Here is a 71,350-nt window from a genome sequence, read left to right as displayed (position 1 = left end):
AAAAAAACGTTATAGTTTAGTAAAGCATAAAGAGTTACAAAATAGTCATAGTATAGCAAGGCACACAATGTCAGAAAAATGTCATGGTAAAGTAAGTCATGAGGACTCAGTCATTAAGGCAACATAGTACAGTGAGGCACAACAGCATAGTATAGAAAGGCATCAAAACCTCATAGTATAATAAGTTCACATGTCATAAAATCGTCATAGTGAAGTAAGGCATAAAGAGTTACAAAATACTTATAGTATAGCAAGGCACACAATGTCAGAAAAATGTCATGGTAAAGTAAGTCATGAGGACTCATAAAAAGTCATAGTACAATAAGGTATAAAAAAAAAAAAAGTAAGGCATGAAAAGGCACAAAAACGTCATAGTATAATAAAGACAACATTGTATAGGAAGGCATAAAAATGTCATAGTATAGTAAGGTGGAAAAACGTCATAGTATAGTAAGTTGGAAAAACGTCATAGTATAGTAAGGCATAAAAAGGCATAACAACGTCATAGTATAGTAAGGCATAAAAAGGCATAACAACGTCATAGTATAGTAAGGCATAAAAAGGCATAACAACGTCATAGTATAGTAAGGCATAAAAAGGCATAACAACGTCATAGTATAGTAAGGCATAAAAAGGCATAACAACGTCATAGTATAGTAAGGCATAAAAAGGCATAACAACGTCATAGTATAGTAAGGCATAAAAAGGCATAACAACGTCATAGTATAGTAAGGCATAAAAAGGCATAACAACGTCATAGTATAGTAAGGCATAAAAAGGCATAACAACGTCATAGTATAGTAAGGCATAAAAAGGCATAACAACGTCATAGTATAGTAAGGCATAAAAAGGCATAACAACGTCATAGTATAGTAAGGCATAAAAAGGCATAACAACGTCATAGTATAGTAAGGCATAAAAAGGCATAACAACGTCATAGTATAGTAAGGCATAAAAAGGCATAACAACGTCATAGTATAGTAAGGCATAAAAAGGCATAACAACGTCATAGTATAGTAAGGCATAAAAAGGCATAACAACGTCATAGTATAGTAAGGCATAAAAAGGCATAACAACGTCATAGTATAGTAAGGCATAAAAAGGCATAACAACGTCATAGTATAGTAAGGCATAAAAAGGCATAACAACGTCATAGTATAGTAAGGCATAAAAAGGCATAACAACGTCATAGTATAGTAAGGCATAAAAAGGCATAACAACGTCATAGTATAGTAAGGCATAAAAAGGCATAACAACGTCATAGTATAGTAAGGCATAAAAAGGCATAACAACGTCATAGTATAGTAAGGCATAAAAAGGCATAACAACGTCATAGTATAGTAAGGCATAAAAAGGCATAACAACGTCATAGTATAGTAAGGCATAAAAAGGCATAACAACGTCATAGTATAGTAAGGCATAAAAAGGCATAACAACGTCATAGTATAGTAAGGCATAAAAAGGCATAACAACGTCATAGTATAGTAAGGCATAAAAAGGCATAACAACGTCATAGTATAGTAAGGCATAAAAAGGCATAACAACGTCATAGTATAGTAAGGCATAAAAAGGCATAACAACGTCATAGTATAGTAAGGCATAAAAAGGCATAACAACGTCATAGTATAGTAAGGCATAAAAAGGCATAACAACGTCATAGTATAGTAAGGCATAAAAAGGCATAACAACGTCATAGTATAGTAAGGCATAAAAAGGCATAACAACGTCATAGTATAGTAAGGCATAAAAAGGCATAACAACGTCATAGTATAGTAAGGCATAAAAAGGCATAACAACGTCATAGTATAGTAAGGCATAAAAAGGCATAACAACGTCATAGTATAGTAAGGCATAAAAAGGCATAACAACGTCATAGTATAGTAAGGCATAAAAAGGCATAACAACGTCATAGTATAGTAAGGCATAAAAAGTCATGAAGACGACATTGTACAGAAAGGCATAAAAATTCATAAGAACGTCATAGTATGATAAGGCATAAAAACATCATAGTATAGTAAGGGGTAAAAAGACATAAAAATCATAGTATAGTAAGGCACACAATGTCAGAAAAATGTCATGGTAAAGTAAGTCATAAAGAGTCATAAAATGTCATAGTACATTAAGGTATAAAAAAATCATGAAAACGTCATAGTGCAGTAAGGCAGAAAAAGTCACAAAAACTTCATAGTATAATAAGGCATAAAAAGGCATAACAACGTCATAGTATAGTAAGGCATAACAAGTCAGAAAAATATCATAGTATAGTAAGGCATAAAAACAGCATAGTATAGTAAGGCATAAAAATAAAATGTGATAGTACACTAAGGTATAAAAAATCATGAAAACGTCATAGTACAGTAAGGCATAAAAAGTCACTAAAACGTCATAATATAGTAAGGCATAAAAAGATATCACAAGGTCATAGCATAGTGAGGCATAAAAAGTCATAAAAACGTCATAGTATAGTAAGGCATAACAAGTCAGAAAAATATCATAGTATAGTAAGTTGGAAAAACATCATAGTATAGAGTAAGGCATAAAAAGGCATAACAACGTTATAGTATAGTAAGGCATAACAAGTCAGAAAAATATCATAGTATAGTAAGTTGGAAAAACATCATAGTATAGAGTAAGGCATAAAAAGGCATAACAACGTTATAGTATAGTAAGGCATAACAAGTCAGAAAAATATCATAGTATAGTAAGTTGGAAAAACATCATAGTATAGAGTAAGGCATAAAAAGGCATAACAACGTTATAGTATAGTAAGGCATAACAAGTCAGAAAAATATCATAGTATAGTAAGTTGGAAAAACATCATAGTATAGAGTAAGGCATAAAAAGGCATAACAACGTTATAGTATAGTAAGGCATAACAAGTCAGAAAAATATCATAGTATAGTAAGTTGGAAAAACATCATAGTATAGAGTAAGGCATAAAAAGGCATAACAACGTTATAGTATAGTAAGGCATAACAAGTCAGAAAAATATCATAGTATAGTAAGTTGGAAAAACATCATAGTATAGAGTAAGGCATAAAAAGGCATAACAACGTTATAGTATAGTAAGGCATAACAAGTCAGAAAAATATCATAGTATAGTAAGTTGGAAAAACATCATAGTACAGTAAGGCATAAAAAGTCACAAAAACTTAATAGTATAGTAAGGCATAAAAAGGCATAACAACGTTATAGTATAGTAAGGCATAACAAGTCAGAAAAATATCATAGTATAGTAAGGCATAAAAACAGCATAGTATAGTAAGGCATAAAATAAAATGCCATAGTACACTAAGGTATAAAAAATCATGAAAACGTCATAGTACAGTAAGGCATAAAAAGTCCCAAAAACGTCATAATATAGTAAGGCATGAAAAGATATCACAAGGTCATAGCATAGTGAGGCATAAAAAGTCATAAAAATGTCATAGTATAGTAAGTCACAAAAAGTCATCAAAAGGTCATTGTATAGTAAGGCAAAAAAGTCATAGTATAATAAGGCATAAAAAGGCATAAAAACGTCATAGTATAGTAAGGCATAAAAAGTCATGAAGACGACATTGTACAGACAGGCATAAAGATTCATAAGAACGTCATAGTATAGTAAGGTATAAAAACATCATAGTACAGTAAGGGGTAAAAAGACATAAAAATCATAGTATAGTAAGGCACACAATGTCAGAAAAATGTCATGGTAAAGTAAGTCATAAAGAGTCATAAAATGTCATAGTACATTAAGGTATAAAAAAATCATGAAAACATCATAGTACAGTAAGACATAAAAAGTCACAAAAACTTCATAGTATAGTAAGTCATATAAAGTAATCAAAAGGTCATAGTATAGTAAGGCATAAAAACGTCATAACATAGTAATGCATAATATGGTCATAATACAGAGAGGCATAAACATTCATAAAAACACCATAGTTTAGTAAGGCACAAAAATGTCATAGCCTTTGTGTTGTCTTCGGGTAAAAAATGACCCGCCACCGTGTTTAACAGCAGAGAAAACTCCCTAAATGATCTTTTTTCACCTTGAAATTTGAATACTTTTCCTAGAGTGAGCCCAACATTAGAAAAAGTGAAATATTGCCTTTATTCCTATTTCCATTTGAGCTGTACACCACGAGGGTACAAAGATTGTCTTCAGGTCATTTTTGACCCAGCAGTTAAAATCACAGTCACAGAGTCAATTACAGACTTGAAAAACCACACACACACACACACGCGCACACACGCACACACACACGCGCACACACACGCGCACACACACGCGCACTCACACACACATAGCTGTGTGCTGTTCAGTTGGCTGGATCTTTTCCTGATCCACCTGAGGATCCAGCTGCCCCAGCCGCTGCCCCAGCTGGGGCAAGTAAGAGATGTCAGTTCTGCCCACCAATGAAGGACTGTAAAACACATACTGTGTGCTGCACATGTGAGAAATATATCTGCAAAGTCCATGCACACACAGTTGCGTACTGCCCTACATTTGCTAATTAGTTGATTATGTTGTTCACATTTTTGTTTTGTATATTTTATTATCTATTGTTTGTTGTGTTTACACACTTTGTGGGTGGTAGCAATGGTTAAAAAATGGGGACATATATTTTGTTGTTTACATCTTAATTGTACAGAAAAGAATATATAACTGTTCACTGGCAAAAAAATACCTGATATTTATTTGGAACACCATCAATAAAATGCATTCAAAACTACTTTCTGCACATTTCTGCTACTTTCTTAGGATATACAGGTACTATCTCTTGATAAGAAATATTGTTTACCACTTATGCATTACCTTAAGAAATGATGATATTAAAATAAATCTCTACTTGTGTGTGTTGTAATAAAAATGAGTGGTGTCCACTGAATGAATGCAGTCTTTCTGCACTGTGAAGAGAGAAAACTCAGATATTTATACAGTTTGTGATGGATGGCAGGTGGTTTCTTCATGCGAAGTAGATTTGGTGTGAAAAATTCAATTAAGCATCTTTAATTTAGAGGTTTAGGGAAAGCGGGTCATTTTTGACCAGATACACAAGGTGAGTATACAGAATGTTAAGGCTACATAAGGGATAGTATAGTAAGGCATAAAAACTCATGAAAATGTCATAGTATATTTAGGCATAAAAACGTCATAGTATAGTAAGACATAAAAAGTCATAAAAACGATATTATATAGTAAGGCATAAAACGTTATAGTATAGTAAGGGGTAAATAGTCATAAAAATCATAGTAAAGCAAACCACACAATGTCAGAAAAAGGTCATGGTAAAGTAAGTCATAAGGAGTCATAAAATGTCATAGTCGGTAAGGTATAAAAAATCATGAAAACGTCATAGTACAGTAAGGCATGAAAAGTGACAAAAACGTCATAATATAGTAAGGCATGAAAAGATATCACAAGGTCATAGCATAGTGAGGAATAAAAAGTCATAAAAATGACATAGTATAGTAAGTCACAAAAAGTCATCAAAAGGTCATTGTATAGTAAGGCAAAAACGTCATAGTATAGTAAGGCATAAAAAGTCAGAGAAAAGTCATAGTATAGTAAGGCATAAAAACGCCATAGTATAGTAAGGCATAAAAATAAAACGTCATAGTACACTAAGGTATAAAAAATCATGAAAATGTCATAGTACAGTAAGGCATAAAAAGTAACAAAAACGTCATAATATAGTAAGGCATGAAAAGTGTTAAAAATGTCATAGTATAGTAAGGCATAAAAACGTCATAGTACACTAAGGTCTAAAAAATCATGAAAACGTCATAGTACACTAAGGTCTAAAAAATCATGAAAACGTCATAGTACACTAAGGTCTAAAAAATCATGAAAACGTCATAGTACACTAAGGTCTAAAAAATCATGAAAACGTCATAGTACACTAAGGTCTAAAAAATCATGAAAACGTCATAGTACACTAAGGTCTAAAAAATCATGAAAACGTCATAGTACACTAAGGTCTAAAAAATCATGAAAACGTCATAGTACACTAAGGTCTAAAAAATCATGAAAACGTCATAGTACACTAAGGTCTAAAAAATCATGAAAACGTCATAGTACACTAAGGTCTAAAAAATCATGAAAACGTCATAGTACACTAAGGTCTAAAAAATCATGAAAACGTCATAGTACACTAAGGTCTAAAAAATCATGAAAACGTCATAGTACACTAAGGTCTAAAAAATCATGAAAACGTCATAGTACACTAAGGTCTAAAAAATCATGAAAACGTCATAGTACACTAAGGTCTAAAAAATCATGAAAACGTCATAGTACACTAAGGTCTAAAAAATCATGAAAACGTCATAGTACACTAAGGTCTAAAAAATCATGAAAACGTCATAGTACACTAAGGTCTAAAAAATCATGAAAACGTCATAGTACACTAAGGTCTAAAAAATCATGAAAACGTCATAGTACACTAAGGTCTAAAAAATCATGAAAACGTCATAGTACACTAAGGTATAAAAAATCATGAAAACGTCATAGTACAGTAAGGCAGAAAAAGTCACAAAAATGTCATAATATAGTAAGGCAGAAAAAGAGCATAGTATAGTAAGGCATAAAAACGGCATAGAATAGTAAGGCATAAAAAATCATCAAAAGATCATAGTATAGTAAGGCATAAAAACATTATAACATAGTAATTCATAATATAGTCATAGTATAGTGAGGCATAAAAATTCATAAAGAATACAAAAGGGCATGAAAACATCATAGTATAGTAAGGCATTAAAATTCAGAAAAACGTCATAGTATAGTAAGGCAGAAAAAGTCAGAAAAACATCATAGTATAGTAAGGCAGAAAAAGTCAGAAAAAAGTCATAGTATAGAAAGGCATAAAAACACCATAGTATAGTAAGGGGTAAAAAGTCAGAAAAAAGTCATAGTATAGGAAGACATAAAAAGTCAGAAAAATATTATAGTATAGTATGTCATAAAAACAGCATAGTATAGTAAGGCATAAAAATAAAATGTCATAGTATACTAAGGTATAAAAAATCATGAAAACATCATAGTACAGTAAGGCATAAAAAGGCACAAAAACGTCATAATATAGTAAGGCATGAAAAGATATCACAAGGTCATAGCATAGTGAGGAATAAAAAGTCATAAAAATGTCATAGTATAGTAAGTCACAAAAAGTCATCAAAAGGTCATAGTATAGTAAGGCATAAAAACAGCATAGCATAGTAAGGCATTAAAAGTCATAAAAACGTCATTATAGTAAGTCACAAAAAGTCATCAAAAGGTCATAGTATATTAAGGCATAAAAACGTTATAACATAGTAATGCATAATATAGTCATAGTATAGTGAGACATAAAAATTCATAAAGAATACAAAAGGGCATGAAAACATCATAGTATAGTAAGGCATAAAAAGTCACAAAAACATCATAGTATAGTAAGGTATAAAAAGTCAGAAAAAAGTCATAGTATAGTAAGGCATAAAAACACCATTGTATAGTAAGGAAGAAAAAGTCAGAAAACGTCATAGTATAGTAATGCATAAAAAGTCAGAAAAAAGTCATAGTATAGTAAGGCATAAAAACATTATAACATAGTAATGCATAGTATAGTCATAGTATAGTGAGGCATAAAAATTCCTAAAGAATACAAAAGGGCATGAAAACATCATAGTATAGTAAGGCATTAAAATTCAGAAAAACGTCATAGTATAGTAAGGCAGAAAAAGTCAGAAAAAAGTCATAGTATAGAAAGGCATAAAAACACCATAGTATAGTAAGGGGTAAAAAGTCAGAAAAAAGTCATAGTATAGGAAGACATAAAAAGTCAGAAAAATATTATAGTATAGTATGTCATAAAAACAGCATAGTATAGTAAGGCAGAAAAAGTCAGAAAAAAGTCATAGTATAGGAAGACATAAAAAGTCAGAAAAATATTATAGTATAGTATGTCATAAAAACAGCATAGTATAGTAAGGCAGAAAAAGTCAGAAAAAAGTCATAGTATAGGAAGACATAAAAAGTCAGAAAAATATTATAGTATAGTATGTCATAAAAACAGCATAGTATAGTAAGGCAGAAAAAGTCAGAAAAAAGTCATAGTATAGGAAGACATAAAAAGTCAGAAAAATATTATAGTATAGTATGTCATAAAAACAGCATAGTATAGTAAGGCAGAAAAAGTCAGAAAAAAGTCATAGTATAGGAAGACATAAAAAGTCAGAAAAATATTATAGTATAGTATGTCATAAAAACAGCATAGTATAGTAAGGCAGAAAAAGTCAGAAAAAAGTCATAGTATAGGAAGACATAAAAAGTCAGAAAAATATTATAGTATAGTATGTCATAAAAACAGCATAGTATAGTAAGGCATAAAAATAAAATGTCATAGTATACTAAGGTATAAAAAATCATGAAAACATCATAGTACAGTAAGGCATAAAAAGTCACAAAAACGTCATAATATAGTAAGGCATGAAAAGATATCACAAGGTCATAGCATAGTGAGGAATAAAAAGTCATAAAAATGACATAGTATAGTAAGTCACAAAAAGTCATCAAAAGGTCATAGTATAGTAAGGCAAAAACGTCATAGTATAGTAAGGAAGAAAAAGTCATAAAAACATCATCGTATAGTAAGGCATAAAAAGTCAGAAAAATATCATAGTATAGTAAGGCATCAAAAGTCATAAAAACGTCATAGTATAGTAAGGCATAAAAAGTCTGAAAAATATCATAGTACAGTAAGGCATAAAAAGTCACAAAAACGTCATAATATAGTAAGGCATGAAAACAGCATAGCATAGTAAGGCATGAAAAGTCATAAAAACGTCATTATAGTATGTCACAAAAAGTCATCAAAAGGTCATACTATATTAAGGCATAAAAACGTTATAACATAGTAATGCATAATATAGTCATAGTATAGTGAGGCATAAAAATCCATAAAGAATACAAAAAGGCATGAAGACATCATAGTATAGTAAGGCATAAAAAGTCAGAAAAACGTTATAGTATAGTGAGGCATAAAAAGTCAGAAAAAAGTCATAGCATAGTAAGGCATAAAAACAGCATAGTTTAGAAAGGCATAAAAAATCATCAAAAGATCATAGTATAGTAAGGCATAAAAACATTATAACATAGTAATGCATAATATAGTCATAGTATAGTGAGGCATTAAAATTCATAAAAATTACAGAAGGGCATGAAAACATCATAGTATAGTAAGGCATGAAAAGTCAGAAAAACGTCATAGTATAGTAAGGCATAAAAACAGCATAGTATAGTAAGGCATAAAAAATCATCAAAAGATCATAGTATAGTGAGGCATAAAAACATTATAACTTAGTAATGCATAATATAGTCATAGTATAGTGAGACATAAAAATTCATAAAGAATACAAAAGGGCATGAAAAAATCATAGTATAGTAAGGCATAAAAAGTCACAAAAACATCATAGTATAGTAAGGTATAAAAAGTCAGAAAAAAGTCATAGTATAGTAAGGCATAAAAACACCATTGTATAGTAAGGAAGAAAAAGTCAGAAAACGTCATAGTATAGTAATGCATAAAAAGTCAGAAAAAAGTCATAGTATAGTAAGGCATAAAAACATTATAACATAGTAATGCATAGTATAGTCATAGTATAGTGAGGCATAAAAATTCCTAAAGAATACAAAAGGGCATGAAAACATCATAGTATAGTAAGGCATTAAAAGTCAGCAAAACATCATAGTATAATAAGGCATAAAAAGTCAGAAAAAAGTCAAAGTATAGTAAGGCATAAAAACGCCATAGTATAGTAAGGCAGAAAAAGTCAGAAAAAAGTCATAGTATAGGAAGACATAAAAAGTCAGAAAAATATTATAGTATAGTATGGCATAAAAACAGCATAGTATAGTAAGGCATCAAAATAAAATGCTATAGTATATTAAGGTATAAAAAATCATGAAAACATCATAGTACAGTAAGGCATAAAAAGTCACAAAAACGTCATAATATAGTAAGGCATGAAAAGATATCACAAGGTCATAGCATAGTGAGGAATAAAAAGTCATAAAAATGTCATAGTATAGTAAGTCACAAAAAGTCATCAAAAGGTCATTGTATATAGTAAGGCAAAAACGTCATAGTATAGTAAGGAAGAAAAAGTCATAAAAACATCATCGTATAGTAAGGCATAAAAAGTCAGAAAAATATCATAGTATAGTAAGGCATCAAAAGTCATAAAAACGTCATAGTATAGTAAGGCATAAAAAGTCTGAAAAATATCATAGTACAGTAAGGCATAAAAAGTCACAAAAATGTCATAATATAGTAAGGCATGAAAACAGCATAGCATAGTAAGGCATGAAAAGTCATAAAAACGTCATTATAGTATGTCACAAAAAATCATCAAAAGGTCATACTATATTAAGGCATAAAAACGTTATAACATAGTAATGCATAATATAGTCATAGTATAGTGAGGCATAAAAATCCATAAAGAATACAAAAAGGCATGAAGACATCATAGTATAGTAAGGCATAAAAAGTCAGAAAAACGTTATAGTATAGTGAGGCATAAAAAGTCAGAAAAAAGTCATAGCATAGTAAGGCATAAAAACAGCATAGTTTAGAAAGGCATAAAAAATCATCAAAAGATCATAGTATAGTGAGGCATAAAAACATTATAACTTAGTAATGCATAATATAGTCATAGTATAGTGAGGCATTAAAATTCATAAAAATTACAGAAGGGCATGAAAACATCATAGTATAGTAAGGCATGAAAAGTCAGAAAAACGTCATAGTATAGTAAGGCATAAAAACAGCATAGTATAGTAAGGCATAAAAAATCATCAAAAGATCATAGTATAGTGAGGCATAAAAACATTATAACTTAGTAATGCATAATATAGTCATAGTATAGTGAGGCATAAAAATTCATAAAGAATACAAAAGGGCATGAAAACATCATAGTATAGTAAGGCATAAAAAGTCAGAAAAAAGTCATAGTATAGTAAGGCATAAAAACGCCATAGTATAGTAAGGCAGAAAAAGTCAGAAAAATATCATAGTATAGTATGGCATAAAAACAGCATAGTATAGTAAGGCACAAAAATAAAACGTCATAGTATAGTAAGGCATAAAAAATCATGAAAACATCGTAGTACAGTAAGGCATAAAAAGTCACAAAAACGTCATAATATAGTAAGGCATGAAAAGATATCACAAGGTCATAGCATAGTGAGGCATAAAAAGTCATAAAAACGCCATAGTATAGTAAGGCATAAAAATAAAATGTCATAGTACACTAAGGTATAAAAAATCATGAAAACGTCATAGTACAGTAAGGCATAAAAAGTCACAAAAACGTCATAATATAGTAAGGCATGAAAAGATATCACAAGGTCATAGCATAGTGAGGAATAAAAAGTCATAAAAATGTCATAGTATAGTAAGTCACAAAAACTCATCAAAAGGTCATTGTATATAGTAAGGCAAAAACGTCATAGTATAGTAAGGCAGAAAAAGTCATAAAAACATAATCGTATAGTAAGGCATAAAAAGTCAGAAAAATATCATTGTATGGTAAGGCATAAAAAGTCATAAAAACGTCATAGTATAGTAAGGCATAAAAAGTCATGAAGACGACATTGTACAGAAAGGCATGAAAACTCATAAGAACGTCATAGTATAGTAAGGCATAAAAACATCATAGTACAGTAGTATGGTAAGGCATAAAAAGTCATAAAAACGTCATAGTATAGTAAGGCATAAAAAGTCATGAAGACGACATTGTACAGAAAGGCATGAAAACTCATAAGAACGTCATAGTATAGTAAGGCATAAAAACATCATAGTACAGTAAGGGGTAAAAAGACATAAAAATCATAGTATAGTAAGGCATAAAAACAGCATAGAATAGTAAGGCATAAAAAATCATCAAAAGGTCATAGTATAGTAAGGCATAAAAACGTCATAACATAGTAAGGCATGAAAAGTCATAAAAACGTCATAATATAGTAAGTCACAAAAAGTCATCAAAAGGTCATAGTATATTAAGGCATAAAAACGTTATAACATAGTAATGCATAATATAGTCATAGTATAGTGAGGCATAAAAGTTCATAAAGAATCCAAAGGTCATGAAAACATAGTATAGTAAGGCATAAAAAGTCAGAAAAAAGTCATAGTATAGTAAGGCATGAAAAGTCTGAAAAACGTCATAGTACAGTAAGGCATAAAAACAGCATAGTATAGAAAGGCATAAAAAAATCATCAAAAGGTCATAGCATAGTAAGGCATAAAAACGTCATAGCATAGTAAGGCATGAAAAGTCATAAAAACGTCATTATAATAAGTCACAAAAAGTCATCAAAAGGTCATTGTATATTAAGGCATAAAAACGTTATAACATAGTAATGCATAATATAGTCATAGTATAGTGAGGCATAAAAAGTCATAAAAACGATATAGTATAGTAAGGCATGAAAAGTCATAAAAACGATATAGTATAGTAAGGCATGAAAAGTCATAAAAACGATATAGTATAGTAAGGCATGAAAAGTCATAAAAACGATATAGTATAGTAAGGCATGAAAAGTCATAAAAACGATATAGTATAGTAAGGCATGAAAAGTCATAAAAACGATATAGTATAGTAAGGCATGAAAAGTCATAAAAACGATATAGTATAGTAAGGCATGAAAAGTCATAAAAACGATATAGTATAGTAAGGCATGAAAAGTCATAAAAACGATATAGTATAGTAAGGCATGAAAAGTCATAAAAACGATATAGTATAGTAAGGCATGAAAAGTCATAAAAACGATATAGTATAGTAAGGCATGAAAAGTCATAAAAACGATATAGTATAGTAAGGCATGAAAAGTCATAAAAACGATATAGTATAGTAAGGCATGAAAAGTCATAAAAACGATATAGTATAGTAAGGCATGAAAAGTCATAAAAACGATATAGTATAGTAAGGCATGAAAAGTCATAAAAACGATATAGTATAGTAAGGCTTAAAAATTCAGAAAAAGTCATAGTATAGTAAGGCATAAAAACGCCATAGTACAGTAAGGCAGAAAAAGTCACAAAAACAGCATAGTATAGTAAGGCATAAAAAATCATCAAAAGATCATAGTATAGTAAGGCATAAAAACATTATAACATAGTAATGCATAATATAGTCATAGTATAGTGAGGCATAAAAATTCATAAAGAATACAGAAGGGCATAAAAACATTATAACATAGTAATTCATAATATAGTCATAGTATAGTGAGGCATAAAAAGTCTGAAAAACGTCATAGTATAGTAAGGCATAAAAAGTCCGAAAAACATCATATTATAGTAAAGCATAAAAAGTCATCCAAAGGTCATAGCATTGTAAGTCATATAAAGTCATCAAAAGGTCATAGTATAGTAAGGCATAAAAATGTCATAAAATAGTAATGCATTTAAAAGTCATAGTATATTAAGGTATAAAAAGTCGTAAAGATAACATAGTATAGAATGGCATTAAAACTTTATATTATAGTAAGGCATAAAAACGTCATAGTATAGTAACGCATAAAAAGTCATCAAAAGATCATCAAAAGTTCTAGTATTGTGAGGCATTAGAGTTTCCTTTTATTCTGCTGTGCCTGTCATGAAATGTCATAAAAACATCATTGTATATTTAGTCATAAAAACATCATATTTTAGTAAGGCATAAGAATTTTATAGTATAGTATGGCATAAATAAAGGCATAGTATTAATGTTGACATTTTCATATTCATTTTCTATTTTAGACACATTAAATTCATAATTTGATCTCCTCCATTTTAGTTTTTACTCCTGCTAGCAACCTGACTGTAGCCTTCAGAAGACAGAAGCCAGGGTTATCTTGCTAGCTAACACTATTTAACATGGCTAAATAACATCAGGTGACATTTTTCTGATGACGTCAGGTACTATTGTGATATTTTCACATGACGTGAACCTTCAGATAGCCCCTGTCCTTGTCAATCAAATGTTAGCATGCCTAAATCGGTTGTCTTGGAGACGTAGCCTCTTGGAGGGCACATTGATCTAATATGACTTCACTCCAAACGTAGTGTGAATGAATTAACTCAAATATTGCAATACCTATGCACCTTATCAGAGTTCTGAATCAGCAGGTTCTGCACTGGTTTCATACCTTGCCCAAGTACAGCATTTAAAATCCATATGTGATATATTTGATATCATTATTTAATCAAAACAATGTCAACGGATTGCTAGTACAGCCAGTCTCTCTGAGAGTCAACAATCAACTCAGCAACTCTATGCAGCTTTTAGCATCTTTTAGTTCATTATTTTGTTTTTTTGGAAACAAAGTTGGAACAAGTAGTTGATGATGCTATACAGACCTAAAAATCAAAGATGTTTTCAGGAGTTTGGCCCAAACCACGACTAATTCCCGCATGGTACGTATACAGATTGCAATGATAGAGGTGGCAATTGTACCACTCAAAATAATAATTTTTGAAACAATGATTCTTTGAGAACTGTTGCAGATTTCATCAGCTGTAGCCAGCTAGCTAATACATTCGTAATAAATAAGTCATAAGCTAGCAAGACACCACCCTTGAAACTCTTGCTGTTCAGGGAAATTGTTCAGCAAACTGTTGCTTGCTAATGCAGTTACAAAGAATTCCCAACTGTTCACATAAAACATGCATCAGAAATTTCTTTAGTCTGTGTGATTGTTGTCTTCGGTTTAGATTGTGGCAACAGGGGTGTGCCACACGGATCTTTACCACCTCTTTGAGGGCATGCACAAAGATGGCTTCCCAGCAGTCCTTGGCCATGAAGGAGCTGGTATTGTGGAGAGCGTCGGGCCTGGAGTCACTGAATTTCAGCCTGGTCAGTTAAAACTTAAAACCCCAGTTTTCATTTGTCTAATTACTTGTATTTCTTTGCCGGTAAGACTTAGTGACAATGGCTAGATCAAAACCATTCAGTCCACCTTTTCACATTTGGTTTATTAGTTTGTAAATTGGCCTAAAAATAATGAAAGTAATGTTGTGTAATAAGTAATGTCTACATTGTTCTTGAATTTCAGGAGACAAGGTGATTCCTCTGTTCGTTTCCCAGTGTAGAGAATGTCGCTTTTGTAAGAATCCTAAGACCAACCAGTGTGAAAAAGGATGGTGAGCTCGTCTTTTTCATCTCATCTCTTAGTATCCAGGATGTGTGCATCATGTTACAGACCTATTTGATAGTGCATTAACATTGTGTGCATTACAGTATGTGCTTACATATGTCATAGTGCTCTCTATTATAAACGATGTGGGTATGTGATAAGGAATAAATCGGTCCGACAAATTCTGGATTTTTCTCTTAACTTTAAAGAACACAGATCTATCAAACCATTACACTTCTATTTGAGCCCCACTAATTCTGCTCACTCTCTCTTTCAACTCAATCCCATGGGCCTAAGCAATGACCACCAGCTATAGGAGCTGATAACACTGAATATGTGCAAACAAGGTGATATACAGTAATTACATAAAAATATGCTAAACTTACTTTGAGCAGTTATGTTGACATAACACAGTCCAACCTGTGTTTCAGCAATAATGTTTAACTAGCACAATTTCAATCTCACACACGCACAAATTCAGGTGGTTTCTGTTTACTCAGAACATTTTTCTTGCTTTCCTCTAATAGAACAGAAGCAATGCACAAATGTAGCCTCAGATGTTTTCATTTTAATTAATTCTCTTCAGGGCTTCTGGTCGACATGATATGATGGCACCAGCAGACTCCAGGTTTACCTGTAAGGGGAAGAAGGTGCTGCAGTTTATGGGCACCAGCACCTTCTCACAGTACACTGTGATGAACCAGATCGCTATAGCAAAGATCGACCCTGCTGCCCCTCTGGACAAAGTCTGTCTCCTTGGATGTGGCATTTGCACTGGATATGGAGCAGCAGTTAATACTGCAAAGGTTTGTATGTCTTATTGTTGGGCATAGTCCAACATGTATTGGTGAAGGCTAATACCTGATGTAATGAATTCTTCTCACACCATCCTGAGATAATTTATTTTCTCAGACATCGGAAATGAACCATGTTTATTACTGTAAAGAACACCAAGAAGTCCAGAAGTCTAAAGTGACATGTTTAGTTATTGCCACTTTAGGTTGAACCAGGCTCCACCTGTGCTGTGTTTGGCCTGGGAGCTGTGGGATTGGCTGCAGTCATGGGCTGCAAGTCTGCAGGAGCCAAAAGGATTTTCGCTGTTGACATCAATCCAGACAAGTTTGGGAAGGCCAAGGTGTTCGGTGCTACCGACTTTGTGAACCCCAAGGATCACGATAAACCCATCAGCCAAGTGCTGGCTGAGATGACTAATGGAGGAGTGGACTACTCCCTGGAGTGTGTCGGGAATGTGACAGTCATGGTGAGGCATACAGAGAGGTTTACATAAGACACAAGATTTGAAGGCTCATTGTAATTGAGGTTATTTCTCAAGAAGAAGTCTAACTACTACATTTTCTCAGTTACTTTGGGGATTTGAACCCCTGTGGTTACAAGGCCACTGACTTTGTGATGTCTCTGATCATTTAGCGCAGTGCCTTGGAGTCTTGTGTGAAAGGCTGGGGTGTCAGCGTGTTGGTTGGCTGGACAGACTTGTATGACGTTGCCACTCGACCCATTCAGCTCATCGCTGGACGCACATGGAAGGGCTCCCTGTTTGGAGGTGAGACGCATCGCACTAATTAAAAACACAACTGCAGCTGTTATGGTCATAGGTGGTTATTTGTCATTTTTGATTGGTTGTCAGTCTCACTAGTGTGGATCTTACCTAACATGAACTGGGGATGTGGATGTGTAAGAGTGCAGATGCAGATTTCATTATGCATTCATACTACAGATGAATGCATAAATAAACTTTTTGTTAAGACCTTGAAGGATGAGTGAACAATTGGTGGGAGACATGATGCTGATGATAGTGTGTTGTTTGTGGCTTGTTAGAGGCCAGTTTGTACAGTGTGGGCTTGGTGGTTGCAGTTCAGTATTTATTTCCGTATAATGCTCAAATGCATGGCTGTTTGGCAGTTTTTGTTCATCAGCAGCTGTAGCAGTGCCTTAAACATCCCATATTTGACACTTTTCCAGTGTTTTATTTGAAATTTTAATGTCTACAAGGAGATATATTTAAAATGATAAGATATATTTATGGTTTTAAGAATCAAAAACCATCTCAATGTAGTTTTACATCCCTTCTCTCTGGAGCTCTAGTAACAAGAGGTCTGTGATTGGCTCTTTTCTAAGTGATTGAATAAAAATATAGCAGATTTCACAAACACTAAGGAGAAACTGAGGGTAATGGGTTTAAAGAGGCCAGGCTTGGGGCATGGCTGAGAGGGATGACTACTTTGTTGTGACATCAAAAAGTTACAGAAGTCCTAAAGGCTCATTTTAAGGCTCAGTCTCTGAATACAATATGTGTATTTCTCTGTGGACTGAGCGCTTTGATACTTTCACAGTATTAATACAGAACCTAGACCTGATTTATAATCAAAAATGACATGGAAATATCACTTGATATGGGACCTTTAATGGTGTCTGATTAGGGACAGGAAGTTGGGGATGGGAGAGTGTAACCTAGTCTAGTGGTTTGGTGTCATTTTATTATGTGTGTACTCTCTGTGGCTCAGGTTTTAAGAGTAAGGATGGTGTGCCTCAGATGGTTAAAGCCTACCTGGACAAAAAGGTGAAGCTAGATGAGTTCATCACTCACAACATGACCTTGGGCCAGGTCAATGACGCCATTGAACTGATGAAGCACGGCAAATGGTGTGTTCATACTTTCTCCACTATTGATGATTTACCAGCTAGCTGCAAAGATGAACAATTAACAAGTGTCTGTTTTGTTTTTCGTCCACAGCATCCGGACAGTCCTGAGTGTTTCTCCACAATGACACCACTATGTTGCTTTCAGTGAAGACCAAAATCATTTAATCACCTGCAACTGCGTCTGTACTGAACCTCAGCACAGTATTCATACACACATTACCATGCACATAATAATGGGATCTGCACAGTGTATGTACATGCCTGACCTTGAACAACCAACACCTTTCAGTGGATTATGTGCAGATTGTCACTGTGAGAATCATCTGTAATGTTCATGTAAGCAAAAGCTAAACATGTCGAAAGTGCTTATGGAGCAAAATAAATGGTCTAAACAGATGTGTTGTGGTTTTGTTGTGTTGTATGAGTGACATTTAAATGTCTACAAAACCTTCTATACCATGTCACTAAGCTCCGCACTGCATTGTGTATTGTGTGACCAAAGTGTTCTTGTCAGTCTAACAGTTTTAGCTCAGATTCACTCAGATCACCCTGGTTGTCTCATTGTAATAACTAGGCAGGCAGCTTTGGATTTATTCTGCCAGGATAGTTACACTAATAACTTTGAGAGTTTAATATGAGTGAAACAACATTTCAGTTAAACACCAGGCATTTTTATTTTATTTGACAATAAACGCTTTGCAATAACACCGTAAGGGCAATGAAAACCTTTTTTTTTCTACTCCTTACTGTAAGTGACGGATTTAAGTGAACAGTTGTGGTTATTTTATAGAGGGTTTCTTGTATTTGTGTTCTGTGTGTGCTCTTCTCACTGGCCTGAAATGTGCAGGGCAGAGTTGGAAGATGATGATGTCACATATTTCAGTGCACCAATTTAATATTTCGATCTAATAATCCTGTTTGGCTGTTTAGCTTACATACTTGCTGATATTTTAAAACTGAATCTTTTCACTTTTGAAGAGAAATCAACTAACAATAAACTGTAGCTATGGGTTATAATAACCTGAACAACTCAGCTCCATAAAGCCTCCACATATGTTGCCCAAATTTGAGTAATAGGCACTGATAACATAACGCTTTTTCTGTACAGTTTTTTACAGTTATTGATAATCAATGACAAAGTCCTTGCCCATCAGAATCTTTTGGTCCTGTAGCTCTCTTTCTTCTGTCTCAACTCCTCTCTCATTTTTGTTGCAGAAATGGCCACAGCTGAAAAGAAAGGTACGTAATTCAATATGGGAGTGCTCATATGAGATTCTGAAGTGATCATAAAATATTTTGAAATTTCTGTGCATTTTATGTTTGTGTATGTGATGTTAATTCAATGATTCTTTTAATTACTGCAAAAAAAAAAAATTCCCTGCTCTGACCTACCCTTGGGCCAACGTTACTCAACATTTGCAGTTCACAATAAAAGGCTGAGTGAGAGTGAGAGTGCTGAACAGGTCATCTGTGGTTTTCAATAAGTAGTGCATACATGAAACTGTAGGTGTTATAGTCTACAAATATAGTTAATTAACAGGCTATGTAGTTGTAGTTTTCTATTATATGTCTGACTTCTAATAGCAGCACTTGTATTCCCTGTAATGTAAACTTTGTAACTGTTTGTGTAATCTTTTATCTTTTAAGCTGATATTAGTGGCCATATATTTCACACTTGTTGCAGTCTTGTCCTTCTATCCCCTCGATGAAATGTTTCATGTCCTATTTTCACTTGGCTCCAAACAGTTTTGCGTAACTGTTTATATTGGCAACTATGAGAGGCTAGTTAGCCAAAAAAGATAATGGTGGAAGTCACAGTGGAGTAAAAACACTCAAAAATGAGGAAAAAACACTTCACGTGTGATAAACACATTTATCAAGTGTTTCAACATCTGATTTACCAACCTTACATTAAATTATGCTGTTGAAGCTCAAATTTGCCAAATACCTCATGTGTACACCTGTGTGTAAGGTTAATTTATTAATGAAAACTGTGATGAAAAACATTGTCAAGGACTTGGAACTTGGGCAGAGGAGAAGGAGGACAGGCTCCTGTCAATCTTAGAAAAAATTGTGAAAAACATGTAATGAAATGATTGTGTGTATTTCTATTTATCTATATATTTATTAAAAGGATCTATGAAGTATCAAATAGTCTGTGTATTAAAAAAAACAATTGCTAAAAGGACAGCCATTAGTCCTGTTATATACCCACTTCCTTGATATTACATGTGCTGTTTCATCATTGTCTGTCTATAACTATATACACTGTTATCCAGAAAAATCCTAACTTGCAAAATTCTCTGACAAAACAATTGGAATTTTCTAGATGAGATAAATACGAAGAGTGGCAGAGTCTCAATCTGTGAAGGAAGTGGTTGCGGGGATCATCTATTTCCAGTAGTAGGGAATGATTGTTTTTTAAAGGTAATCATGCTCTGCGAGTGTAACCACCAGCACCTCAGGAGCAGACACAGAATCTGCAAGCTGCTCCCTCACTTGCTCCCCTCTGGGATCCGGCTGCTGATGATGGGGCTATTCGTTGTTGTCATATCCCATGTCTGATCCAGCATGTCACCAGAGTATAGAGCAATGTTGTGCAAAATTGCACGGCATGCCACAACCCCAGGGGTGAGGGCATGTTTTACCTCTGTTGCGTTAAAAAAATATTGCCCCCACCATCTTGTCTCTTATTATTGCAAAGGCACATTCGGTTATTGAACGGGCCTTGGCATAGTTGAACTTATTTCCACTACCCTCACCACTGGTCCCTGGTGCAGTGTTACAATGGCAGGAGTAATGGGGTACCCACTGACACCAAGGAGAAAATTGTGAAACTGTTGAACACACATGAGGTTCTGTCTGTAATGGACAAAACCAAGTGTCACTAATAAAGCATTAAACTCACCTATGTGTGGTTTACGTTTTGCATGTTAATACTGTTTACTTCTTTTGGGCCCTATGATGTTAATGTCTGACCAAAACATATGTGGACACCTAATGCAGGGCTCTGTACAAAGCAGTGAGCAAGTATTAATCAATGGTGATAGAAGTATTCAGCTACTTTACTTAAGTAAAAATGACCCATACAGCAATGGAATTAAAGCTGCAAGCAGCGTTGAGCAGGCCCTCACACTGGTGTGCACCTCAGAGGCCGCCAGGAGGCTGGTTAACACAACCGTGCATCGCAACCATTGGACACTGCACTTATGATGTGGGTTGTGTGGTGGTGGACACTGAAGTATAGTATGTGTTTATATGTGTAACCCATGGAAAGCCACTTGCACTATTCCACTATTGCACTGCCAGGTTAGGCCTGGTCTCTCCACTTCGGCAGGTCGGCATGATAAAACACTTGCAGGAGCAGAGCTGGACAAAGTGTTTGGTTTCCCAGGTGTCTTTCGGTCTTTTGTTGAACTTTCTACACTCAGCGGTGAATTAAATCTGCAAAATATTGGCAAAATTTCAAGAGCTTCTGCTGGCATTGTTTAGCATTAGCATGATGTTTTGGTGCTAGCTCTGTTAGCTTTGCAGCAATGCATAGAAAAACTGCCAATTCAAGGCACATACCGGTATAATCAGATTTGGATGTAAACCATGCAGTCATGGTTTGAATGTAGAGCTTTTGATTTTAGCCCTGTATTTATTTGTGTTCTGTAACTGATTGATTAGTGATATCTCTGGCTCTTGTGAAAACCTTGACAAAAGTACAGTGAACTTTAAAATTAGAGATGTTGACAGATCTTTTATAGGTCAGTTTTTTTTTAGCTCCTATTATCTGGATCATTTTGATTGGAATCACCAACCACCCTTGATGGCACTCTACCCTGAAACAAGATGAACCTCACTTCCACCGTGTAGGAGTAGATCAAATGAACTGATTTTCACAGTATGTAGTACAAAAAAAAAAAGACACAAGACACAAGACTATTTGATTTTTGTTCCCCTCCCCACCCAAGTTAACTTTGAATATTTGGGAATGAAAAGAAATGGCTTAATTCTGGTTTCTGTTTTTTTTCTTTAAAATACCACAATACAATATATATCATTTGAAACACATGACAACATGACAAAAGATTGCATGATGTAGGAGAGGAGAACAGTCTACATTTCCATTAGAAAAACAAAAACAAAGAAAAAACAAAGAGAGTACAACAAATAATGTCCAACATAAATACACACAAAGAAAATGCACTCATAAACACTCCCTCCATTCTGCTCAGTACATTGTATACGATGGTAAAGGTTGCGATGGAAAATAAGAAACAAGAGGTGAAAAATAATAATGGATAAACAATATCCACTACGGGTTGTTTTTTTTAGGTAACAGATGAGGGGCTGCCGGATCCTGTTAAATTGCGACTCTCTGCTCCTCAGAGCAAACCTTATTTTTTCGAGGTGGAGGGTGTCAATCAATGTCAAGTCAAAGTCTTCGAGCCACACCTTAGAAGTGGAAACATCCTTCTTATTCCAAAATGTCTGTATAAGCATGATAGTATGCATGCATGTGCCACTGCTTAGTGCCAGAATACATGTGCAAGTGAAGTATTCAGTTTTGGTCTAGGCGGCTTTGCATAGTTTTGGTTTAATCTCAGCAGACAGCGAAAAAAGGTCTAAAACACACTGTACTCTCCCTTCTCCCCACCAAACAGCAGACAAAGTCAGCTAATGAACATAAGGAGCATCTAGCAACCAAACAACCAGATATTACGTTGCCTTCAGAAGACTAAAAGCAGAGCTGAAAAGAGCTCTGTAACTGCTGGACGTAACTGCTTTTTGCTAACAAGTTCGCCGTATCAACTTAAGGTGATAATATCTCAAAGTTGTGACGATCAGCGGGGGAACCCAAACGCAGGACGTGGACTTAGAGTAAGAGTGAATAAGACGAGGTTTTCATGTCTGCTTTCAGGGAGCGAAGGTGGATGGAGGTGAGGATTACGGTGGGCGAAGGCTGAGGAGCTGAGTAGGGATGAAGGAAGGGTTGTAAGCGTGGCTGGATGGATTAGTTCAGCGATGAAAAAAAGCACAAAGAGTCACACGCCTAGGATGCACAACTCTGAGCGGCCTGAGAGCATGATCTACCACACTGGCTGAAACGATGACCTCGTGATTCAGGTGTGCAGGTTAATCACCAATCTAGTAGCAGGGAGAGTGAGACACACACACACACATACACACACACAGGAAGACAGATAGGGGAGCACAGGAAACAAAACAGCAAGGGAAATATCTGAAGTTCAAACAGGTAAGATACAGATATGGAATTATCAATTCTGTGTGAAACTGCGCAGTGGAACAGTGGGTGGAGATTCACAAATATAATAACATTGAAAAATACTAAGTTAACATACAACTGATGATATACGAGTCATACATTAGAGGCACAGTTACAGATGTACAGATAACAGTAACTCTGCACTTGAGTTATATATGCATTGTGGTTTATGAATTAACTTTGACATTTGCTTGTAAATAGTTTTGAAACTACCGTGGCTAAAGTCCTTGCCAATGTGAATGTGTGCCAGACTATTTCATAATGCAGCAATAATAACCTTCGACCCACAGGACCTCTTGTTCTCTCCTCCACCACCCCTGTCCTGCAGCTGCTCTCAACTCTTCTCTCCCTTTTTCTTCTCTCACCTTTGCAGCAAAAATGGCCACAGCTGGCAAGGTAAGTATCATTCACCATGTGAGCACTTTTAATTACGCAATGTTTATATTGTTTTATTTCCTACATTAGGAAAGATTCCTTGTAAAAATCTCCAGTCGTTCATTCATTCTCATTCATTTCAAAAACACTGAGACATTGACTTATGTCACTTTCAATAATGGGGGAAAATTGAGGTATTCTAAGACTTTTGAGCAATAGTGTATGTTACGAGGCATGTTTGATATACCTGTGTACAATGTTGCGCAAGTTCACACTTCACAAGAATTCGCTCAAAGTTCAGCTCACACAGATTAAAATGAACTATTTCCTTCACAATTTTAAATTTTGAACTAAGTACACAGTCCTGGTTGAATGAAGATATTCACATTCATGTCTTCCGCTTTGTTTTTGTGTTTTTAATGAGCCGCTCTGAGTTATTCTTGTTCAGTATAACCTCCACCTACCCCTTCATCCTCAGGTCTCAGTCATTGCCAGACCACTGCATGCTATAGAATTACATTACTTTTAAAAGTTAAGAAAAACCAATGTGAGTGTATGTTTTATCACTTAAACAATGTGCCGTAAAGCAGAACAACTCAGGACAGAACGGTTAACAAATGTAATTTACCTCTACATGCATTTTTTATTTTGCAGAAACTTATTATGGTGTGGTGCAGTAAAGGTATACTGGTACCACTTTACAATAAGACGAGCCTTATAAAAGATTTATAATTGGTTTATAATGAGGTTATTAGTTCGCTTGTTTTACGCTTTATAAATCATGAATAAACAACTATAAGCAAGTTGTAAGACAGTTTTCATACATTGATGCAGGCTCACTATTTGGCAAGATCTTAAGATATTAATAAATGATGATGCGTTTCAAACTTTACATTAAGGCTCCCTTTCACCAGTTATAAATGATAGTAACTGATTAGTAAGATTAATGAGTAGTAAGCATTACTTTGATCTTGCTAAATAGTGAGCCTATGCATGTTAAATTACTTTATTTTTACTGCAATAAACTGTATAATTGTTATGTAATATCTAAATTTAATATTAACTTAACTTCAAAACACCCTCTCTCTCTCTCTCTCTCTCTCTCTCTCTCGCTCTCTCTCTCACTTTATCCCTCTCTTTCTGTTTCCCCTCCGCCTCAGGGAAATGTCTCCTGGTCTAACTTTGCACAGAGTTTGACAAAACTTACATAAATGTTGATATTGCCAATGAGGTTAGCATTGTATTAATTAAATTTTACTATGCTAATAAAATGTTCATGTTTGCTAAAAATAACTTGTGTGTGGAATTTAAAGCGTTCTTTTCAAGTGGTGTCTCTGAGGAGCAGTTGTAGCAGAGACATCAAAACCATAGCTGTCAACATGTAATTAAAAAATATAGAGACAATGTGAAAGCCATTTGTTTTCTTACTTACTCACTTACTTGCTTACTTTTTGTGCAATGTGGCATATAACTCAATTTGGCATTGAGGTGAGCCTGTGATGAATGCTCGCCTTGAAGTATTGCAACATTACCTCCTGGTTCTTGCTAATGTAGCATATTGCTTTTTACAGCAGATGTGAAAAGCTAACAACATTTCCTTGTGAGATGTGTGAGACACAGATGCATTGAGAGTTCAGTTCCCAACAAAGTGTAGTGTTTTCCAACTCTGTCCCTGCCTCATCCACAAAAAGATACTTAACCTGTGCTGAGTTGATGTAAATGCACTTTATATTACTAATGCCACTTAACTGGATACTTAAGATGTTTCAGGAAGGGGTTGTGGCACTTCTTTTGGTAACTCACACCAGTACATTTATGATAGCGGTAGCCCCCAGAAATATTTGTTTTACCTCACGCTGGTCAATTTTACTTCCCTCTAGGTCATCAAGTGCAAGGCAGCAGTAGCCTGGGAGCCTAAAAAGCCTTTGGTGATTGAGGAGATTGAGGTAGCCCCGCCCCAGGCCAACGAGGTCCGCATCAAGGTGAGAGACCACTATCATGTCGCAAAGGTGTACGTACACGGGTTTGTTTTACTGCACTTGTAAGCAGGGTCTAGGAGGATGAACTTTCCACAATGTTTCTTTAACTCTTCTCTGCAGCACACTGCCAGTCACAGAGGTGTATGGTTCCATGAAAACCCCTGCCTTGTGCAGCTCATGAGCCCCATTTAGTGATATCAAAAAAATATCAAAATAATGAGAAATCATTGCTAGGAGTGTCCATCCCACTGAGAGTGAACATGCTCATCAGCACATCCCTTCAATTGCCAGTGTTTTTCACTGTGTCATTATCTTTATCTTGGTGCAGATTGTGGCGACCGCGGTGTGCCACACAGATCTTTATCACCTCTTGGAGGATGAAGCCGGCTTCCCAACTGTCCTCGGCCATGAGGGAGCTGGCATCGTAGAGAGTGTTGGGCCTGGAGTCACTGAATTTCAGCCAGGTCAGTTTTGAATTGTTCAACATTTTTGGAAATACGTTTATTTGCTGTATTTCCAAAATTGAGAAACTATATATTATATCTTTCTTTGAAACAGCTAGCCTGGCTATGTTCAAAATTCTGAAATACAGAGAACAATATGGTAGTCAGTGTTTATTCAAAGTACAAGCTTTCATTCAAACGTGGCATGAGTGTAGAGCGTAGGGTAAGGGGAAGAATGGAATAAGAGGGGAAAACAACGCCACCTGGGGAATCACTACAGGATATACCATTTATAAACCTTCGCTGTTTGTTAAATGGATATCAGGACACAGGCTCGTTAACTGATAAGGCAGAGACAGTTTTTTGAATTCAAAATATTTCATTAGAAACAAAACATCAAATAGCAGGGACTAAAGCTGCTGAAAAGGAGCGTTATATTAAAGGCAAACAAGAAATAAAACAAATGTAAGGAATAAAACTATTTTATTCAATGCATTTCTTAAAAAGGGTGAAGTTCAAGATCTTAAAATTTACAAAATAAATGTACTAAAGATTATCAATACTAAAATACCTAAAATCTCACCCCAGGTTCCTAACCTCCCAACCTGGCAGCACTCAGCTACACTGCAAAAGAAAAGCTAATCCAAAAGCAATTAATCACAAGTAAATAAGCAGCTAGACTAATAAACAAAAAAAAAGAATTAACAAAGAACAAACAAGAAACTCACATACAACCCAGTCGAATACACAAATGAAACCAATAGATCAAAATAAACCAATAAAAAAACCGCAGGTGAACCACCTCTGGTACGGATAAACCAGTCTAGAACTGAATGAGGAGGCACCGCTGTAGCCAATGCTACCATCCACAATTGACGGGAACCAGCAAGAGACTGAAAGAGGCCAGCAGGTGCCCTTTATAACCCGGCCCTGATGAACTGGACTGGGGTGGATGCATGTGACTGAATACAAGATAGTACTCAGTTCATGAACGTACACAGTATTAACCGAATTAACACTCATGAGGACAATTAAGTCAATGAGAGGTTCTAAGCTCTAACGTGAAGACGTTTCGCCTCTCATCCAAGAAGCTTCTTCAGTTCTGACTGACTGACAAGACTAGACTAGAAGATCATGAACTTGAAGGGATAGCTCAGGATTTTTGCCCTTTTTGTATCCATAGTAGGTGACCTTGTGTCTTATTTGGTCTTAGTTGGCGTCAGGAGAAGCAGGAAGGGGTGGAAGTTCAAGGGCGCATGTGGGCCAATGTGTGGAGTGATATTTGTAACCTAAAGTATGTGTAATGTGGGTAATATTAGGAAGCTGTGGTAGAGTAGTATTCTGTGTAGTGTACGGTGATTGCAGGGGGGCTTTGGCCAGATGTAGACTGAATGACAGGACAGGACCAGTGTTTCATAAGTATTTGTGTCATTGTGATGACCCTGGGTGATAGAGGCAGATGGCCGCCCATCTTGAGCCTGGTTCTGCAAGATGTTTCTGCCTCTTAAATGGAAATTTTTCCCTGCCACTGTCACCAAGTGTTATTGGGTCCCAGTAAATAATATTATAAACAGTATGGTCTAGACCTGCTCTATAGGAAAAGAGTGCTGAGATAAATTCTGTTGTGATTTGGCGGTATATAAATAAAAATTGAAGAAGTTAAGACAAGGCATTACACTATTTGAGCTGTGTTCTAATTAATGTGAACTTGTGCATTCTTCTAATTTGGACATACATCATATATCAAAAAGTGACAACCCTAAAGCTCGGTATTAATACGTTGCATAATTTAATCTGTGCATTAGCAGAAATGTAAATACAATTTGGGGGATCATATGTAACTGAGATCGATCTTTGCCATTCGGCCCATATTTTTTACATTCTTTAAGTTTGTAATTTGTAAAATGCATTCGTCACAACGCAACATTGTTTGTGAATTTCAGGAGATAAGGTGATTCCTCTGTTCATCTCCCAGTGTAGAGAATGTCGCTTCTGTAAGAGTCCCAAGACCAACCAGTGTGAAAAAGCATGGTGAGCTTCATAATCATTCAGTTCCTGCCATCCACTCTCTTCATTCTCTACTCTCTATACTATTATAGGTCGATTGATACAAACAGCTCTTTAGGTTTTCTCTGATGATACTACAGAACAGATTTTTTTTTGTTTAGTTTTGATTGTATTTCTGTGTCAAATATCATCTTGTTCAGGTCAGGCAGAGACCCTCAAATGATGGCATCAGCAGACTCCAGGTTTACCTGTAAGGGGAAGAAGGTGCTGCAGTTTGTGGGCACCAGCACCTTCTCACAGTACACTGTGGTGAACCAGATCGCTGTGGCTAAGATCGACCCCGCTGCCCCTCTGGACAAAGTCTGTCTCCTTGGATGTGGGATTTGCACTGGATACGGAGCAGCAGTTAATACTGCGAAGGTGTGCAGGTTTCACTGTTGTAGATCATTTACATGATTATCACTAGATTGAAACAACAGAATGGAATATTTCATGTTATATAGTAAATAAATAATAATTATATAATAATATTTTTTTTTGATAAAAGACAAATCCTCACAATTAAAATTCTTCCCCAGATTGGACAGCCTCTGAAAGAGTAGTCATTCATTATGGGACACAAAACCCGTCATTATTACTGTATGGAGGATCAGTAAGACCATCTTCAAGTGCCATGCTCTTTTACTAAAGGTGGAACCAGGCTCCACCTGTGCTGTGTTTGGCCTGGGAGCTGTGGGTTTGGCTGCAGTCATGGGCTGCAAGGCTGCAGGAGCCAAAAGGATTTTCGCTGTTGACATCAACCCAGACAAGTTTGGGAAGGCCAAGGTTTTCGGTGCGACCGACTTTGTGAACCCCAAGGATCACGATAAACCCATCAGCCAAGTGCTGGCTGAGATGACTAATGGAGGAGTGGACTACTCCCTGGAGTGTATCGGCAAGGTGGACATCATGGTGAGGCAAATATAATATAATAATATAATATTTATTTAATCTGTTTCAAGAATATAATGAAATGGTGCTACCTAACTGTAATACAAAGTTTATTCTAATCAAAATCACTTACTGTTTTCCAGTAGTAGTTATTAAAGAAGAGGTGATTGTGGTTCGTTGTCCAGAGATTCGGACCTGCAGCTCACTGACTTTGTGCTGTCTCTCCTCATCTAGCGCAGTGCCTTGGAGTCCTGTAATCCAGGCTGGGGTGTCAGTGTGATTGTTGGCTGGACAGATTTGGAAGACTTTTCTGCCCGACCTGTTCAGCTCATCGCTGGACGCACATGGAAGGGCTCCCTGTTTGGAGGTAAGACAAATGGCAACCACTGACTAATGAATCTTAAATGAAATGCCTTTGGGCTTATGATCTGCAAATATTTAGCTTGTGCTATTCTAGATAAGACGGTGCTCTTATTTTGTGATTTTGTGTGCATCTTGTAACTCAGGCTTTAAGAGTAAGGATGGCGTGCCTCAGATGGTTAAAGCCTACCTGGACAAGAAGGTGAAAGTGGACGAGTTCATCACTCACAACATGACTCTGGACCAGGTCAATGACGCCATTGAACTGATGAAGAAAAGCAAATGGTAGATTTACACTTCTCCACTTTCTTCATCATTATTAGCTCAATAACAACACAGATACAGTATCAATAGGTGAAGGTCTGCTCACTGTTATTTTTTCTCTTCTCTGCAGCATCCGGACAGTCCTGAGTGTCTCTCCACAGTAAGACCACTCTGTTGCTTTCAGTGACGCCGAAGTAATTCAGGAATTCACCACAGAATTTCAACATAATATTTGTACAAATAAAACAATTCACATAATAAAGAGATCTTTCAAATTATGCACAAAGTGTATGCCTGCCTTTGAACAATCAACAGTTTAGTGGAATATGTGCAGATTGTGAGAATTATCTTTGGTGTTCATATAAACAAATGCTGAACATGTCAACATGTTTACAGAGCATGAGAAATGAAACTGAATGAATAATAAATAAATAAATAAGTACTGTAGTAATAATTAAATGTTCTTCTGTCATTTCAAGGAAACTAACGGATGTAATAACGGAGAGCTTGCATCTTAAAATAAAGTCCTTGGGGCGCCCCGGTGGCTCACCTGGTAGAGCGCATACCACTTAGGCTTAGTCCTCACTGCAGGAGCCAGGGTTTGGATACGGCCCGTGGCCCTTTGCTGCATGTTATCCCCCCTCTCTTTCTCACTGTCAATATAATAGCAAAAAATAACCATAAAAAATAAAGTGCATAGTTTTAAAAAAAAATGAAATAAAATGATTGTTAAAATAATTGTTAATAATTTATAGGCTATATTTCCAAGTCTGGATAGGATGGTGTCTGAGTCCGGACCTGGACTGCAGTCCACCTATTAGTGAACTCAGTTCTTAACAGATGGGGTCCTTGACCTCCTTGTTTGTCTTCTGGCTTTATTGTGCTGTATGTCATAGGAACAGTGCTATGCGAGTGTGTTTACGGTGACAAACATGTTCTTGTCAGTCAGTTTTAATTCAGATTTACTCAGACCAGCCACTGTTTGCTTAACTTAGCTGGCAGTGATGTAATTATCACCTCTGCCAAGGAGGATATGATTTCACCTGTGTCTGTTGGGCCAGGGAAGTTTGTTTTGGGAGCAGATCCTATAAATTAGATTTTTTCTTTTCTCTCTCTAAAGTCTGGAGTAGGTTATTTGATGGAAGTCTGAGCTCTCTGGGTGCCCTTCTCGTCATTAAGACTGCGTGTAAGACTACTTTCTTCAAGAATTCATTATGAGGGAGACAACAGTTCAGTTAAACACAAGGGACCTCAAATTACATGGCTATAATCACTGTCCATAAACCTTTCCTTAGAGGCCCCTAAAATGTATTCTCTCAATTAACTTCTTACTATGAGTGATGGGGTGTCACACTGTTTTCTGCCATAGTTAGAAAAATTCTGGTTATTTCGAATGAGACTTTCCTGTATTTGTGTTCTGATATGAAAAAGGATGTTACACACTTAAGTTCAATAACTGGAAGAAACCAATATTTGAACCAACATCTGATGATGGTTTGTGAGTTGTTTGCATATTTTGCCAGGTCACTTTCAATTAAATCTGATCTTCAAACCACACTCACACAGTCCCCATGAAAACTGGCTGGAATTTTTCAGTGTTAGACTCTGAATGAATGATAAGGATGATCATTGATATTTGCTGGAAGACTGATAAGGAGGCGTGGCTTGGTGAATACAGCCACACAGAGCTGTTGAGAGATACGGAGCTACACACAACTGCTCACCTTCACCCGCACTTCACTCAGCCATGTCGCTAAAGGGTTAAATGAATAAATGTAAGCTCCACCACTTTCTTTGAAAACGTGAATATTCTTTCCAGCTTTTATCCAAACACACACCTCCTATATTCTCTGAAGGCTCCTCACACTACTACTCACACATCTTATCACAGGTAGTGCAACGAGGCAATGGGAGGCTTACAAAATGGTGATGGGAACGTTATGCTGAAAGTTTTTGTAAATTAGTCGGCTTGCTGTTTACAGTTTGTATGCAATAGCCAACAAAGGTTATTTTGGCGAGTGAGAAAGAGAAAGCGAGAAAGACGGCTGAGGGAGAGAGTGGGAGTGAGAGAAGCCTCTATTTATTACGATTTCTATTTTGACTCATGAAAACGGCAGGAAATGCATCATATTGGTCAACGACTGCATGAAAAATGAAAGCGATGATCCTGAGAAACAGAACCAACAAGTCTACTCAATCGTTTGGAATATGATAACAAACGTTAATGAAATAACATAAACATTCTTAAAAAAACACATAGATTCAAACCATTTGAATATCTACTTTTTCGCATTACGTCCATAAGAGGGCAAACTAATACAATGAGAGACAACAGAGATAAATTAGTTAATTTAGACTTTACCCAGGATACAAAAATGAAGCCTGTGCCTACATGTATTGACCAAAGAACACAGTAATTTTGTACTGAATAACTGGCTTCTCAGGACAGAGTTCCCAAACTGGTGGAGGACATGAACAAGAAGCTCAAGGTGGATGAATTTGTGACTCACACTTTGAGAAGATAACCGATGGTTTTGATCTCATGGATGCTGGAAAATGGTAAGCCTCGATATGAGAGACATTTTGAAGTTGTTTGTTATCTTGATGCGTGTCGTGCTCTCGTGTCCCCCTGGGTTTTGCCTAATACACACATTATGTGTCATTGCCGCCCTCTGATGAGGACAAGTTGAGATGTTATGAGATGTGTCAGACAGGATTTTATAATTTGCCCCTTGAGAGGCCATGTTCTTTTCTAAGACAAATACAAGTTGTGTCATGTGTTTTAAGTCTTTTAAATGTCATACCAGCAACTTAATCTAATTTCCCTCCTCCAGTAAAACCTTTGGATGAGGAAAAACTCTGTGACAATTCCTGTCTTTGAGACTTCCAGTAGGCTTTTTGTGTCAGAATGTATTTATGGACTTGAATTATCGTTGTAACTAAATTTAAATACAATTGAAAATATATAAAAATGCATGCATTAGCTTGACCCCTCCAATAATTGTAACTGGGAGGTCAAAGGCAGGTCAAAAACTTTTGATTTCTCAAAATGTCAAAGCAGTGTGAATAGGGCACTAGTAGAGGTTAATACAGCACTGTAAGATGTGCATTTAAATATTATAAATTTTATATATAATATATTATAAACAGCATATGTGCTTAACTTAATCTCAGCTGTTGTGGTTGCTACGTGTTTGGGGTTAGGGTTAGGCTCCACATCTGTCATCCAGATCTGAGACATGCCATCATAACATGGCTGCAGGACCTTTTTTCCTCTCTTCTTCTGTAACCAATAACCAATGTTAGCCTCCAAGTGCAGCCAAAAAAAAAAAAGCCAAGTCCCAGCCCATCTGTATGTTTGCCAAACTCTTTTATACTGGAGCAATAAAGCAAGGATCCAGGCTCTCTTGTTGTTTCCACTCCACATCCTGTCCAGCAGCTGCACTCGTCTCTCAATTCTTCTCTCGATTGTTTTCTTTCATATTTGCAGCCAAAATGGCCACAGCTGGCAAGGTGAGTATAATCCACCATGTCGCACTTATAGTTATGTGATATTTTTATTAGTTTTTTTTTTCAGTATTGCTTGCATATCGCCCGTGTCACAAGACATGTTTGATACATCTAAAGTATGTATTTATGCACACACAGTAAAAAAGATATATACACAAAAATGAAACAACAATGAAACAAAATGTCAAAAAAACAATGTAACAATATCACATTAATAGAAAATACATATATATTGTTCATTAAAGATTCATATGTGCTCCTGTCTTGTGCGCATTTCATGTTTGTGTATGTGAGGCTGATTCGGTGGCTGGATTGGTGGATGAGTGTAATATCTTGTTGATACTATAAATAAATGTTTATCTGTGAATATGCGGCTACACATATGCATGTAATGAAGAATTTCACCAAAACCAAGTTGAAATCTGCAATAAAATTTGTAGTTATATAATAGCTGAGTTTAAGGGTAACCTTAAAATACCTCGTCTTTCCGTTTCTTTCTCTATCTCAGGACATGACACAACTGCAACTATGCAGTTGAGCTGCATAGCTGTTGATATTGGCAATGGTGATTGTAGTGAAAGCCTGAAGTTCATCTTATTTCCACGGTGGAGAAATAGCAATCTACTTGTTATAAACAACAGTTTAAAGTCCACATGTGTGGACTTTAAACTGTTGCTTTGCACGTGCTTTTTCCCAGTGTTAATTGAGAGAGACATAGGGAGATTCATGTTTGTTTGCTTTTCTTTTTAACCTTGGTATACCTGAGTTTGGACTAAATAAATTTCTAAATGTATTGAGTGGTTCAAGTATTTTGAGTATTCAAGTAATGGGTATTGTGCACTTTTCAGGCAACACAGTCAGGACATGCCAGTATTCAAGTAAAACAATATGCTTCATTATCCTCCTAAAATATTAAGCTGCAGGCTGCAAGCTTGGTACTTTCAGGCAGTTTGTTTTTTCCTTTTAAACAAAAAAGATGAAAAAAACCATGGTGTTTTTTGAGGGGGTTTTTGTTAAAAAACAAAAAAAATATCAAATTGGAAGAAATGGTTCAATTTGAGGTTTGCAAATTCAGTTTTTTCATATGTCCTTGTTGAATTGAAGAATGAAGAAAGGTAGTCAGGTGGCATGGAAGTAAAGGTAAATATTTCAAAATAAAAGCCAAGAGGATAATAGTCATTCTAGAATTACACAAGCACAGATAGATAGATAAAGATATTTTTTGCTTTGCATTAAGACATGGAAATATCTTATCAAAAGTGTGTGATGTATTATTTACTTTCGTAGCGTGAATTAATAGCCTGATCAATTCATATTTGGAAATACACTGTGTGGTCCTTCCCAAATAGTGTTGTCTAAAGTGGCCAGCAGAGGTCCCCACATGTTGTCAAGTTTTTGTTCACCCTTTCACGTTGTAACAGGCTACCAAATAAGTTATTATTGTACAACATGATCAAGCTGATGTTCACTTTTTATAGCTAATGTTTGTTGTTGGGTGTAACCTACTCTACAACTTCGATTCTGAAATTCGTCAGTCCTCAGTCATACATTACATAGTGGAAAAATCAATTTCCCGATGCCCATGCTATCCTATTGGCCTTTATTTTGAAATATTTACCTTTACTTCTGTGCCTCCTAACTACCTTACTTCTTTATTCAAATTAACAAGGAAAAATTATAAAAAAGAATTAGCAAACACCAGAATTGGACTGTTTCTTCTAATTTGATGTTCTTGTTTTTCTTTTTTTTTTTATTCTGACAACGTAAAAACTGCTGCTTTTCTGTTTTTTTTTTTTTATTTTGTGGTTTTTGGTTTAAAACGAAAAAACAAACTGCCTGATTGTACACTTATTATGAAACTGATAGTCACTAAATCGGATCCAAGTCAAGTCTTGAGTCGGAGTCCTGGACTCCTACTACAGAACTATGTGAAACACTGACAATATGTTTCTTTACCTATCTCTTTCTTCACTCAGTGAAATGTGAAATGCAGGAAAATTGAGTACATAAAGTTTCTCAGGTTCAACAAAGTGTAGAGTTTTCCTGAAAAACACTTATGATTAAAGATACAACCTAAAAGTGTTCCAGGAAGGTGCTGTGATGTTGTGGTAGACTTTTTTAGTAACCCATCCTGGTATAGTTTTAACAGCAATATTTCATACCTCATGCTGGTCATTTTCATGTGGTTCATTGTGGACTTCCCTCTAGGTCATCAAGTGCAGGGCAGCAGTGGCCTGGGAGCCCAGAAAGCCTTTGGTGATCGAGGAGATAGAGGTAGCCCCGCCCCAGGCCAACGAGGTCCGCATCAAGGTGAGAGGCCACTATCAAGACACACACATACATACAACGGTGTGTTACAACACTGTTAGTGTCGGGATGACTATGAAAAAGTTCTTAGTGCAGCCATTAATAGCCATTCAGTGATACTGTACGTCTGATATAACTGCTGATTAACAAATATTAATGATGTGAAAGCATCGCTAGTAATAATCTCATCTGTCTGTCCCCTTAATCGTTGTTGTGTTTTCAGAGTTTGGTTACGGTCTTCATTGCAGATTGTGGCGACCGCAGTGTGCCGTTCGGACCTGTACTACCTTTTGGAGAATATGCATGAAGACGGCTACCCAACCATCCTCGGCCATGAGGCGGCTGGCATCGTAGAGAGTGTCGGGCCTGGAGTCACTGAATTTCTACCAGGTCAGTTTTAAATTGCTCAATATTTTGGGAAATGCACTTGCGTTCTTTCTGAGAGTGAGATGCAAAGATTGAGTGTCTCACGTCGAGTACAGAGCTGGGACGTGTTTAGCTTAGCATAAAGGGTGGAAGCAGCTAGCCTGGCCCTGTCTGGGATGTCACTTTTCAACATTCAGTCCAACGTGGGAAAAAATAAATATTTGAACTACAATGATCTGTTTGAATTCAAAAGTTACAGTCTACCAGACCATCTGAGAAGCATATGGTATTACGTCATATGGGTCGCAGTCAAATTAGTCAAACACATTGTACTTTAGTAATTTAATCCTTACGTTAACAGAATGTCTAATCAGTATTTGGGGGGATTAGTGGGGATGTGCAGAGAAGCACACTGAGGTCTATCTCTGCTGTTCTGCCCATATTTTTTTTTTACATTATTCTAAAAGTTTGTGTGAACATTTTTTGACAGTCACAGCGCAACATTGTGAATTTCAGGAGACAAGGTGATCCCTCTGTTCATCTCCCAGTGTAGAGAATGTCGCTTCTGTAAGAGTCCCAAGACCAACCAGTGTGAAAAAACATGGTGAGCTTCATAATATTCGGCTCCTGGCATCTTTTCTCTTCGTTCTTTGATGTCTTTGATGTGTCACAGAACCAATTTTGAATTTTCAATTGATTTGGATTGATTTTCAATGTCAAATATTATCTTGTTGAGTTCCCTTGTCCGTCAGGAGGGGATGCCAGCGCCAGACTCCAGGTTTACCTGTAAGGGGAAGAAGGTGCTGCCGTTTGTGGGCACCAGCACCTTCTCTGAATACACTGTGGTGAACCAGATCGCTGTGGCTAAGATCGACCCCGCTGCCCCTCTGGACAAAGTCTGTCTCCTTGGCTGTGGGATTTGCACTGGATATGGAGCAGCAGTTAATACTGCTAAAGTATGTACGTTTGACTTTTGGAAATAGTTATCAATATCTATATATTGAAACAGCAGAATAGAACATTGTGTGTTCTGTGCCTAGAAATTTGGAAGTTTTTGTCACATAAAAGAATGATCTTTTTAATTCAAATGATTGTCGAGATTGAAAAGCCTCAATCATTACGAGACACAAAGCCCTCCAAACTAAAGTGCCATGCTGATGAAACACTCTTTTACTAAAGGTTGAACCAGGCTCCACCTGTGCTGTGTTTGGCCTGGGAGCTGTGGGTTTGGCTGCAGTCATGGGCTGCAAGGCTGCAGGAGCCAAAAGGATTTTCGCTGTTGACATCAACCCAGACAAGTTTGGGAAGGCCAAGGTTTTCGGTGCGACCGACTTTGTGAACCCCAAGGATCACGATAAACCCATCAGCCAAGTGCTGACTGAGATGACTAATGGAGGAGTGGACTACTCCCTGGAATGTATCGGCAACGTGGACATCATGGTAAGGAGATTAGTCGTAATCTGGTTTGAGAATATAATTAAGAAATATTACTTAACTATAAGTAACTAACTCTATATCCACTGACTTTGTGCTGTCTCTCCTCATCTAGCGCAGTGCCTTGGAGTCCTGTATTCCAGGCTGGGGTGTCAGTGTGATTGTTGGCTGGACGGATTTGAAAGACTTTGCTGCCCGACCAGTTCAGCTCATCGCTGGACGCACATGGAAGGGCTCCCTGTTTGGAGGTGAGACAGATATTTATTTATTTTATTAATTTGTTTATTTGATAGGGACAATGCATGTTATTGAACATCAGTATAAAATACACAATGTAAACATGCATGACTGTAGCAAAAATGCTGATTTACATCTGTAGTTCCTGGGCAGGTAACATGAAGCAAAACACATGATAAGTAAAAATACAAAAATACAAATATAAAATAAACAAATAAAATGAGAAATACATTTTGAGTTAAAAGTGATCACGGATCCGGTTTGACTTAAACCAATGTTACCAATATGTAGGACACTGCAAAAAGGCAAGTGCTAAGCCATTCCACTATTTACTTCCTCAGGCTTTAAGAGTAAGGATGGCGTGCCTCAGATGGTTAAAGCCTACCTGGACAAGAAGGTGAAAGTGGACGAGTTCATCACTCACAACATGACTCTGGACCAGGTCAATGACGCCATTGAACTGATGAAGAAAAGCAAATGGTAGATTTACACTTCTCCACTTTCTTCATCATTATTAGCTCAATAACAACACAGATACAGTATCAATAGGTGAAGGTCTGCTCACTGTTATTTTTTCTCTTCTCTGCAGCATCCGGACAGTCCTGAGTGTCTCTCCACAGTAAGACCACTCTGTTGCTTTCAGTGACGCCGAAGTAATTCAGGAATTCACCACAGAATTTCAATGTAATATTCATACAAATAATACAATTCACATATTAAATTTATCTTTCAGTTTATACAGTATACATGCCAGATGTTTTGACAGCCATGCACAGTATATTATGAGCTGTGAGCAAAAGCTAAAGATGTCAAGAGTGTTTATGGAGCAAAATAAATGAAATAAACAGAAGGGGTCTCTGGCCTCCTTGTCTGGCTTGATTGTGTTGTGTGTCAGATTAACAATGTCTGTGAATACTCTATTAAACTAGAACGGCACTCAGTAGCCAAACATTTTCTTTCACCAGATCAAGATTTTGTGTCCGGGATGTGTGCAGATCCGGATTATTATCTGGATCTGCACCAAACTATACAGACAAGTAGATCTCAACACGATAAATATGTCTGATTACACTTCCACATTAATACACACGTCTTGAGAAATTGACAGAAAGGTCGAAAAATGCCCTGTCTTGCATTGTTAAGGAAAATTATATTAAAAATGAAATTCATGTGTCCTCTCCTTTTACTGGATCGACACCAAAATGTAATGGGTTCTTCCTTGGCCCGTGCCCCATCCCTCCACCAAGTTTGGTGCAAATTTATTTAGTAATTTTTGCATAATCCTGCCGACAAACAGACAGATACGGGTGAAAACACAACCTCTTCGGTGGAGGTAACTATTTTCAGAATGTCAGTCAAATAGTTTTAGCTCCGATTTACACAGACGAGCCTAATTATAAGAAAGTTTGCTTAATTTAACAGGCAGCACTGTAGTTATTCTGCCAGGATTTGAGACCATAAAACTACTTCTAATAACAACTGATGTTGGTGAATGTGAGATTTAATGGTGAAGAAATTACAGTTCCTGATTGCACTCTCCAAATGTGCCATGAATATTATCATCATCTCATTTCGGTTTATGCTCAGTAGATTCACTGTGGTTGCATTGATGCAATCTCGCACAAACAATACCAGGCCGCAAAAATAAATAAGTAAAACCGGGGCAAGAGTAGGTCAGCATACATGTCATCTTTCTAATTTGTCTGGCAAAAGTAGCACCACACCCTCTTATTCATTAATTTCTACATGTAGATCTGTGGTCATCTAACCACCGTTGTGGAAGAGCAGAATCTTTACTGTATTTTTTCTTTTCTTTTTTCTTTTTTCTCATGACTGGCCAAATTGAAAATACTTCCACAAAATTAGATAGAACATTTTCTTCCATAACAGCAATTAGTTTTACTATTTGGATCATTGGGATTCCACATATAACCAATGGACCTACAGAATGGGAATAAATCAAGAGATATTATCTTTCCTTGGCAATATATTGCTTTTCGATTTCTTTATACCAGTAACTCTGCATGTGCAACTCTGATATGGAGCTGATCTGGACTCTGAGCCTCATTAACTGTCATTGTGTGTTGGTGGGTAGAGCATACAGCCTCTTGAGACAATGGGAGAAGCAGATGTGATTGGCTATGATTGCTACAGGACCCTGACCAACAACCATAACAAACCCAGTAATGTACATCATGATAATGCATCCTGCCAAAGCCTTGTTTCCATCTGCTTCTGAATCTGGTTAATATCAAATAGATACCTTGTGATTTAGAGGTAACAAATTTTAAAATGATTGAAACCTAGGTTACTTTCGGCCTCCATACATGTCTTAACAGGAATCACAAACTAAAGGTAACCTGACATTCAAACATTCAAGAACCTATTGCAAATGTTTGTGTGTGTGTGTGTGTGTGTGTGTGTGTGTGTGTGTGTGTGTGTGTGTGTATACACAGTATATATGACCTCTGTAGATAGATATGAGGGAGGAAATGAGCATTGTGTAAAGTGGAAAGATATGCAGCAGCAATGTTTGGACACGCCACCCAGCCCACAGAGGCAGGGCCCTTCTTTGTGATTGGTCTAAGCCGTAATAAAACGCACACTCTTATCTAATCCTGTGAGGGACAAGCCTGGTTGTGAAACAACATGGCAACTGCAGGGAAGGTAAGCATGCTGACTTCTCCTCACATGCAGTCAATTTCTGCGGGTGTTTGAACGGCTTTGAGACGTTCAGCACACAAAAACACTGTTAGGACTTTTCGTCAGCTCGGTCAAATGTTTGTGGAGTAGAGGGGAATGTTTACAGTGCAAGGATATGTTGGGCGGGTTTGAATCTGAACAGCCCGTCTGTTGCACACTTTCACAATCTGTAATAGAGTCACTGGAAAGTTTTGTGTGTCTCTTGGAAGACTTCTTTGGCTGAGACTTCTGGTTCAGACTTCCTGTTGTTGCAACATTTCCGCACAAGGTCAGACAAAAAGGTCAATGTCTTAAAAATGGTTTTCTATGGTTGAGTTAAATTCAGCCTGGGGCGAAACAAAGGCAGAAGAACAGAGCCTGTTGTCTGCCGCCCCAAATTTATTTTCCTCCCTCCTTTTAATCACTAACTGCCTCCACTGTATGCGCTGAATGGGTTAAATGTCCAGTGGGTTTGTTATGTTGACAGATTCCAGACCAGCTGAAGCTCTTGGATGTTGTGTTGTAGGTGATCCGGTGCAGAGCTGCAGTAGCATGGGAGGCTGGGAAACCTCTCGTGATGGAGGAGGTGGAGGTGCGACCACCTAAAGCTGGGGAGGTCCGCCTTAAGGTAAAGACTCAGGGCGGATTAGTTTGCAATTTACACCCACATTTGTTATAAGTATTCTGTGGGTGTACAAGATAAAAAAAATAAAAAAAAAACGCTTGGAGCAACTCTCCTCTGATAACAATATATCTTAGATAAGTTACTGTATCAACCCCTATCTATATATACACTGTTTATAGTCTACACCATGTACTGTAACTACCAACAATTACAAGACTTATCTACTGTATGTTTTTGTCATTTTGAATATTTACTGTCCAACACTACAGTGTACTTTGCACCCTGGTTATTCTCTGCTATATGTTGTAAAAAAAAAACAAAAAAAACTCTCCTTTACAGTTACTTTATATCTATTTTAGCTTTACCAAGACAGGTCTGCTCTTTATTATAATACAATCTTTACGCCATTAATATAACCTCAACTTAAAGAGATGCTCACAAATCAGTAATACTTCTAACAAAGTAGAAGACTTAAATAAAAACTCATATTATTATGAGATTTTATTCCGGAAATGATTGATTTCCCCACAGTCCATCAGATGTTCGTGCTCAGGTAATGACATCAGCAGTTTGACATGGTTCTGCATGGATCAGATGCCAGTGCTTTATTTCAGGTCGTGGCCACAGGGATCTGTCACACTGACTCCTACACACTGAGCGGCTCTGACCCTGAGGGAGCTTTCCCCGTGGTGCTGGGCCACGAGGGAGCTGGTATCGTGGAGAGTGTCGGAGAGGGAGTCGTCAAGTTTCAACCAGGTTCCTCCTCTCTTCTCCCGCATAGTTTAAATAGATAACTGCACTGTAAGGGCTCAAATATAACAGTGTGCTTGCATTTTAGGGGACACGGTCATTCCCTTGTATGTGCCACAGTGTGGAGAGTGCAAGTTCTGTAAAAATCCCAAAACCAACTTGTGTCAAAAGATCAGGTAACTGTCCTGGGTTAAAGATCCTCTTGCCTCGCGCCACGCCTCTGAACACTGAACACAACATCCGTGTCTTGTTCTCCAGGCTCACTCAGGGCAAAGGCTTGATGCCAGATGGGACAACCCGCTTCTCCTGCAAAGGCAAGAGCCTCTTCCACTTCATGGGTTGTAGCACGTTCTCTGAGTACACTGTGGTGGCTGAGATCTCCCTGGCCAAAGTGGACCAGAGGGCCCCTCTGGACAAGGTTTGCCTGCTGGGCTGTGGCATCACCACTGGATATGGAGCTGCTTTAAACACTGCCAAGGTAAATCAGCCTCCTCCCCTAACATTAGACTTATTCCAGCCAGGCACTAATATTCATCGTGGGATGTCAATAAATAAGATAATAATTGACTTTCCCAAGAAAAAAAAGCCTTAAAATGAAATCAAAAGTGAACGAATGATGAACTATGAATGGCATGTTGCAAAGCATATTTTCATAGCATCATTGCTTATGTGTTTCATTTGTCATTTTTATCTAAATCCCTTCGTTACCATCCATTTTTGTAGTCCATACATGTCATAAGACTACATAAACAGTTGTTTTGCATTAGTGCATGTGTAATTAAATAGAGTGTACAGATTCAGGTGTGCAGAAGTTGTTTTGTTTATAACTGATTATCCTTTCAGCACGTAGCAAGGGCTTTTAGCCAGAAGAGCCTCGGACACTTGTCATGTTGAAAAGAACATTTTTTCTCTTAGTGTCAGTTGGTCCAATAATTGATAATTCATTCTAACATGTTGTGAATTACCCACAGTTTAGCCTCCACTTTCTAGGCTTGAATACTTTGATTTGATTGATTTTTCCTTTAGTGCCACCATGTTGTTGGCATTTCTGGTTTTGAGCAAAATGACTCAACAACTCTTGGTTGCCATGAAAGTTGGTACAAACATTCTTCAAGAAAAATTACAGTAACTTCGATGATCATCTGACTTTTCACGTAGCGCCATCATAAGGTCTGTACATTATATTTTGTGCTTACTCTGCAGGTGGAGGCTGGGTCGACCTGTGCAGTATTTGGCCTGGGGGCGCTGGGCCTCGCAGCAATCATGGGCTGTAAAGCAGCTGGGGCAACCAGGATTATTGGAGTCGATCTCAACCCTGACAAGTTTCCTACTGCTCGAGAGTTCGGGGCCACGGACACGGTGAACCCAAAGGAGCACTCCAAGCCGATCCAAGAGCTCCTGGTAGAGATGACAGACGGAGGCGTGGACTACTCCTTTGAATGTGTGGGCAATGTGGCAATCATGGTAAGAGGGGAAGTACTAATCCCATATTAGTCACCATTACTAACTAATTAATCTGTGGATGCTGAATAACCACGAATCATGATTGTGTTTAATGGGCCATGGCTTAACAGACAGTTTTATAAAGACATCAGGAAAACATTAGTTATTAATTTGAATACTTCTAGTCCATATAATGAATAATCCTTGCCTACTTCCACCTGTGACAAACCCCACCCTGCTGCTAAGAAAGCCTGCTATACTGTAGCTAAGGCCTTGAGTTTGTGGTCAGGTGCTGTTAGGATCAGAGTGAGTTGATAGTGTCCTAACATTGTTTCTTCATGGCAGAGAGCAGCCCTGGAAGCCTGCCATAAAGGATGGGGCACTAGCGTCATCATCGGGGTGGCAGCAGCCGGACAAGAGATCTCCACCAGGCCCTTCCAGCTGGTTACTGGACGCACCTGGAAAGGCACTGCCTTCGGAGGTAACTGGTTAGATTTTTTTTTTTTTGATTTAAGGACAGCTGATTCAAGATAAATATATTTAAAAGTGTTATAGGTATTAACTGTGGGTGTGTACAGTATCACTCTCTCTTTGACTCATACACTACTTATATAAATACCCTATATAAAAGACAATCAATAGTTCACCCTACATTTAGCAGCAAATCGAGATTTCAGACACATTAATCATTTTTTATCATTACTAACAAGTGTATTTCCACAAAACTTTAATTTTCACAATTGTATTTGTTCCATTGTGTGAATTTTTGATGGCAGCCTGTGATTCTAGTTATGCTAGTGGTGACACCTTAGGGGTGATCCTCTGACTTTTCATATAGTGGTGTTGGTCAGTCAGTCCACCATTTGCACAGACATTCATGGTCACCAGAGGAACTGATCTTTAAGACTCTGATGATCCCCTGACTCTTCCTCTAGCGCCACCAGCAGGTTGCCATGGTGAAATGTCTCCACAACTATTCACAGATGGTTTATGAGGTTTGAACATTCATGTTCTTCACAGGATCACATAAACTGATTTCATTTTCTTTATCAATCATTAACGATACCGGGGGAAGCAACTGTAATAACTACTAAGGAGCCAAGATGATTTTTTTTTTTTCAAATAAAGGAAATAGTTCAGGTCAGCACCACGTCTGCGCAAACTCTGGTTTGTTTATTTTCCATGCATGAATCATAGTCATTCAACACATCCACTCCATACTCTCACACCCAGCTCTCAGACAGGGGCACATAATGAGCAAATGCCGCACAAAGCAAACTAATCGCTCCTTTTATACAATAAATGCTTTGCAACTCTGGCTGGAAACCAAGCCGTTACACAAGTATTTAAACTGACAGATTTACATTGACAAAGATGTGTAGGTGTAGATTTAGTACAATTAGTCTCCAGTTTGTCACTTTTGATGGAACCGCTGTTGTGTAACTTCTATAAACAGGATTTGTCGTTTGCTTGTACAAACATTTTGCTCTCTGTTGTAATACGAATGTGGTGTGAATCACTTTTTTCCACTTTTCCCAGGATACAAGAGCGTTGACAGTGTCCCCAAGCTGGTGGAGGAGTATATGAACAAGAAGCTCAAAGTGGATGAATTCGTGACTCACACTTTGCCCTTTGAGAAGATCACCGATGGTTTTGACCTCATGCATGCTGGGAAATGGTAAGCCTTGATTGAAGATACACGTCGAAGTTGTTTGTTATGTTAATGTACGTCGCTCTCCAGTCTCCCTCCGGGTAAGGTCTGTTAAGACCTTATGCATCACACTGTTGACGACAAAGCCCAGATGGGATGAGAGGTGTGAGACCTTGAGAGGCTCCATTCAAATAAAAGCACAAATTGTGTCAGTAGTTTATTTTAAGTCATAGAAAAAAAAACTCTTATATTCACAATTTAATCGTGTTTTTTCCTCCTTCAGCATCCGCGTCGTCCTCCAGTTCTAGACGCAGAGGAGCGAAGAAAACCATGATGTCACTCCATGTTTACTTTGCTTAGTTTAATAAATAATCTTTCAGTTCCCTGTCTGATTCTGTTTTATTTGAACAATGCACAGTCAGACACCTCTTTGATCAGCGTTTCCCCCCCCTGAAGGAACACAGAGAGGGAACATTGTGAGGAGATAAAACAGAGGAACCAAAACAAGATTATTCAGAAATATTCAGAGATATCCTTTGATCTAGACGGAATGAATAATAAGGCAGAGCAACAACAAACAGCCAAATGGCATTGGTGTCGGCAGGTTGTTAATCGATAAGGACTTGGTGAATGGGAGCAGCACAGACACAGAGGCCTGGTGAAGCGGTTTAAAAGCATGTTGAAACCACTGCAGATAAAGTCGAGCCTGTTGAAACACTCGCAAACCATCCTTTGATTATTGTCCCTGTAGGATTTGAGCACAAGGTTGACTTTAGTCTTTTGTCTGGTTAACAACGGGTACACAAACTTTTCACTGTAAATTTAAGTGTCTCTAAGCGCGGGGAACACACTTTTCACTTTCTAAAACGTTGACTCAAACTGTAACCGGCTCGAGAGGATTGCTACGACGCCTTGTACTCAGCTGTGCCGCTCCTCGTTAGGCAAAACATGTCAACAGCTCAGCTGATGCTCTACAGCGGAAAAGCAAATATTAGTTTTACCTCTGTGGTGAAGAGGACCGGTCTGATGAGGACACATAATGCTGAAATGGGCGACTCAAAGGACTGTGGGCTTTTTAGCTTGGTGGGGTTAATAAACTATTTCTGATTATCAGTAGGCCTCTCTTCACTGCAGACATAACAGGAAAAGCACAGGTGTAAACTAATAAACATGTCATTTGAAAATAAAGCAGTCAAACAGTCAGTTATTCTTAAAAAAAACTGCAGGATCGGCAGTGGTCCTTTTTTTCATGACTATACAAACAGCCATGAAAAAAAGTGCAACTTATGCAAGAGTCGGTACTTGAGATTTTATGGAGTAAGAATTGCTTTTGAAAACTGAATATGCTACATTAATCTAAATATACAGATAAGATGGATAATAAAGTTTAGTAGTGCCTTGGTAGCCAAATAGTTACAACCTGCAGCAGAGGTCCCAGACCTCGCTTCCTGTCTGTTTTAAAGATAAAGTTTAGAGTCTGACTTCTACAGTAAATCCTGCATTCATTCATATAAAGCAAAAATAATTATAGTGACTGCACTTCACTGCATTAGTTAATTTTTCCTTTCAGTATTTACCAGCACACAACCTCCTATCATTATTACAGTTTTTGTACATTTTAACAAATGAGATATAACATGAGAGTAAGTGAGCTTCAGAGGTGCTGGTTGGTGGGTTTTCTTACCTTTGGATAGATTTCCACTGTTTTCAGGAGTGATGGGAACCAGATCACTTGTCTCAGCTCTGCAATAAGAGTTGGCTCCACATTTAGTAACACTTCTGGCTTTTATATTCCAGCCACATTTAGCAATGTTTTGACTGGTGTGTGCATGTATACGTATCACTTCAATTATTCAATGTCTTTATACTAAACTTTATCATTTCCAGAATACCATTATTTTATATTCTGCCTGGTGTAGAAACAGTAATGTAAAGTTACTTTAAAAAAATTACTAATTAAAATATAATTAAACTTTATTGTGTAAATTAGCTGGCTTTTCCATGCTCAGTAGCAGCACTGTTGCATAAACTGTTCTAGTATGTTTTTTTGTTATTAAAATGGATCCAAATGCTACTTCGTTTGTGACTGTCACTCATCTTGTTTTGTGCTGTTCACTCATTCCTCTGCGACCCCTCTCCCTTTTAACCTGGGTCTCACGGCACACACAACATTTAGTCAGTGCATGGAGTGTCCATGGCCGAGCAGTGTGGCAAAAACACCATCCCATTATTACTATTATTGTTAAAGAATCAATTAACAGAAAAAGACGAAGCTCACAGATGGGAGCTAGTTCCCATTGTCTTTACGCTAAGCTAATTACCTGCAGAGGCATAAGAAAGATATCGATCTTCATGTATAACTCTAGAAAGCAAATAAGCATATCTCCCAAAATGTGAACTATTCTTTTAATCATCCAATATATAGTAAGCTCTTATCATACTGTAATGTTGGAAAGCATATCAAATCAAACTCAAGTGCAATTGACACAATTGTAAGACATTCAATACACTGCAACAGTTTGACAGTAATAAGTAAAGAAATAGCATTTCTCTGTCCCTCTTTTTTCTTTCCATGACATTTGAAAAATATGGCATCTGTGATGAAATGATTAGCTAACTATGTTGCAATGCTGCTCACAGACTTATGTTATCCAGTGATTTATGTGTCTAGTAATTGAAGCTTTTGCTACTGTGAGGCATCTATATTGTGACGACAGAGAATTACATTTTTGCACTCTGTATGTAAGGACTGCATTTTGAATGACACTGGCTAAAACTATGTAAACTACACCTGGTCTTTTCCTGACAGGACAAGTTGAAATGACAACCATGAAAATGGCTTACTCAAGTTTGTACCATTGTTCATTAATGTGCTGTGCTAGTCCTGAATTCTAATGTCACAGTGTTTTATCGAGTCATTCTTTTCTGCTGAATCACAGCTGTTTCCCACAGGAGCAGAGGCATCACTTTGTATGAAAACAACTACCACCTACTTCATTCTATAGCATAAATTATAATGCATTAGTCACTGCAAACAAAGTCACAGTCACACTAGTGTCACTTGGGTGTGAACAAATAATTAATACAACTGCATGTGAGAATATCTTTGTCCTCCATTGAGTTTAAATAAGGCATTAAGTCTGACAGGCATCCAGAGGGTTACATCTAGTCATAAAAGGCTGGTAAATTAAACTTTGAGATTTATATCACGTATCTATTGAAAAGGACAGACTCACCCATACAGAGCTAAAGAAGAGTCATTTATTACTCCATTAGAAGAAATACAAAGATGGCAGAGAAACTGTGATCACATTAGTCCTCTGAAAATGTAGAAATAATGAATGCTGCTCACACCAGGAAAATCCCCACATCAAGGTAAATGGTGACTGTCGAAATATGGGGGAAATATCAGTCAACGTGCCTCGAGACATCTGGCAACTTTTAATTCCTAGATTCACACATTAAGGCTCAATTTGCTACACCAGGGCTATTGGAAACACGAGACACCAGAGGAGTATTCCTCAAAGCAGGATTTACAAGTTCAGCACTTGAATGACTTTGAGCTCAGTCGTCATTAGTCTTACTCTGGATATCTACCTAGATGCTCTGTGGTTGCATCACAATTCTCCTAGCAACCATCACTGACGTCCTCAACTAGCTGTGCGCTAATAATAGCCACATTCAGGATGTAACAATTGAGTTGGACTGCTTCTACTGGACATATCGAAAGGAAGATATGACGGTGGTCGTTAGCCTGGTACTGTTGTTAACTAGCCAACAGGCTGGCATGAAGCACTGAATCAGCTGATTATTGATTATTTTCATAACAAGTACATAAATTAATCAAATATTTCACCATTTTGGGAAATACATGTATTTGCTTTCTTGCCAAGAGTTAGATAAGAACATCAATACCACTCTCATATCTGTCTAGTATGAAGCTTTAGCCAGGAGACCGCTAGTTTAGCTTAGCCTAGCTTAGAATAAGAACTGTAAACAGGGGGAAAAGGCTAACATAACTCTTCATCAAGTTAAAAAATTAAAAGCAGAATCCTAATATAAAGCCACAATTTATACAAAAACTTTTTGCATTGAATGAAATACAGTATAATATGCACTGGTTAGTGAGTTTTAGAGGTGCTGCCGGATGAATTCTGTTTTTACCTCTAGACAGACCCAGGCTAGCCGTTTCCCCAGGTCCAGTCTTTATGCTAAGCTAAGGTAACCGTCTCCTGGCTGTATACACAAACAGCACCACTAAAACTCATTAAATGAAATGTTATACTGTAATTTATTTGTTTAATGTCTGTTAAGTAAGTGTAAAAATGAGACGCTGTGGTTTTATGGAGGAATTACATGACTATTTCTCTGCACAGCACATATAACCCCTGTCTAAAACCACAATTTAGTTTTTCCACTTTGGCTTCTGTACAAATATGTGCTGGTAGAAAATTTTGGTATTGTATTTTGTATTTTTGTTAACATTGTATAGAGCCAGGCTAGCCATTTCCTGTCTTTATTCTAAGCTGGGCTATGCTGAAGTAACCATCTCCTAGCTGTAGCTTCATATTTAACGTACAGATAAGCCAGTAGTATTGATTATCAGCAACAAAGCAAATAAGCATATTTTCTAAAATGTCAAACTATTCCTGAAATCTAAATTCAAATTTGTGGGAACACTTCATCTACTTTAAAGACATTTTAAGAGTTTATTAATGTACAGTATTCATCAACAATTACAACTTCTATAAAAAAGACAGATTTTAAATAATAACAACTGTGTTTTACCATATTGTAATTAATACCAGCATCTACATATTGGTTCCCACAGAAGGAGTTATAGTTGTTGACAAAGTAAATAATACTGAGATCTGCTTACAACTACTTTACAGCGTGTTATAAACAATGTATTAAATGCTGTCTTACTGCTTCTAAATGGTAACAGGGTGGTTTAAAGTTAGCAAAGTTTTCAGCCTGGTGTTATGTCGTAGCTCTAAAATAAGTTAGTTGGTGAGCTTGTGCAACTTGTTGACCCTGTTCCCTGGACTTCTCCTGTGTCTCTACTATTGCTGGTTCTTTTCAGTCCATCTCTGGTAAAGTCACATGAAGTCTGATTACGTCAGCAGACAATGAGAGAATAGAAGCGAAGCATGCCATACTAGTTGGATTTGCCCTGAGCTCCACACACCACAGACAACAACTAGCCAGCCGGTAAAAGCTCTGGGCGCCCTGACTCAGAGATCAGAACAGGTCTGATGTAAAGCCCGACCACTAAGCAGAACCAAATCTTATAAATACTCTCATATTTCCTTCAAGGATACAGTTTTCACTAATAAAGCAATCCACATTTGATGTAAAACACATTCAAGTACTTCCATTTAGTTTGAGGAACCGATATTTAATGCAAAGACCAATGAGAGCCACAGTTACACTGAGCTCTAGGAGTGGTGCCTCTTGTTTGAGATGTGTGTGCGAGTGTTTGCGTGTGAGACCCAGAGGTGTGGGTGTCTGTGTCTGCAAAGTCCAGTCCTTGGTGTGCTCCGGTTCCGGCCTACATTTGACTCAGGAAATGAGCTCGACCGTTCTCCTCCAAGCGGCGGGTGAGGATCTCGCAGCCGGTCTCCGTCACCAGCAGAGTGTGTTCGAACTGAGCCGAGCGCTTCCCGTCTCTGGTCACCGCCGTCCAGCCGTCAGGCCACGTCTCGTCTTGCCAGCCACCTGAGATTTTACAACACACACACAGACAGACACGGCTTTGGCTTACACACCATCAATTAAACAGAGTTGTAGAAACAAACACTCCAAGTCTGGCAAAGACTCACTGGATACCTGTGAGGTATAAATTGTTAAATGACCTGTTGTAAGGCGTCACTGAGTCTGCTGCATCTCACACCATTTAACCCCCTGTGAGCCAGTCATCAGCCCAAAATCCTCATTAAGCCTTAGCTTCAGTGAATATTTAATTTTTTCTTGCAAAAAACCACACATCTCAACTTGTTTTGTTTTTTTTTTAGGTGAAAAGAATAATAATAATTGATTCTATCTTGTTTGAGAACATTCAGCTAATTCTTAAGCAAAATAAAACATAACACCCATTTGATCATCTAAAAAATACACTGTGACAAAGCTGAAAACACAGATCTTTTTCTTAGCTCATGCAAAGCTGACATCTGGAGATACATGGTTTTCAGAGGACAATGATGTTTCTCTCTGATATGATATTTTACTCTTTATTCTCATTTTAAACTTGCATGTTTTATTGCCTCTTGATATTTGTTTTATGCGACTGCATAAATTGATTGAGGACTTTGAGAATTATGTAAATAGGGAAAATAAATTAGATTTACATTCATTCAAATTATAATTAGAGCTATAATATGCATTACTGTTCACATTATTCATACAAACGCAGTTTCACTCACCTTCACATATCATGGGCTCAATGGTAAACACATGGCCAGGCTTCATGACTCCAACTGCTTTGTTTTCTGGGGAATTAATAAATACAGGAATCATGCTGTTGCAAGGAAACTCAATAGCAACTTTAAGAGGTTTAAGACTCTGACAACGGAGGGTACATGACTACCCACTGGCATAGTGTGGCACGTTGGGAGCGGTGTGGAAAAGTCTGTGGATACCGTGGCCACAGTAGCTCCGCACCACAGAGAAGCCGTTGGCCTGAGCGTGCTTCTGGATGATGTTACCCAACTCTCTGTAACGAATACCGGGCTTCACTGTGAACAAGTGAGCAAAGAAGAAAGCGTGAGGGTTACAGGCCTCTGAAAAATTAACTGTAGTTAATAGCCTGGCCAAGGCTGGAATTTTGAGGCCATTACCAGTTTTTAAGAGATTAACCAAGAAAAAAAAAAAACAGTATTTTTAAACATAAACAAATAAGGATCCCTTAAATTTGGTTATTAAAGTATCATGACCAATAATGGGGACATCTTACAGTAGAAAAACTGTCTATAGAACTGCCAACTTGCTGTCAAATGAATACAAACTTCAAGTAACTTCAACTAAAAGTTGATACTGAAAACTCATTCTTGACATTGGAAAGAGTTCAGAAAAAAGCCCACTGTTTCCAATGTTAGAAATGATCAACTTGCTCTCAAATGCCAACACTCTCTGGTGGACAAACTATGTCATGGCAACACTTTTTTTAATTAACTTTGGCATTGATTGTGTATTGCCATTTCTTGTAACTTTTTAGCCAATATACATGCTGATACAGATATATCTTTAATAAGTGAATATAAGATGATCACCTACACTTCACTTATTTATTCCAACAACAACTATATGTGTGTATAAACGTCTCTATTGCTAAAACTTTGCTGTAAGATCTCAATAGTCAATAATACTTAAGACGGTTTGAATGTGGCGGTAAAGAAAACTCTAGTCCATCAGTCATAAACTGTGTGTCTGGACAAAAACACTGAGGCGACTGCAGTGAGGGCTGAGTTGGGCAACTATCCACATCGTATATCTGCAATATCAGTAAAATGAAAGAAAATGAAGGTTAAATTCCTACCAGAGTCGATGGCTTGCATAAGGCATTCGTATGTGGTCTGAACGAGCTTCTTTGCTCCTTCATCCACCTCTCCGACAAAGAAGGTTTCGTTGAGGTCACCATGGAAACCGTTGTGGTAGACGGTGATGTCCACTGCGTGACGGTGAGATGATGAATATGTTAAGAGACACTGTGTTGCATGACAAACTAGATTCTATTATGTTTAACACAAGGAAAGTACTGTGATGAGTAATCTGTCTGAAAGAGAGCGAACACGGACCCTCATAAAACATCAACCCATTTGCAAGGCCAAACCAAATGCTCGCCTTTTTAAAATTGCTGATGAATTTGAAGCTCATAGTAGGCAAACTGGAACTCTTCCCATTTAAGGTGAAATATAGCAAGCAGAGACTCTGACTAGCAAAGCCCCACTGGTAAAGGTTAATGAAACAATTTGTCTTGTCGGACCACGCAGCGAGAGATGAGTTGCTGGCAAGTCCTCCATCAGATGCTCTGAGGGGAGTGGCTGATGGAAGACATGGCCTCAGCAGAAATATTCATAAAGAGGCTAAAATTGGCCAAACTCCCGCTGACACCATTTCAGAATGCTGGTAAAACCATTTATCATGGAGGAGAAGTGTATCCACCCCAAGTTCTCCTAAACAAAACTTCTCCCTACATCCAAACTTACCTTAACTATTCATAGGACTTGTTTGGATACTGAGAGGATGACAACAGTGAGAATATTTGGGTGTTTAAAAACACCAGATTTAAGGAAAGGCCAAGTTTGTTAACAAACATAAAAATATACAAGACAATAAAGTCCTATAACTCTAAATTCATTTATTTACACTCAGTTTTAACAAATAAAAAAGATAAAAATCTAGAGAAGAGAAAAAAGAGTCTGAAGGTCAGGTTAGGGCCTGAAAGCAGTGTGCAATGAGCATACCATTGAGGATATCTCCGTCTTGCAGTAGTCTTCTGTCCGGGATGCCATGACAGATGACTTCATTGACAGACGTGCAGCAGGATTTGGGGAAGTTGTAGTAGTTGAGAGGGGATGGGTAGCAATTCCTTGCTGTACAGGCCTGGAGAGAAAAATCATGTAAGTTGTAAAGGGAGCAGGGAAGCAACAAGTGAGAAAATCAAGAACGGGTGACCTGAAATAAAGATTAGTTACCCTTCCCCACTCGTGTGGCTGCCCTATAGAAAATTGCCACAGTGTGGGCTCTAATCACATCTGTATACAATAAACCTATAGGGGTGAACTCTGTGTTTTATATGTATTAGATCAAACGTGATAGGGTATTCAAGTCAGCATATGGTAGAAATCCAACTGATGTTGAATTGTTGTTCCACAGCAGGGGAGTCTGTTTACATGTAGCAACTCGCTTTTGCATCATTTATCAGCAGTGTCTGTTCTACAAGACAAGACAAGAGTCTGCAGTCATGCTAGCAGATGTGAGGCTACAATGCTTTGAGCTAAATGCTAACATCAGCATGCTAATATGTTTAGCAGATAATGTTTACTTGGCTGTAATCCTACTTCAATGTGTTTGCATGATTGCACTTGCTAAATGACACTAGACTCAAAATACAGCTGAGGCTGATGGGAAAATAATTAGTTTTGAAGATATCTGGTCATAAACTAAATTTACACGGGACAAATTTAAATTGTGACCTGTGCAAGATGTCTTTACCAAATTTCACCGCTATCCATTCAATAGTTGTTGAGATACCTCAATGAAAACTGAAAATGTAAACTTCATGGTGGCTCTGAAGGAAAGGTCAGGGGATCACAAGAGTCAGTATGCTTTATCCTCAGGGGACCATGGATGTCTGCACAATATTTTACAGCAATCCATCTGACAGTTTGGGAGATACACTGCCAACCCTAGAGACATTAGAGCCATGGCTAAAAACAATAGATTCTGAGACCATTGGTTGCCCATAAGGAAATACAAGGACACAAATATCACTATCACTATTTCCTCATAATTTCATTCTCCACGTTTGTGTGTTTGTGTGTGTGTGTGTGTGTGTGTGTGTGTGTGTGTATATACCAGATGCACAGCGTGGTCGATTTCTTCTGTTGTAACACCTGGTTTCACCATCATGGCTGCAATGTCCAAGACTTCGCGAGCCAGCTGCAAACAACATACATGTTAAAAACCAAAATGTAATAAATGGAAAACTATACATGCGAAGTAGCAATGACAGTCAATTTTGTTACCTTGCACACTACTCTCATGCCCTCAATGTCCTCAGGAGAAAGCATCTTGATCTGTGACGTCCCCTTCAGAAACTGCTCAGACTCGGACATCCCTATGGGACGGGAACACGGACAACTGGCATCATTCACACGTCAATACTCCGATAGGACCTTGCAAGGCAGCTGTCATCTGTCTGTTAATTTCCTTGGACCATCACAGCTGGATTTACATTCTCCTAATCAGCTTTGTATCGCCAAAAAAAGTGACAGCTGAATAAGTCATTTGGCTGCAAGAGGGCACAAGCCATCATCATCCTTATTATAATTTTGTGCTTACACAATAACTGGTACAATTTCAACCAACACCTGGTGCAAGAGTACTCTATGTGGATGCTTTATCAAGGCAACCTAGTCTAAGACAAGGCACCTCAAATTGTATTCAGTCTTACTGTCAAGTTTTACCTTCTGTGGTGTCTGACTCCTGGCAGCTTCAACAAGTCAAGTAATACACTATTAATTCAACTCCAGACCATGAGAACAAGTCAAGAGACAAGATTTAGTTTCACTGATGAACCAACAGAAATCCCCTCTGAAGAACAAATGCAGCAAAAAACTCTACTCGCTACAGCACAAGCCAAGTCTACTCAGAAAGCCATGACTACAGTCTAAGACTAGTTTGAGCTGTCAAAGTAACAAAACTTTGTACATACTTAGTCCAAGCTTGGTTTTGTTGATAATGTTCAGGCATACTTTTGTTAAATTGTAACATTAAACATGAATGGTTCATGTCAAAACAGTAAACACATTTTAAAAGGAACTTCAATAATTTCACAACTTGGGTTTATTTTCTTTTCCCCTGTATTTGAATGTGAGGGATTGCTGTAATATCTGATGTCATGTCACAACACCCTGCGTTGGGATCCCCCAGCTTCAGGGTTGCTCTGGGCAACCAATATTAGCATTGTCTTTTAAATGCCTCATCAAAACTCAACTTCAATTCAAACCCTTTTTCCAATGGTTTATAAATGTAATAGTTTTAATAATTACCCTTCTTTTCTCCTCATGTTAATCTCATTTTTATCGTTTTATTTATTATTATACCTTTCATACATTGTATACACGTATATAGACCGCATACATTTTATTATTACATTCTTTATACCTAAAATCGTCTTGCAGTGCTATGGGGCTATGGATAACTAGCTGCTCCTGCAGAGGATACACTACAGCATCAGCACCAGAGCAGAAGCAGACTCTTATGACACTCACACTGTTGACTCAGAGGAGCTGAGCGGGACTGTTACTGTTATAGGAAACAACAGAAGCACAGGTGTCAGTGCATTCAGCTTGACAATAAATCAGACTACCTGCAATTCAGCTATAGATTAACCAAGATCAGAACACGTTCTATTCTTTCTATTCTAGACTGAAACTCGCAGTAGGAGAGTATTTAAATACGTGCTGGTTGAAGCACTGCAGTCATCAACAATTCGCTGATCTATAATTTATTAACTCAATAAGATGATTGCTGGATGAACATGAGTGGTTGCTTAGCAACACAGACTTTAGACAGGTTTGTGTACAAGTCAAATACAACCCTTCTTTTGACTCCAAGAGCCTACAATGTGAGTGCAACAATCAATTACAATTACTTACGCTTTGATACAGCTGCTCAGAAAAGACACAAAGTATGAGAAAAATCACAGTGTGCACATTACAATGTCTTAATAATGGAATGATTCCCTTCCTTATGTGCAGTAGTGGAAACAGGCATTGAACATGTTTACAAAATAAAAGAATAAAACAAAATAAAACCCAGGTTTAACTTGAGCTCAATAACAGTGTAGTGTTAAGAAACATTAGCCTGTAACAATTGTGCTCCAGTCCCTGAATAGGCATCACAAGAGAATGAAAGACGACCGTAACCATGACTACCTGAGTATGGATCTATGCAGTCGGATGACAAGAATGCAGAGGTTGCCATGGTTGCACAATGAATGACTTGCCCAGAGAAATAGACGTAAATAAAGCAGGTCACAGTTACGGCTGTCTGATAATTAACACAAAAAGAAGCAAACTGGTGACAGCAGACCTGTCAGCAGGTCTACTTTTCCCTGCACCCAATCTACTGCAGTTTGTGGTGACAAAGCCAGTGGTCGAAAGAGATCATAGCGGGATATTAATGAGCTGTTTACCAGAGGGACATTGATTTCAGTTTGACGATGAAAGAATCAACAGGAGGTTCCCTGTATAAAACTGAATGATTCTGAAGTGTTAAATTACCAAAAGAACTAATTGCATGCATTTAAAATGTATGTACTGTATACATGCAATTACTCAGCAATGAATCCTAAGAAATATTTCTGACTGTAATATTGAATCAAATTAATTCCAGTGAAATTATACTAGTACTACCATTCCCACTGAGAACAGACAGCTCACTCTCAATCAGTAATAATGATTCAAACGCTCATCTTCAGATTGCTGGTTGAGAATGACGACACCAAATTGTTAAACGTTTGTTTACTTTTTAGAAGAAAACTATTAAAAAAAGGTTTTACTATGGAATAAATTTGTTTAAAAAATAGTGACGGAGCATCATTTAAGAACTTAGTAATGAGCAGTTTTCACGTTCAATTGGAACAAAACTTGTACAAACACTGGTCTTGTTCTTCACTCAGATCTCTGTCTTCAGCGTTGCCGACAGGGCTGTGAGTTACCCAAACTATTCTGTTGGTGTAAAGATCTTTGCTAACAACACAAGACGTATCAACTCATCTGTGTATTCATGCAAAAAACTATATAAAGCACATGCATGGATGACCACATTGTCTAGACACACTAAGACAGGACTTCAGTGAGTTGAAGCTTTGAATGTGCACTTGCATGTTATCAAATCTATGCAATCAGTGGCTAACATGTGTTGTAGTGATCTAGCACTCAATGGGTCTCAGAGGTGTAATTGTGAACTCTTCAATACACCAGTAGGCAAGCCATTTTGATTGGTACTCACTGAGGATTGCACATGTAATAAGTCATTTGAATGTGGTATAATTTATAAAGGCAAAGTGCTCTGAGGGCACATCCTGCTCAAGTGATTTTGAGTGTCATGTCTCTCAGTTTTCAGCTCTTTGAATTGTGGGGGTACTGTGCTGGCAATCATTTTTGTTCTTGTCCGTCATTACTACACAGCACATGGCTGACAATTCAAAGCCCCACCAACAACCCCTGCTCATTACATCCCACTGGAACACTGACGATTTTGGTTCTGTAAACTGACACTTTGTTCAAAAGGTTAAAAGCAGTGGGTCACCAATGGACAAACTGACCAACAAGACCATCCTTAGGTCCTGCAGTGTTGAGGTACAAATCCAGGGTTTTTCCGGCATAGAGAATTGAGAGGTGGCTGCCTCCATCAAATTTCGTGCCACCTCTGCCTCCCGACAAAATACTAGTACTTGTTTTATTGGTACTAGGTGGATTTGACGTTTGTAACTGCAACTGTACACCTCTACAGCAATGTAGTGGCGCTGTATCGTAATCTGTGCATCAGGCAGAGCCATCCGAAATTGCTAAAGAAGAAGAATTTGAACACGCTGGATTTTCTGCCTGAGAAAGAGGCGGCGACCTGATTTTGCAGCTCTCCAAACAAGTGAATGGGGTTGCCACCCGTCCCGTATAATACGGGATCGTCCGGTATTTGAAAATAAAATGATTCTAGTACTTGTTTTCTCCGTACTCAGTGGATTTGAATCAATACAGGATGCAATTTGTCCCGTATTTTCTTTCATGTTATGTCCTCAAAGTGCTGTGAATAATGTAATGTCAAGTAAAACCAAACCAGTTGCCACCTTTTTTCACATAAAAGGTGACAACCCTACAGATGAATAATATCTCTTTTACATCCAAGCACACCCAGCTTCTTGAAAAGTTTCCCTAAATGAACGTTACATCCCATCGTGTATGTGTTATTTTGCAGAAATGTCTCAAATCACAGATTATGTTAAAAACAGAGCTCACGAAGAGGAGAATCACAAGGACAGGTGAAACAGTTCTTCTAATATGAGAAGCCCTGGCGTATGGCTTAGTACCACCCCTGCCTAATTTTCAGCAAGGAAAAACCCTGAAATGAAATGGCAACTTTGCCAGTGGAATCTACTAAGCAATTGTAAATACTTCTTATATGATTATCTCTCATTTTTGCATGTAATATGAATTGTCAAACAAGACCAAGTGTCTCTAGAGACACCCAAGCTGTTATTGCTAAGCCCCCAAGAACCGGTGTTGTTGGTGTTCCAATAAATAGTATTACTGGGGGAAAAATGCAATATACACAATGTAAAATCTCAACAAATCATGAGTTTAAAAGCTTACACCAAGCTTACCAAGTGGACAATGAATCAACTAAAAATATCTTGTGAGAAACAAGCGTGGTTACCTCTGGGATGATCAGCATAGTCAGGTCTTTGGATGTCACTTGGTACGAGCCTCATGGGAGTCTACAACCAGTGACCAGAAGACAACAGACATGTTACATCATTGAATTCACATAGATGAACACTTGACATGACAAACTACTTAAAGAAAAGACTTTTAGTTTAATATGTCCTATTACTCTGTCTGTCTGTTTTTCCTGAGTGCTGTCCTGCATTCTTTTAAGGAGGCACTTAATTGTTTTGACACATTCAAAACATACATGCACCAACAGGTATCAACATATGACCCTGTTTTGGATTTTTCAACAGTTTAAAATAATTGGTGTAGTGTGTAGCATTCACTGTTTATCATGAGTTCATGGGCTGTCTAAAGCATGAAACCTGTCTGAGTAAACCGACAACTCACAAAGTGCAGCACTGTGTCACAAGGGAGAGGTTCCTTCCTTCTGGTGACAGGAATATGCAAAGCAGTTTAGCACCTTTGAGTACAACCAACTGGAGACAAAGACAAACTTACCAGTGGGTAGTGAGGGCGTAGTTTTCCTGTGTAGCGGTAGCCTGGCCATGGGTCTGTGTTGATGTCCTTCTCCACACAGTTCTTAGTTTCAATCTGGTTCTTGTCCTCCTCTGACAAACATAACACAAGGTCTCTAAAGCATCTGACAACACTATGTCAGTTCATAGTCAAGGAATGCCATCTACTCTCAACTCTCGTAACAGGTTCTATATAAACACCATGTACAGGTACTTGTCCATGCGCACTATTAACCTAAATAACATGCAACATATTTATATAATGTGACTGAGTCCAACACAGAGCTTGGTGTCAACAAAGTGCATTACTGACAGTGATACCTACTTGCTTTTTTGTGCAGCAACTTGTGCGACACCCAGCTCCCTTTGAAACATTCCTGGAAATGAAGACACAACGAAAACTTCTAAATGAGATGAAGTACAATGACGGACAGATATACCTAGACATTATTGATACAGTGCAAATGATATCACATGAAAATCACATGTATGGACACCAAGTTTATCTTGATGCACAACCTATTCAAACTAGGGCTGTAACAATTTTCCAAATCAACAGTTTGGTTCAGATTTTTTTCTTCTTTTTTTTTTTTTTAATTTTTGGCTGGGGTGGGGCACACTGCTGACTTGTCCAGAGCAGACGTGTTCACTCGACCAAAGTACTCACACGACACAATACCATCTTCCAATATCATGGATCCAGTATCTGTATCGTGATTTCAATATCGGTTTGAGAATCGTTACAGCCCTAGTTCAAGCCTAACTAAACAGTGTTACTCAGATGTACACTGTCACAGATATTGCAGCAAAGGAAGAGACTTTTCCAAATATATCTCTGCATGTGTCCTCGTCACAGCCATCTCTGCCATTTATTGTTAATTTTAATGGTTTGTATGCCTTAATTGGACAGTTAGCAGAGAGAGACAGGGACTACAGAGAGCAGGGTCAGGTTGCACAGCCAAAACTGCTATCACAGCAAAGAACTCTAGGGTCAAATACCATGGAACCACAAGAGCATTTAAACTACTCCCAACCTAACTTTTCAAAAAGCTTCTGACTCAAGAGAAAATGGCATTAGATCTACTCAAAACAGAGTGTACTGCCTGTAGTTTCATGTCTTTCTTGGCATTTCTAATGCAGTAATAGTAGTGCTACATGAAAAAAGAACCAGAAAGCACCATTCACAAACCTTGGCAATATAATATCAACTGTCTACGTTTACTTACATTACTTGTCACAAACTTCTTTACTGTTTTAGTGAAAGGCAACTATTGTGACAATAGGTCTGTCAGTTCTGTTCAAACAGCCGATTAACTGCATGCTAAGTGGAGAGTAGCTTCCAATAATAGGCAATACTCAGCCCAGTATGAGGTCTGGTCACTAAGCTGCTCATCTTTAACCTGATAGATTTGTGAGTGGGGGGTTTGCTCTCCTGAAGTACCACGAAGAGGGTCAACCATTGTGGCACAAAGTGATCTGTCACGCAACAGTAACTCTGCACTACTTTACAACTCAAGTATCACTACTTGCAGTCTATCGCATTACAGAACAACCTGGTTCCAACACGACATAAATATTTCATACACAGTTTTAGGCTGTCATCAAAACAACTACACCATGTAGGGATTTTATTTTAGTCAGACACTTCGTATCATTCAGTTGCGCTAACCTGCAACTAGCTAGCTAAAAGTCTTCCCTCGGGCCCGTTACAGAGACAGCATTGGTTACAATCACTGACTGAATTATTCATCCTCAGTAATCTGTATGGCACTACACAACCAGAAGGCATTCGTTAAAGTTCAGCTAATACGTTATTAGCGGTTTTAGAGGCACCTACACATGTCTACCTAGCTTGACAGTTAGCATTAGCAGCCTCGTGATAAGAGAGGGGGCCTAGGTGTGCGGCTACAGCTGACATTTAAACCGGGCAAGCCAAGCAAAAAGTAGTACCTGTGAACAGAAATAGGAGCCTTGAATACCAAGCTTGATACATGTGGGACACTGAAGTTTGGCGTCCTTACTGCAGCCCTCTGTCTCACACTCCCTTCTAGTCTCGGTGCTCGCCATGCCTTCGTCTGCAGGAGAGGGGTGGAGTCGCCGAGAAGCAGCCAGCCAACGGCGGCACACAGCGCATGTCCGCAGCGCTGCCGTCACGTTGCACAGCTCGATCCAATCAACAGAAACTTTCCTAACAGAGATTTGTAAGATGGCGACCGCCGAACCGGTGAGCACTTTCTCTAACGAACATATCAAATCATTTGGGGGGCTTCTTGCTTTAATTACGTCGCGAGACCATATTTAAAGTTCATGTACAACGTTACATATTACTCCTAAAATGGAAATCGACCGCTGTTATTGCCACACGGGCTGTTTTAACCAGTTTCAAGTTTGTTTTCGGTGCCACGACCTAAGCGTAAAAGAGGAATGCTTGTGTGTAGAGATCTCCCAACTTTAAGGCTGACGTTACAGCTAACCGACGTGCCGTTAACTTTTGCGAAGAGAACCACACAACTTCCATTACAAAACGAGTCACTTTGTTACCGCTTATGTTATCTGTTAAACTACAGATCAGAAAAGCATTTTTTCGAAACACTTCTATTTATTATAAACTATTGGTAAATTCGGCATGAGGAATGACACATCACATACTAACAGGACTGGGTTTTTGTAGCTGAAACTTCAACTGTCAAAATTGGTCGACAATGCTTCCTGCTGACCTCTACGATGCAACATTAGCTATTTTAGTTGCTATTTAGTAGCTAGTTAACGTTAATTTACATGGTGATACAGCTGGATATGCAATTTTTTATATTGTTTTCCCCCAATAAACAGCATTTGGTACATGACATTCATGCCGAATTTTAAGACTGGCTCAAAATTTGTGGTTTAAAGTCTTAAACTCGTGTTATAGCGGGCATTTAACTTTGTACCATGCACGGAATAATTTAACTGGCAGAAATGTGAATGGAAATTGTTGTTTCTTTTCGTTCATCAACAAGCATCTTGGGAATGGCACAGCCATGGCTAACGATGAAGTTCTCGAAGCTACATGCTTCAACTAGTGGGTAATGTTAACAGTAGAGTTATTGGGCGCTAGCCAAACTCTAGCTTCACATCAGTGAAATGTGTACCAGATGTTCATAACGGGTTTCATAAGTGAACGCCTCCGTCACGGAATTTATTTTTACGATAATTAAAGTTTATTTAGGAGATAACATATCTCTTTTTAGATTAAAAACAACATTATTGTTTTGACAGCAGGGCACTTTGTAAATTTTGAATTGTATTTAATTATCTCACCATGTAGTTGGCATGGCCGAAGGGTCTACTTACGTAATCGATTGGAAAGGTATTAGTAAAGAGATTAGCTGTCATGCACAGTGATATCTGAATCTGAGAGTATGATAATTTGAATTTTTAATAGAAAGAATAGAAAGCCCCTACGCCAATCCGTCTTCCCTTATTTATACCTAATTGCTTTTCAGGAAACCAACCCATGTCCACCTCAGCCTGATGAAGATGGAGCTGAGGAGACTGGACAGGAGATTGTGAGCCCAGAGGCCTACATCAAACACCCCCTCCAGAACAGGTCAGGGTCTTCCATTTTAGATTTATTTGAAACAGCCAGATCAATGAAGGCAAAAATTAAAACATATTTGATCCAACATTTGAATTTAAAAATTTAAAGAAATGTTTTCAAAGCCATAATGTCTAATGACATGGCATCAACTAATTTCAGTGTGTGTTACACCTACTGTATCAGTAATCATTTCTTTTCCAACATAGAGGTGTAGTTTAAGGATGAGAAAATAGATAGTTTTGATCAAATAATTGATTATTTAGCTGATTAACAGTTTTTAAAAACTTTTTTATAATTGAGTAATCAAAAAAAATAATTGACAGATTAACTGGAAATGAAAATATTAGTTTCATATTATTTGCTCATTTGAATTTTAGGTGAAAATGGAAAGCCCTATGCATCAGCAGCTTCAAAGAAAAGATTGGTGATTTATGTGTGACCACACTGTTTGATATCTGGGAATAGTTCAACAACTGAATGCCCCACCCACACACACACACACACAAATTAATGGCTGGCTCCTTTAGAGGTGAAAGCGAGACGTAAATTGACCATTCATCTAAAACAATGAATGCTTTGTTCACTGAGAGGATGCAGAGCAGTTCCAAAATTTGTGAACAGTACATGATGAAAACTGCATATTTAAAAAGCCAAATAAAAATACAAAATACTCGAAGATGTTTGTCTTTCCGATAGATGACTAATAACGTAGCTAAATCTATTTCTAAGTGGATTCATATGGAAAAAAATGTGATTATGTGATTATATTTTGTTTATTTCTCAACCCAAGGGAGGGAGACTTGACCTAAAAACAAATTTTCTGATATTAGATGTAAAATAAATATACAATTTATGTGGTTCAGTTGTTACCTGTGGCACTGATCCTGTCTGTGTGTTTTAGTATTCTTCATGTGTTAAAGTGGATTTCCTCTCACATTCCAAACAAACCTGGATTTGAGACTTTTTATTTCCCCACAGTGAGACTGTGATATTCTGTGATGGTCCGGTGACCTGTCCAAGGTGTTTCAGTGTTTTTCTCTGAATCCATACTCAAGATAGGTTCCAACACTCGTTGGTGCTGAATACAAATAAGCAATGAATGAATATTTTATATATTTTTAAATTCCTCAAGGATATTTATGTCCAAAAGGGTCAAATAAAAAAGAACCAAACTCAACAGAAAGCCAGTCAGCTAAAAGAAAAGTTGGACCCTAAACACTGGTGACTCACAGCTCAGGTCTTAGGTTTGAAATGTACTGACAGTTGGCTCTGACTGTTGGTTCAAATTTGATGTCCAAATATCCCAAAATATTGATGATCAAAATGCTGCAAAGTGACAGGAATGGCTTTATTTTTCTCTACTGGCTAAGACACGCTGGTATACAAAGTACAACAGAAACAACATAAGCCCACAGCCCAGCAGTCATTGATTTTATTGATCCACATATTTCTCTATAGAGTCATAGTGTGCTTGAGTCTATCCCATCATGTGTTTAAAGTTAAAGAAACACAATGTCGAGCTCCTTCAAAGGGACTCTACAATAAAAGCAGCCTCAGATTATGGCCTTTAATCAATCAGTCAAATATTTTACTACAGAAGTTAACAAGGCAAACATGAATGTGTTATAAGCTGAAGCCTGTTTGCTTGTCAGATTTGCTCATCAAACAGTCTGGTGTGCTTATACAGTTCAGCTGAAGGGAATGTAGTTTGTGTCACTTGACTCATTATGTTATATTCTGGCCTTTATTGGGGCTGCTCTCACTTAAAAACACTATCTGTACCCGCTGACAAACTAGTATCTCTAACGGCTTTATAATGGTGTCAACAGCCACAGTTTTCTTTATTCTTCTTCAACCTAAAGAGCTTAAGGCAGTTGCTGAGCCATAAGAGGATTCAGCATTGAACAAGTATGACTCATGGCCACAATTAATTGGACCGACGAGAGCGACAGTGTGATTTACCGAGCAGCATCCAGGTGCATCCATACATCGCCCATTTGCTCCCAAGCTCAATGGCTTTTGGTTACTTTTGTTTACCTCGTGTTTAATTAGGGGCTTGTTACATTTATGCAAATTCCTTATTTTTTTTTTCCTGTTTTCACCCGACAGATGGTCTCTGTGGTTCTTCAAGAATGACAAGAGCAAAACATGGCAGGCCAACCTGCGACTCATCTCTAAATTTGACACAGTTGAAGATTTCTGGGCGTAAGGAGCAGTAAATCTCTGAGTCTTTTTTTTTTTTTTTCTGTACTTCCCATGGAGAGGCTGAAGCAATAAAATGTCATGACTGTGTTTTTTGAATTACTGTCACAAGCGATGAATGAGCATGTTTTGTTAACGCTGTGCTCTTGTCGTTTGTAGTCTATACAATCATATCCAGTTGTCAAGCAACCTCATGTCAGGCTGTGACTACTCTCTTTTTAAGGTGAGTTTGTGTTCACTGGTGTGAAACAACTACACTTTTTACATGAAAGAGTACTTTAAATATTTTTTTAGTCTTTTTGCATGTCGATATCCTCTTTGCTGCTGAGAAAAGTATTTCATATTTTCAACACCACAACTACTGCATTGTATGTTCATCAATATGTACAAGGACAACAGTCTTTCGCTCCCTTTCTGATATTGACTCAATGAAACTAAAAGAACCATGTTAATGCCTTTCTTTTAAAGTGGAAAATCACATTTACATGAGATATGGCAGTAAATATCAAGCCCTTACATTATTCATTAATTTATTATTTATTGAGACATTAGAGAGGAAAACAAGCTGTTTTTTTGCGGTTATTTAAAAAGGTTGTGGTCCCGCCATTCTGTTTCAGAGTGATCCTCGTGAGAACAATTGGTACTGAATTGAAAATGTAATATAATCATTTTATCACCAGCTCACCAATAAAGCCAAATCGCAAGATTTTTTATCAGCAGCAGATTCAAATAAAGAGAACAATACTTAATTGAGATGTTGACACAAAGAATTCCAGCCAAAACAACAGCATCATTACTGGAGGGAAGGCAAACAAAGACAGAAGTGGGCAGGGTTTTTATTTATTTATTTTTCGGACTAAATCTGTCTCTACCGGCTCAGAGCTCATCAGCTTAAAAGAGCTAATTTAACCAAATGTGCTAATAGAAAATGAGAAGCGGGGGTGGAAGAGTTTTGAAAAGCATGAGGCGGCTAGCAGCCACTAATTACACTGTGTTTGGGCTAGCTGATAATAATAAATGGAAACGGCAGTAATCCAATATAACTGCACTCTTTGATCGTTGTGCTTTTATGGAAATCATTAGCAGGATCACCTGTGGGGAAGATTAACTAGTGAATTTGTATTCACAGCAGGGGAGTTAGTTTAACATCACCTGTACAGTCTAAGTTTTGCAAATTTTACAATTTGAATCGAAGAAAATGTTGCTTTTCACCAAACACTGCAATGTGATTCAGGGTGTTGAGGCAGAGTTTGTTTAGAGGGGTAGAAATGCAACTTGAGAAAAAGATGTTTAACAAATATTTAACTATCACTGGACAACTGCTGAGTTCTTGCTTCCTTTTTTAGTCTAGACATCTTATGGGATTTAACGAATTGTTTCAAAGTTGGAAAAGATATTTTTCTTGCAGCGAATGTTTAAAATCCTGTGGAAACCCCACATTTAATGTTTTGGTGCAGTGGTTTGGGATGTGTATTGACAGTTTGAACCATGGCTGCAGGATGGCATTGAACCCATGTGGGAGGATGAGAGGAACAAGCGTGGCGGCCGCTGGCTGATCACACTCACCAAGCAGCAGAGGAGATTAGACCTGGACCGCTTCTGGCTGGAGACGGTAGGTTTGGCTGTTTCTGCTGCGCATCGTATCATGTTCATGTGTTGTTACTCAAACAAGTGATTCTATTAATCATTTCTTGAGCCTCCTCTGAAAGTAGTACATTCATTACCTGCTGGCAGCTGTAATTAGTTGTACCACTCTATCATCACATTTGTCACACTGCTGATATAGGTTATTACATCCTTTCATACCTTTTAAAATTCAATTGAGATGAGATTGTTTTATTGTTCTCATCATCTTTTTCAACACAAAATCCACTCTGATGTCTAAGAAAATATACTGTAGCTTTGACTCGTTGCTGAGCTGGCGATGGGGTCACAACAAAGTCAAATGGGAGCAACTGAAAATTGGCTTACTTGCTGGTAAATCTGCAGTCCACACAGGGTTGTGGTGAGCTCTCTTGCCACGCTAAAGGTCACTGACAGTGATACAGACATCCAGCATGCTGTGACTTGCCAGTGAGCAAACAGCACTTACTGTACTGTCAATACTGTTGCTACTGGCCTGGAGGGCTGAAAGGGATCACTTTGTTTTTCCAATGCCATCCACACTAATTGTTTTACCATATGTGAAGCTGAAAGTAAAACAGTTTTAATGAGACAGTTTTAAATAAACTCTTCTTGATCTCTGATACTGACATCTCATAAAATGTGTTACAGGAAGAATATTGAAAATATGAACCGGTCGGATGATAGGAAGTCTTCCCAGCCACCTACAAGCTGGGGGAAAAAAACAATGTGAGGAAGCTGAAGTGCTGCATGGTTCACAGTGCTGTCACTAGTGGCCGTAAGATATTCTGCAGCAATACCAGTAATATAAATGGTAATCTCATTTATAAATTAGAGTAAATTGGAGATATTGGGAATTTCTGACACTGACGATATCTCCCTCTCAGTGAAAAGAACTAGAGACATGTAAACAAATTCTTGGCAGAATGGCTGAATATGCAACACCACTTGCAGTTACATCAAAATATAATCCAATATATATTTATATTTATACACTGTTTATATCTGGTTTCACTTGGTAACAAACTTCTCCAAGTATACAACGCAACAAAAGCAGGTGATGTAGGCTATTTAATTGGTGGGACTACAAGGTTAGTACTAAGGTAACCGCCTTGGAAATATGAGTGATCGCTCCCAAATCGGAACATGGGGTGTTTTTTCCTTTTCCTCCATTTCTGCGTCCCCATTGCGAGAACACCAGCATGAGCACTCCACTGCTGAGCAGCACCGCAGCAGGTGAGCAAGAAAGGATTCCAGTTCCTGCCACTCCTGATGTTTTTTTTCCCCCAGTTTATGGTTTGTTAAGAAGACCTTCTATCTTTCAGTGAGTTTGTGTTCGCAACATTCATCACGTAACACATTTTGTGAGCGGATCTGAGACTGGAATGTCCATGTTCTGACAGTTATCCAATCACCATGATGCATAGTACGTGATCCTGGATCAAGGCTAACGATGCTGAGCTCAAAGACGATTCATCCAAATCTCATGCAGAACTTTTTTTTCTTCAAATCATATGTGATCTATGTGAAAATGACATTCAGTCATCATCAGAATCCTGAAACATTCTGTTGAGAAAGACAACGCATGGTTTTGGATCATTAATCCTTCTATATTTATACACATAGATATTTACAAAAACAAAATATATGGTTTTCAAATGTTGTGTAAACTGATATTTATTTAAATGTTCGTGTTACTTGACGAAGTTATAATGTCATTGTGAAATTATGTGTTTCTACCTCACTGATCATGGAAAAGTTCAAACATGAATTGTAAAAAATAGCACCCTACCCTGAAAATGTTGTAGTAAAGCTGAATGACAGACTGCTGCAGCAGAGAGCAGGAATCTCAAAATTCTTGCTGATTCACAGTAATCGAGGTGACAGACCTAACAATGTCCATGGCCTTCCTCTTTTATGAGAACGTGGAGGATTTGCAGTTATTTTTAAAGTCAAAATGCGAGTCATCAGGTTATGACAATGGCTTTTATTCCTCTCCATCCCTCCACCAGCTCCTGTGCTTAGTCGGAGAGGCCTTTGACGACTACAGCGATGATGTCTGCGGAGCCGTGGTCAACATCCGCACAAAAGGAGACAAAATAGCCGTCTGGACATCAGACTATGAGAACCGGGAAGCTGTAACACACATAGGGTGAGTCAGATTTGCAGTGTCAGTATTTGGACTATAGGTGATGACATTCTCTTCATCTTCTTACGCTGTCATTTTCCATTCTCCACAGGAGAGTTTACAAGGAGCGCTTGGGGCTTCCCATGAAGATGACCATCGGCTACCAATCCCACGCAGACACAGCCACCAAAAGCGGTTCAACCACCAAGAACAAATTTGTCGTTTGAGAAATGCCCTATGTGCCTTTGTCATTTTTCTTGTCTTATTTGTTGTTGGTGCATATGTTTACTTTGCTGCAAAGACTCTGCGGAATGCAATCTGGAGGAAAGAAAACCCAATGCCAAATATTTCCATAACCTGGTCAGGACTTGAACCACAGGAAAAAAAAAAAAAAAAAAACATGGAAAACAGATAAACATGAATCTTCCAAAACACTAACAATGAGAGGTATTAATAGTGGATGATATTTAGAGTGCTGCATACTCTACTAAAGTAATCTATGTTGATTTTTTTTTTTTTTTTTAATGGCAGGGAATCCTGAAATGCAAAAAAAATGTATATTTCTCACCCATTTTCTACAGCATTGTTGGTTTGCTGTAATCCTTAATGACATTAAACCCTTTTAATTTATTATACTAATTTGCCTGCATATTATTAGATTGATAGGCCTTTGTTTTATGCTTTTTTGCCTTGGACTGTTGCATTTAATCAACCTTTTTAAAGTATTTCAAGACTCATATTCATTTGAGTGTTAATATAATTAAAACATTGGTTTTGCAGTTAAGAGCTGTTAAATTGTGGAATACTTTTTTGCAACCTGTAATTGGTACATTCCTTGTTATAAATTGATTCCTTTTTGACTTTCAGTGGTGCTGTATTGTAGGGTATTGACTTGTAGTGATTGACTTTTATCAACCCTGCTCTGGGAGGCAGAGAAGCTGAGGACGTTTCTCACAGACCATCCAAAACTTTTCACTACCCATGGTCTCAATTCCCACTGTATGAAGTAGAAATACTAAAGGAGAGAAGATTAATTTAAGGAAAACAGGAAAAGTTCTTCCCACAGTTTCCAAGCAGCTTAGAATTCACCATTTGCCTTAGCTGTTGTGAAAGTGCCAAATTCAAATACACCCACCCCACCCCATCATCTCCAGATCCCTTCAAATGTCAGTATAAAAAGAACTTTGAAAGAAAAGGTTACTTTGGGCAACATAGCTCCCCATCTCACTTCATTGCCACAGGGGCGGCTTTAAAAATGTCACTTCAACATGACAAATGTCATCACATTCTCAAGGTTTGGCATTCTTTAAGCCAGCAGGCGAAGCATCTCCAACTAGATCCTTCTCGATCTGATGAAGCGTTAAGTGAGAGTAGAAGCTTCATTAGGTCCTTGTTGAAGTTATGACATGGTTGTGGTAGTAACCTTTAAAGGCCAGCTGATTTATCATGTAAGATCCTTTTGCAAGCATGTGCTTCAGTGATAAAATGTATGGTTACAGCACCTTACTGGCACAAACATGACAAAGAGCCTCACAATAACTGTGAGAGTCAAAATATAGACAAGATAAGTGCACAAAAACTAAAGGAAAGGCCAGTCTTGAGTTGAGTCCACACACTTTAAGGCCAATGGAAGTCAGTCAAAATCGTAATAATGTGTCCTGTTAATACCTGTTTAACCAATTAATGTGGTGAACATGCCACATTCACTGTGCAATACAGAGGGAAAAGTGTGTCAAATAGCCATTCTTCACATTCACACATCGCAAGCCTGACCTTAAACACATTGAAGCTGATGCTCAATTCACAAGAGTAGACTGCCACAGTAACTACACTTAAAAGCATGTGATTAATTGCTTTGTACTAAAATACAGAAAATATTTGCTTTACAAGAGTTACAACAAAATGAACAGTCTATTTGTGGCATTAACAAAATCATGTACCTGCTCTACAATTCATTAGTCGCACACAAACCTATTACATGAAATTTTGTTAAGACTTAGGCATAATCACCTTTCAGTTTCAGTTCAATAAAGGACATTTTTAAGATGATTTGTTTTCCAATCTAGTCTCTTAGTAATCTGTTACATTACGCTATTTGTAATGTGACCTATGTAGGAACCTATTCATGAATTTTCTTTTGCCCAATTCACAGATAAGTGTATATTACAGAATAAATACCAGATGAAGGATTCATTTGTTAGGTGAGCCTTGTGAAAAGTGCATATACTGTAAACTCAGTAGGCAGTTTATTAGGAACATCTAGCTAAAATTAGTACAGTCTAATACAACGCCGCAATAAAGATCAGAATCTTAAGTTGATGTGTTGATTGAACTTTATGGTCATTTTGGAGGGTGTAATTTGTGGTGTGTTTAAATTGCGTATGCCTTTATACTGAAAACTGATTCTAATAACAGTCCATCCCTGATATTAATGGGGTGGACAAAGCATCTGAAACACCTCTCAGGAAAACATACACATAAGATTTTATACTGTATATTCAGTATAGAAGTCACTTTGTAAAATTATGTCATATAATAAAATCTGTTTTGCAACAGTCATAAAAGATAAATACAGGTTTGTATTTATTGAAAACAGTCCACCAGCACAGATAAATATAATAATTTTTTATCTGTCTATTGTGTATAGTAATAAAACCAAATGTCCCAGTCTGTCCAGACAAGTAAAC

The 71,350-nt window shown here is 37.5% G+C and overlaps 6 protein-coding genes across 7 annotated transcripts in view; 5 read left to right on the top strand and 1 right to left on the bottom strand.

The window, feature by feature from the left end:
- The window catches only part of LOC111225847 (alcohol dehydrogenase 1), a 20,725-nt gene extending 2,532 nt beyond the window's left edge, over positions 1–18,193 (top strand). Inside the window, exons 3-9 of the mRNA XM_022750885.1 lie at positions 14,715–14,856; positions 15,056–15,143; positions 15,723–15,942; positions 16,137–16,397; positions 16,565–16,697; positions 17,659–17,797; positions 17,889–18,193. Coding sequence (XP_022606606.1) covers positions 14,715–14,856; positions 15,056–15,143; positions 15,723–15,942; positions 16,137–16,397; positions 16,565–16,697; positions 17,659–17,797; positions 17,889–17,922 — 1,017 coding nt within the window. The 3' untranslated portion in view covers positions 17,923–18,193. The remainder of the gene's footprint in view (positions 1–14,714; positions 14,857–15,055; positions 15,144–15,722; positions 15,943–16,136; positions 16,398–16,564; positions 16,698–17,658; positions 17,798–17,888) is intronic.
- Positions 18,194–22,986: 4,793 nt separating this feature from the next.
- LOC111225464 (alcohol dehydrogenase 1-like) lies at positions 22,987–29,708 on the top strand. Its single transcript, XM_022750354.1, has 10 exons — positions 22,987–23,042; positions 23,446–23,468; positions 25,328–25,429; positions 25,755–25,890; positions 27,813–27,900; positions 28,077–28,296; positions 28,567–28,827; positions 29,041–29,173; positions 29,313–29,451; positions 29,561–29,708. Exons 2-10 carry the CDS (start codon positions 23,451–23,453, stop codon positions 29,592–29,594), a joined length of 1,131 nt encoding a protein of 376 aa, XP_022606075.1. The 5' UTR covers positions 22,987–23,042; positions 23,446–23,450; the 3' UTR covers positions 29,595–29,708.
- A 2,119-nt stretch (positions 29,709–31,827) lies between these two features.
- Positions 31,828–38,124, top strand: LOC111225468 (alcohol dehydrogenase 1-like). 2 transcript variants are annotated; one of them, XM_022750361.1, is made up of 9 exons: positions 31,828–31,989; positions 35,149–35,250; positions 35,496–35,637; positions 36,130–36,217; positions 36,350–36,569; positions 36,793–37,053; positions 37,163–37,295; positions 37,626–37,764; positions 37,874–38,124. In XM_022750361.1, exons 1-9 carry the CDS (start codon positions 31,987–31,989, stop codon positions 37,905–37,907), a joined length of 1,122 nt encoding a protein of 373 aa, XP_022606082.1. In that variant the 5' UTR covers positions 31,828–31,986; the 3' UTR covers positions 37,908–38,124. The 2 variants fall into 2 exon arrangements, with proteins under 2 accessions (XP_022606082.1, XP_022606081.1); XM_022750360.1 differs by lacking the exon at positions 31,828–31,989 and adding an exon at positions 32,848–32,943.
- Positions 38,125–39,883: 1,759 nt separating this feature from the next.
- Positions 39,884–44,817, top strand: LOC111225415 (alcohol dehydrogenase class-3 chain L). The gene is made up of 9 exons (XM_022750259.1): positions 39,884–39,951; positions 40,493–40,594; positions 41,206–41,347; positions 41,430–41,517; positions 41,600–41,819; positions 42,545–42,805; positions 43,130–43,265; positions 44,324–44,462; positions 44,719–44,817. The coding sequence occupies exons 1-9, from the start codon at positions 39,934–39,936 to the stop codon at positions 44,741–44,743; spliced, it is 1,131 nt and encodes a 376-aa protein (XP_022605980.1). The 5' UTR covers positions 39,884–39,933; the 3' UTR covers positions 44,744–44,817.
- Positions 44,818–47,682: 2,865 nt separating this feature from the next.
- On the bottom strand, positions 47,683–61,218 carry metap1 (methionyl aminopeptidase 1). Its single transcript, XM_022750932.1, has 11 exons — positions 61,081–61,218; positions 59,456–59,507; positions 59,114–59,223; positions 58,599–58,659; positions 54,182–54,273; positions 54,012–54,095; positions 52,898–53,036; positions 51,970–52,101; positions 51,026–51,169; positions 50,858–50,923; positions 47,683–50,153 (listed from the first exon to the last, which is right to left on the bottom strand). The coding sequence occupies exons 1-11, from the start codon at positions 61,195–61,197 to the stop codon at positions 49,987–49,989; spliced, it is 1,164 nt and encodes a 387-aa protein (XP_022606653.1). The 5' UTR covers positions 61,198–61,218; the 3' UTR covers positions 47,683–49,986.
- Positions 61,219–61,280: 62 nt separating this feature from the next.
- On the top strand, positions 61,281–69,447 carry LOC111225892 (eukaryotic translation initiation factor 4E-1A). The gene is made up of 7 exons (XM_022750933.1): positions 61,281–61,354; positions 62,616–62,719; positions 64,820–64,915; positions 65,072–65,135; positions 66,411–66,524; positions 68,548–68,687; positions 68,776–69,447. The coding sequence occupies exons 1-7, from the start codon at positions 61,337–61,339 to the stop codon at positions 68,888–68,890; spliced, it is 651 nt and encodes a 216-aa protein (XP_022606654.1). The 5' UTR covers positions 61,281–61,336; the 3' UTR covers positions 68,891–69,447.
- The last annotated feature ends 1,903 nt before the right edge of the window (positions 69,448–71,350 follow it).

Source organism: Seriola dumerili, unplaced genomic scaffold (genome assembly GCF_002260705.1).
Source record: "Seriola dumerili isolate Sdu_G_001 unplaced genomic scaffold, Sdu_1.0 BDQW01000149.1, whole genome shotgun sequence".
Taxonomy (NCBI): domain Eukaryota; kingdom Metazoa; phylum Chordata; class Actinopteri; order Carangiformes; family Carangidae; genus Seriola; species Seriola dumerili.
This window is presented reverse-complemented; position numbering and strand designations above follow the sequence as displayed.

Excerpts from the sequence above, each read along its gene's own strand:
- LOC111225464 (XM_022750354.1), top strand. Across the intron at positions 28,297-28,566 it reads CAGCAGTTAATACTGCGAAG|GTGGAACCAGGCTCCACCTG; the intron begins GTGTGCAGGTTT and ends CTTTTACTAAAG. Across the intron at positions 29,174-29,312 it reads GAAGGGCTCCCTGTTTGGAG|GCTTTAAGAGTAAGGATGGC; the intron begins GTAAGACAAATG and ends CTTGTAACTCAG.
- LOC111225892 (XM_022750933.1), top strand. Across the intron at positions 62,720-64,819 it reads AAACACCCCCTCCAGAACAG|ATGGTCTCTGTGGTTCTTCA; the intron begins GTCAGGGTCTTC and ends TTCACCCGACAG. Across the intron at positions 68,688-68,775 it reads GAAGCTGTAACACACATAGG|GAGAGTTTACAAGGAGCGCT; the intron begins GTGAGTCAGATT and ends CATTCTCCACAG.
- LOC111225468 (XM_022750360.1), top strand. Across the intron at positions 36,218-36,349 it reads AACCAGTGTGAAAAAACATG|TTCCCTTGTCCGTCAGGAGG; the intron begins GTGAGCTTCATA and ends TATCTTGTTGAG. Across the intron at positions 36,570-36,792 it reads CAGCAGTTAATACTGCTAAA|GTTGAACCAGGCTCCACCTG; the intron begins GTATGTACGTTT and ends CTTTTACTAAAG.
- LOC111225415 (XM_022750259.1), top strand. Across the intron at positions 41,348-41,429 it reads AGTCGTCAAGTTTCAACCAG|GGGACACGGTCATTCCCTTG; the intron begins GTTCCTCCTCTC and ends CTTGCATTTTAG. Across the intron at positions 42,806-43,129 it reads TGGGCAATGTGGCAATCATG|AGAGCAGCCCTGGAAGCCTG; the intron begins GTAAGAGGGGAA and ends TCTTCATGGCAG.
- metap1 (XM_022750932.1), bottom strand. The coding sequence starts at position 61,197 with ATGGCGAGCACCGAGACTAGAAGGGAGTGTGAGACAGAGGGCTGCAGT. Across the intron at positions 53,037-54,011 it reads TCGACCACGCTGTGCATCTG|GCCTGTACAGCAAGGAATTG; the intron begins GTATATACACAC and ends TTTTCTCTCCAG. Across the intron at positions 52,102-52,897 it reads AGACGGAGATATCCTCAATG|TGGACATCACCGTCTACCAC; the intron begins GTATGCTCATTG and ends ACCGTCACGCAG.